This window comes from Ostrea edulis, chromosome 10 (assembly GCF_947568905.1).
Source record: "Ostrea edulis chromosome 10, xbOstEdul1.1, whole genome shotgun sequence".
In the NCBI taxonomy this organism is placed as follows: domain Eukaryota; kingdom Metazoa; phylum Mollusca; class Bivalvia; order Ostreida; family Ostreidae; genus Ostrea; species Ostrea edulis.
The window spans coordinates 1839595-1911683 of record NC_079173.1 but is presented as its reverse complement, the minus strand read 5'-3'; the positions used below and the strand labels follow the sequence as shown (position 1 = coordinate 1911683).

General features: G+C 35.7%; 1 protein-coding gene, 1 long non-coding RNA gene and 1 other non-coding gene across 5 annotated transcripts; 1 reads left to right on the top strand and 2 right to left on the bottom strand.

Annotated features, from left to right (window-relative positions):
- Window positions 1–3697: 3697 nt before the first annotated feature.
- On the bottom strand, window positions 3698–3771 carry Trnat-agu (transfer RNA threonine (anticodon AGU)). The gene has a single exon. It is a non-coding gene; the product is annotated as a tRNA-Thr (tRNA).
- A 32730-nt stretch (window positions 3772–36501) lies between these two features.
- Window positions 36502–46061, bottom strand: LOC125655458 (uncharacterized). 3 transcript variants are annotated; one of them, XR_008799190.1, is made up of 9 exons: window positions 45083–46061; window positions 43204–43581; window positions 42821–42961; window positions 42265–42351; window positions 41914–42017; window positions 41274–41559; window positions 40670–40803; window positions 39008–39067; window positions 36502–38471 (listed from the first exon to the last, which is right to left on the bottom strand). It is a non-coding gene; the product is annotated as an uncharacterized LOC125655458 (long non-coding RNA). The 3 variants fall into 3 exon arrangements; XR_008799189.1 differs by having other exon boundaries at window positions 42821–43581; XR_008799191.1 differs by lacking the exon at window positions 43204–43581 and having other exon boundaries at window positions 45083–45891.
- A 10332-nt stretch (window positions 46062–56393) lies between these two features.
- Window positions 56394–58457, top strand: LOC125655451 (E3 ubiquitin-protein ligase TRIM36-like). The gene has a single exon (XM_056151636.1). The coding sequence runs from the start codon at window positions 56394–56396 to the stop codon at window positions 58053–58055; it is 1662 nt and encodes a 553-aa protein (XP_056007611.1). The 3' UTR covers window positions 58056–58457.
- Window positions 58458–72089: the final 13632 nt, after the last annotated feature.

The following is a 72089-nucleotide window of genomic DNA, read 5'->3' as shown; positions in this document are numbered from 1 at the left end:
AAAGGAACCGGGAACAAATCCTGATTCTGAAGTTATGTTATATAAACTGGTGTTATAAACCGGATTTTCAAAGAATTTATGGTTTTTGCAACGTTTGATTAAAGTTTTCTGTAAGGTCACATCTATGTAGTTACATATATAAACAGAATGTTCATGAAAATGTTCCCTTTTAGAGTGGAATTAAGATATCGCGTAACATTTCTTTACAAAGATATCTAATTTTTATTCATGTCAAAAGTCAACAAAAAACTTAAAGTGATACAAAAAATGTATATAATTATGAATACTTGTTTTAGATCCTTTAGGCACTGTATTACAGAATTTTGATTTTATTTATCATACTTTTTGGTCGAATTACTACAGAGTCTGGCCCGTACAGCATGCATTGGCAAACGAGGGAGTTTATAATCATAGAAGTATATATATATATATATGTAATAATGATGATTATCATAAGTTATTATTACACTAAAATTCATCATTATGGACACTACTACCCCTCCCCCCGACCGGTCGCGGTAGCTCATTGGTAGAGAGTTCGCTTCGTAACCGGGAGGTCGTGAGTTCAAGCATCGTTCATGCGTCAAACCTAAGACGTTAAAATTGGTAGTGTTAATTGCTCCTTCGCCAAACGCTCGACATTTAGAAGTGAGAATCACGGATCTTTTGGATGTGACCTTATAAACGTATATCCCTTGTCGTACATGTAGTAGGTGTTGGCACGATATTTCAAAGAACCCTCACTGCTACGACCCTAGCTGCAATAATGTAGCCCTCTCTGATTTTTTTTTTTTTTTTTTTTTTTTAGGGAGAGGGCTACAACTCCTTAGGATCTCCGTAATGGTGCAAATGCGGGAGTGATTCACTCCCGCAACATTTGCGCTCATTCTAAACATTTCCTGACTTTCTTTACGTAAATAAAATGATATTCTATGTTTCTTAGTCAATATATAAATTTACAACCTGCAACTTTAGATTTGTGAGGCTCTATTCTACCGTTTTCAACAATTTCGATAAATTCCAATTTCTCGATTCATATTTTTGCGCCATGTTTGATGTACTGAAGTTTCAACTTCCGGTTGTCAAGTCATTTGCATATGCCATATAAGGTAGTATTTACATCAATGGACAAGTATGGAGGCGAAAGCTATTTCGTCGGTATTGAAAAGGTTTGAATTTAATATCAAGTTAAAAACCGAACAGCAGAGTGTAAATTCTTTCTGCAATAATATGATTTTCCTTTCTTTGTCGAAGTGGCTCGAGTAACTACATTTTCGCGCTGATTGTCAATGTTTAGGCTTTTCATTAGATCCACCTACGAGATCTCGCGATAACAAGCATGGCGGAGCAGACGAAGAATTTTGCATGCTGTACATTATATTTAATGAAAAACACCTTTATTAGACATGCCCGAGCACAAAGTTGGTACTCCTTTTGGTGTAAACAACATTTGGGACTAATACACAGAGTTTATTGTCGGTTATTCATAAAATTATTTTGCACCATTACGGAGATCCTATGGAATTGTAGCCCTATCCCGAAAACGTCAGAATAAAAAAAAAATTGGATAGGGCTACATTATTGCAGCTACTACGACCCTGAACCCTATGGATACATTGGATAGGTCTAAATTCGTGGTACTCCGCTTAAAGCTGGTTACGTCTCAATATGAATACAATATTCTCGACGGGACGTAAAATATATAATCAATCATCCAATGAATACTACCCCCCCCCCCTTTATTTTTTATTTTCTTGCGGCGATAATTTCAACGAAATGTGTGGATTCCCTGTCTATCCCATCCCAATGTCGATTTATGTCATCGTTTCACGCTTTTTTGTAAGCTTTAGAGATTTGGCCTTATTTATTTAGCGTGGTGAGAATGATTGTTTGGATGTTTCAGAGTGTTTGATTGCTCGTGTGTATCAGAGTATTTAGCTGGCTGCGTGTATCAGAGTATTTAATTGGCCATGTGAGTCAGAGTGTTCAATTACACGTGTGTATCAGAGTGTTCATTTGTCCGTGTGTGCCAGAGTGTTAAATTGCCTGTGTGTAAAGGAAAGTGTTCAATTGACCGTGTGTAAAGGAATGTGTTCAATTGCCTGTGTGTAAAGGAAAGTGTTCAATTGCCTGTGTGTAAAGGAAAGTGTTCAATTGCCCGTGTGTAAAGGAAAGTGTTCAATTGCCCGTGTGTAAAGGAAAGTGTTCAATTACCCGTGTGTAAAGGAAAGTGTTCAATTGCCCGTGTGTAAAGGAAAGTGTTCAATTGCCTGTGTGTAAAGGAAAGTGTTCACTTGATAAGCAAAAATTCAAGGAGTGAATAAAACGATATTTCACAAATTTCGACCGCAGCAATGTCTTCTATGTTGTTTTTAGTACCAAATAGTAAATTTTCGTACTAAAATACCAATAACTGTAGAAGTGTTCAGTTGCAGGTGGGGAGTTAAGGTGTTCATTTGACACGCGTTACACGTATGTGTGTGTGTATGTGTGTGTGTATGTATGTAGGTATGTATGTATGTACGTATATGTATATATGTGTAACGTGTAACCTATCTAGCTACCGTTAATACATTATTTACAACAGGGTCCCCTCAGATAACTTGCTAAGGATTTGAATTTATTAACAATAGATGCACATATATAAATATTCTACTTAGAAACGAGTATATACATATGTGGTAGTATCGGTCTATATTATCTCCATTTCATTATTTTCTACTTACTTGTCTACGTAAATTCCTATCTTCGTATTCGAGTTGTTTATTTCATGAAACAGGAAGAGAGTTATCTTTTATTTTCAAACGTATTTTATTACAAAACTTCTCATCGATTACTTCTAGATTTATTATCAAATCACTTTACAGGTAACTTTTACTTTCATTCGTTTGTTAAGAATACTATTTAAACCCGAGCACAACCGTGCTCGGGGCTTCTGCTGAGCCAATCCTTGCAACAACGAGTTGCCTCACCCTGAATTTTTGATAATTGTTTCTTTATTTTTCCTGTTTAGTTATATTTTTATCTCAAGCCACATTCATTCCCCGGGATTATTAATTTGGTATCTATCATACAATTGTCGAACTTTATTAAAGGTTTAAAACTTTATTTATTTATTATTTTATTGCTAGCCTCACTCTAGGCGGACTCAAACTTACCTGGAAATATCTAAAGGGTTGAATATACTTTATATAACACGTATCATCATACAAAAAAAACACACAACGCGAAGTAAAAAGAACATATCAATAGTATTGGCAGAATGTCCAACTACTACACATATAAGCCCAATAGAAAATTCTCTACGTTGATAAATCACTGATTGATGTGTACGGAGTTTTATCTCATACGTGTGGTGTATATTGAGAGTGAGATAAAGCATTAGCTTTATCACACGCCCGTTTGATAAAGCACTTCCGGTCCGAACTACTTTTGACACTGTCCCCGCTTGGATGACATATTTGCTGTGTTTATGCATATCCATGCATGAAATAAAGCGTAAAACTTATTATTCTGTATTTATTTAGAATTTCTTTTATAGCAAAATTAAAATGATGTTGCCCCCACTGACATATAATGCAAGTTACCGGCCACAAAAATACCAACTCGGTCGATCTGTAACTACTCAAAATTACGATCAGAAAATTAAAATATGTGCACACTATTGTAGTATATATAGGAGAGAGGAGAAAATCTTTGGCTGGACCGGGAATCGAACCCGGGACCCCTGCATTACTAGTCAGGTGCTCTAACCACTGAGCTATCCAGGCCGATATCCACTGTCTGTATAGCCCTAATTACTACACTATTATCATCGACAAGGAATCGACAGCCTACTGGACAAGCCTAATCGAAAGTACCTCGACATGCTGCGGTACCAAGTATTGACAAGCACAGTCTCTTTTTTCTGGAGCATATTAAATGTAACAAATCTCAACAGCTTTACTTACTAGGCTAGGTCTATTTAAAGTGCCTCAGGATTTCCTCTCGCCCTTAGATCCAAAGAAACTACGTAAATAAAATCCAAATGCACAAACACTTCTACTTTTCTTTGTAAACTGTTGAACATTCTAATAACGCTGCATTAAAACATTACTTTTATTGATCGTTATTACACATGTTTATTTCAAAACGACAACTACATCAAACTTTTATCAGAAGGTCAGTCCTACGTCAAAAAATAAATACTCGGTCAATAGTTGTTACTTTGTTGGAATGGCAAAACCATTATTAACTATAAAATATAATCCCTTCTAAAACAATTTTCATCCATGGTTTCTTTTATAAAAATGACCTTTTGTACTGTATATTAATAGTTTATAAGCGCACTATTTTTTCCCGCGTAAAGTAGACAGATTAAGCACGACGTCTGAGCCACGGATTCAAAAAAATCCAATCAGCTGTTTCTACCATACTGGGGATCATCTCAAAATTAAGTGAAAACAAGACGTATGAGATAAATAGAACATCTATATTGCGTATTTTGATATTTGATTTATCCAACTCGTTGATATGGTGTATTTATTCGCTCGGCAAGCCTCGCAAATAAATACACCATATCAGCTCGTTGAATAAACCAAATATCAAAACACGCAATATAGATATCCTCTATATCACGCGGCTTCTTTTAAGGAGGAATGCTACACCAGAGAAATTTGATATAGTTGAAAAGTGGAGGATATACATGTACAACAATATTTTGAAGTTGAACATTTTCATAGAACCAGAGCCACGAAGTACTAAAATTGGCCCTTTCACCAAAATAAATGAGACTTTCACAGTTGATGCTTTAGGATTTATAGGTTATAGAACAATTTATTTCATAACTATATCTTTTCTAGTCTTCGTTTTACAGTCGTTTAAACTTTGTGTTGTTTTTCAACAGAAAAACTATATAACGTCATGATGTTGACGTTATGAGAATCACAGTGTAATACACAAAAAATGGACGCATAGGTTAATATCATATATTTTTGGGGCTTATTCTGATTGTAAATCACAACTGTTAAAATACTAGGAACTTGTATATTTTCTATCACGATGTTTAAATTTGTGATATATTGCCCCCCCCCCCCCCCCTTCCCACTACATAACACTACAATTTTTTCCCGCTGTATTGGACATAATTGAAAAATCGTGATCAAAAATTAAAATTCCTTGCAGTGAAAGGACCACCGCAAATAGTATTGTTTTACCGTCTATCTCAAAGACGAGTTTATATTTTCAAGTTGCATATATCTATTTGTATCAACTTCCATTAAAATTGATATAATTGAGAATTAAAAAAAAGAGAGACAACTGTATAATTTTGGTTAAACTTGAGTAATTATAGTAACTAATTACAAAAATGGATATTTAAAACTATTTTTTTTAAAAATAAAACACGGTGGAGCTTTAAAATTGTCGGCACCTCTGAAGTCTTAATTTTCTGAGCGAGGTAGACATTTAAGTCCACGGAGATCTGACATCTGTGCCTCCTTTGTGCCACCGTGCACCTTCGTGTGATAAAAAAAAATACTAAGCGAAATATTAGTGGGTGAAAATTAAAACGTATAAAACGGCGACTTGTATATATTCATATCATTTAATGATATATATCATTGTAAATTTAAAATAGTAATTGAATTTTTAAAAATGTACCTTCACTGTCTATCTTTAAAAAATTATCATACTGATTTGATAAGTTACTTAAATTGTTTAGATGTTGGAGTTTGCTATTCGAAACAATTCATCTTAATTAGCTTTAATTTATGACGTCCGTTCTGCATTAACTTTCCACGTTTATGTGTTTGAAGCAGATATAGAGTGGACAGTGTCGCTAAATTTGGATTTTAATTATCTCAAAGTAGAAACCTCAACATGTTTGTAAATCGGGATTATTTCTTGTATATAGATAAATCAAGATATTGATATATATCCGTATGCAGACTTCCCCGCAGACGTTCACACCTTTATGAAACGCCCAAATTCTCGACATCCCGTACACAAACACCTGTACGTGTTGGTCGGTACATTGTTTCACAGCACGAGCAGCACGAGTTCACCAAATAAAAGAAGGATCATTTGACTTTGAAAATGAATAAACGAATATCACATGGTATAAATTGGCATTGATTTCAATTTGTTAAATAGCATGAATTATAGCAGCTCAAAGAAATGTGGACCATAAAATGACAAGTAAAAGCATTGGTTTATTTGTGCGATTATTTTAAAAGATTGACATTTATATTAGTGCATCACATGTCTTTTAATGTATAATTTTTATTGTAATTAAGAATATTAGATGATTTAGATCCGCTGTCTACATGTTTACAGGTAGTGTAGAAATATCAAAAAGTGTACAGTTGACAACGCGATTGAAATAAGAATGCGGACGATTTTTTGTTTATTCAGTGACTCACGAACTTACCCGTCTTCTGAATGAAAGTTATAAAACATACTATTTTGGGGGGTCAGTTATAACACCCGAAAACGGGGGTAAAAATCATCTTCGTTTGCCACGGGTTTTGGGTCCATTCTGCTCTTCGTGGACTGTACACATTTTGCTATCGAAGATGGAAAAAAAAATTTAAATGCCTAGATTGTCCGCTTGCATAAACATGTATTACGGTGGTAAAAAAGGTCTAGTAAATCCAATGAAGTTGCAGTAATATATATTATATATTTATTTCATTTTTGACTGAGAGGGCGTTAGATATCTAGGCACGTAACATCGGTTTAAAAAAGGGAGGGGGGGGGGGAGTCCTAACTCGCGCCAGCCGAATAATTTAACATGGAAAAAAGGGAAATTAAATATATCAGAATGAAGTGGAATGGTTAATTAATAAGAATAATATTGTACATTTAAGATTTGATTAAACTTCCCGTACCTGTATACAATTACTGGTGCTCTCTCTCTCTCTCTCTCTCTCTCTCTCTCTCTCTCAGTTATAGATTCAGTACTGTTGTATAGCGTGTATGAATAGAAGCAACTAAAATGCAAATCGTCAAATAATGTTGTCTATATATTTTTGTGTGTGAATTAATTGCATTTGAAACCGATATTTTAAAACATCCTTACAGTAGACTTGGATGGGTCCATGTGGCGATCTATCCACTGCATACTTAAAGAAATTGAATTTGGGAGGGGGATTGGGACAGTTTGAGTGGATGAAGACCACCACCCACCACCGCCACCACACACATGTACACAATTTAAGGTTTTGAAGATTGGACAATTTAAGCACAATTTCCTGTTGCTATTGTAGGCTGGATTATTAAATTAAGATATATTTATTGGCACAACACATGTCCAGTTTATTAATTGGCAAAATATATATAATATAGCATTCAGTCCGTCTGTCATAATTTAATTTTACTTGTATCACGCAATTTGATTTGTTGAGCACGCTGAAAAAAATATTTGTTTTATTATATAGCTAATAAATAGTCTAATATAAAATCTGCGTAAAATCTAGAGAATGTAAGCGCTCAATATCCTGAGAATTTATTGAACGCTAACTTTACATTGCGTAAATTGTATGCGCCCGAAACATTCCGAGTATGAGCGTTCAATATTGACGTTACCGTAACGACGTAAACAAGCAAAAATGGCAGACGACGGTCCTCCGAATTTGACAGAGCCGGTATTTGATATTTACTTAAGCATTATGTTTTACTGTAGATAAATTATGATGTCCCCATTTACAAAATCAGTTTGCTTCATGCATTAATGACGGGTTAAATATTGAACAGTTAAGAAATGCATGCTGTTATTGCACACTGGCAATATTGATGAATTCTCGTCTATTTTGGAGTAGTTTTGAGTGAAAATGGATATAACTTAACAACCAAATACTTTAGCTATATAATAAAAGGGTTATTGAACTTATATAGGTGAATATTGGCACTCGTTGGCTGTCAAAATGCACTCGCAAGCTCGTGCATTTTCACAGCCAACTCGTGCCAATATTCACCGATATAAGTTCAATAACCCTATAATATTGTATAAATGTAACTTGGCATGGGGACACACCTCCTTGACAACCAAGACGACACTATATTTTTCCTTTTCTAATTTTACATTGGACAATGGAACACTGATACGTTGATAGGCCTTCGAACTAGGCCATGAAATTGAAAATCAACGGAATTAAACATGCACAATAAATACTGTACTGTCTTACCCCCCCCCCCCCCCCCCCCAACAAAAAACAAAACACACAGTCTTAGTTTACAAGTAAAGTTACATAAAAATAGAAAATAAAAAAAAAACCTTGACATGCACAACGATATCATATGTGAATTTAAAAAAAACTACAAAAAACCGGTTTATCGAGTATTTTCATATGGGGATTACTTGATTTGCCTATCGAAGCATAAAATGCGTCATGAATGTCTTACAACAGATGACGTCATGTCTCATCGATAACATGTGGATCGCTATCTATGAATTGCTTACATAATTTACTGTGTCGGATTTAACTGGCGGCAATGCTGCATGCTATGGTAAGTCATATTGTAGTTTAAATCTGTTATTTTGAATTCCTTTTTGCCTGACCAGGTCATGCTAATATTCAGCCCGAAACTTGAATGTACTGTAAATCAAAGAAGGACTTGCTCCCAATGTACGTAAAGTTAGGTTAAATAAAACAGTTATTTCGAATGTTGACAGTCTAAAGCTGCGTAGTAACAATTTTGTAAAATAAATATAGCAAAAATTATTCGATATGATATCAGTACCATACAAGAATACTTGCGTGAAGTCTGAATATTTTCCGATATCCCAAAGTGAAAGAAGACGCCGGGCCGCGCCATGTTCATTTCAGTCACTAGGCCTAACAGTTTCGGTAACTGTCGTTTCGTTCAATGATAATGTTAGTGATAATAATGTAAAACTACCAAAATTGAACACAGTTTTTAAGCAACGATGCAATAAAGATGTATTGTGAACGACTTTAAAAGATGAAAACAACTAGGTATTGAAAATGAACATCTATAGTAAAAGGGCAAAACAAGCTGCAACCGAAAACTATTATTAGGTGAGGGAATTTCTCTTGCTTTAAAAATAAACACCGAACTAAAATGACCTATGTACATATACATGACACGAAATAAAAAAACGTACTTTCCTTCTCCATAAGATACTTAAATCAGCCATATTTTCTGTAAAATTCAAGTTTACCAGCACCAGCGCATTATAACCGTAATATTTTTCAGCAATCCGGAATATCGTTTTTTGAAAAATAAAAATAGTGCTCATAGCTCGCCCTAAAATATTTTTGCATTTATGGTCAATCGCAAAGGTGTATATTATAAAAATACTTTAAATATTTTGGGCGAGATGAAACCAGTATGGCAAAACCTTTACAAAATAACCAGTTTTTGGTGAAAAATGACAAAAATACGGTACCATATCCGGTTCTAGTATGTATAGAGCTTTAGTTGTGCTCCTATTTTTAAAATCTAACATGGTTTTTTTTAACCCCGGATTCTGATACATATTTATAACACCAATACTCGTATTCAACATTTACTTTCATTTTTATATATTTTAAGGGCCATATTTTGGGGTTTGTGAATCAGGTTCTTTACTTTATTTTGTCAAAAAATACAATTTTAGAAGAAAGTAATCTGGAAAAAAAAATTAAAACCCCTGCTGGACTCGAACCTGCGACTTACAGTTCAGCAGTCGGTATTCTAATCTACTGAGCTACTAGGCTATGTGTTTTAATGGAAAAGGAAAAGTCAAATATTGCCGATATCTATTTTTTCATCCATGTTTTTACAGGAAGTCAGCCATTATGACGATGTAGAGTACCACCTTAAAATAACAATCAAACGACAATGGTGTCTTTAACCAAGTCAAAGTTACTTCACTAAATCATATCAAGGAACCTACATTGACAATGTTATGTTCTCTTTCTCTTTGCTCAGCCGAACATAAAATATTTCCTGTACTATTATCAAAATAAAAAACCCATAAAGATATATTTAGGTGGCGACAATGTTAGCTAATTTCGTTTTATTCACATATGTACAAAATATTAGGCGATTCTTTCAATCCATAGACAGGCAACCTGAAATGGAAGCTTCAATTGGCAATGCATGTCGTCTGAGGGGAAACCAGGATTTCTGAACACTAACTTGAAAAATGTATCTGAAAAGAAAACTCATTCACAAAATGAATACGGTTTCGAAGGAAACTTACTGGTCGTAGCTAAATTGTCAAATGATATTCAAAATTCGAACACGGGTTTAAATACCCTGATGGACAGGTACACGTGAACTGCGAATAATAAAATAGTACCCGATAAAATTACAACGTAACAATACGCTCAATAAATAGCAGAATGCTGACAGTACAAAATCATCCAGGTAGAACCATGAAAAGCTGAATCAACGAATTCGAAACAATAGAATTTTTATTTTATTTTAAAAAACGAAAAGAAATATATTCAAGCATATCGCAGAGCATTGGTGACTTAATTACTCACACTGTCAAACTCTTAGGCCTATATAGTAAACTATCTAATACTTCGAACTTAATCTCACCGATGTTAACGCTGCAACAATCTTCGTCAGACAAACTCACATCTACAAGTTTGCGCCCTATTTATAGGGTTTTACCACGTTACCCTTGTATGATCATTTCGACAGTACCTCGGGTGTTTTCGATCATATACATTTGTATTCTACCGGACTTTATCGTATGTCCCATACCAGTACACAAAAATCCGTTACAATAATAGCGGATTCAGAGAGGGGACATGTATTAATAGTATTTAGGACACTTAGAGGGACGCTTTAGAAACATATTTGGTAATATTGTATGAATTGTGATATTGAAGTCATTCACCTGTCTAATCATGTTTCTCTCTTACATTTAAAACATTTTCGTGTAATCTTTAAAATTTGTGTTTGTTGTACATCATATGGTATAATATATTTCGATGTTTGAAAACAGTACATTAAGTCATCTCTAACTGTACATTAAGTTAAAAAAAACGATTCTTAACTTAATGTACGGCTACAGCTAACTTAATGTACAGGTAACATAATGTACAGGTACAGGTAATTTAATGTACAGGTACAGGTAACTTCATGTACAGGTACAGGTAACTTAATGTACAGGTACAGGTAACTTCATGAACAGGTACAGGTAACTTCATGTACGGCTACAGGTAACTTAATGTACAGGTACAGGTAACTTAATGTAAGGCTACAGGTAACTTAATGTACAGGTACAGTTAACTTAATGTACAGGTACAGGTAACTTAATGTACAGGTACAGTTAACTTAATGTACAGGTACAGGTAACTTAATGTACAGGTAAAGGTAACTTCATGAACAGGTTTTAAATGCTGAAAGCAAAATACAGTGAAAGCATTTTTTTCTGCAATGAAAAAGAGCAGATTTTGGATTTAATTCACATTTCAAACATTTGTAATAAACAAAACGGCTCATATTATTCACACAAAATATATAGGTAATAGATCCATTCCATAAATGGTTGGAAATATATCCATTTACATTTTTTGTTTTTTTGTTGTTGTTTTTTTTTGGATCAAAATTTGAACGAGAATGACATGTTTCCTGAAGAAATGTTAATCTCACTGCTAGTAGATACATTGCGAATCATCTTCAGGACAGGAACTATAACTTCATCCTTTTCACACACTTTCCATCATCTGAATCTGCCACATTTCCACGAATAATTTCACTAACTCTCTGCTGCTATTCATTGTTGGTACGTTTGTAGGATCGAATTGCAATAAATTTGTGACCCTTTTTTCCCTGTAATTAGCTGTCCGTCAATCTCAGCTTCATACAAGCGGGTTGCCACTGTTGCTCTCAATGAGTGATTTGCATAGTGTCCCTTAAATCTCGCGCGTTCACAAAGATTTGCGATAGTTTTTGTCAAAACACGAACGTCAACTGGGGCATCTGCATACGAGGTTTCGGCTTGTGTGTACCTCAGCGGTATTTTCTTTTTTCATGTCCTTGGAATATATCGCTTAACATCCCGTCTGTATTTACGCTATCCTCAGTATCACTGTACTTTGATTGCGTTAGAAATAAACTCTCTCCATCTGATGATGACATGTTCACTATGACAGTTTGCATGGGAAGTAGTCAGAAATCAAGTGAGCTACCATCTAAATATAAATTTGCCTGGCACTGTCCATTAAATTCAACAATACACCTTAATTTTTACCCTTTTGTGGTTGTGTTTTGAAATTTCACTCAGTTTCCAGAAAATCAAATGAGTGCGTTACATAATAACCATCACCTGGGACAGTTTATTGAGTAAACAATAGAGAAAATGTTTTAAGTAGGATAACGTCCTCAAACTGTCCATTATGTGAGAGAAAAGAACTATTTTCGGCCCTTCGGGCCTCGAACAGTTCTTTCTCTCACAGAACAGAAAGTTTTCTGACTTTCTCCTTAACGTAAATAAATGTATTCATAAATAACGACGGATACAAATAAGTTTAATAAATAAGAGATGTATATTTATTAATTTTCTCCCAGTCTTCATCCTTTCTACGTGAGTTTGATTACTTATACATGTATAGACAGTGGATACACATAATCAAAGCGAGAAATTAAGGCCTGAGACGACAATAAGCAAAGTGAATATGATATAAATGTAAACAGTCATGCTTGTCACATGGCTAATTTATGTACGCTGCTGGATAACACTGATACATGTATATTGTAGATCAACATTTTATTGACCATGTTGTTAAAGAAGTGTGTAAGATGTTGTCCACTAGTGCTAAAAATAATTTTGGAGTACATTAAGGTCATCAAAATCCCTAAACAAAGTAAAAATACTGATAAGCCATGGTTTACTACCGAATGTAAAATTGCGCGCCAAAAATACAGAAGAGCTAAACGCCTTTACAAAAAATAAAGAACTAGTGCTCTAAAGAAAGGCATGTATAGAGAAGAAAGATTATATTAAGAAAAACTTAAAAGCGCAGTAAATTCACATAAAAATGACATTAAAACTAAATTGAAAAACTTAAGGACATCGAACCCAAACGAATATTGAAAAGTAATAAACCCTACAAATCATAGAAAATCAAATACAAAATTTCAATTGAGCAATTATATGAGTTCTTTACAGAATTAAATACAGGAAAAGATAGTGACGTACCAGATTATGTTTTGTCTTCTGAGCAATTACTTAATATTTCATATTGGTTTTAGAGTTTAACAAAATAATAAACGCACCTATATCACAAGAAGTTAAGAAATACATGAACATTAAATCCCTAAAACGCAATAAATCAAGTGGTGATGATAATATTATTAACGAATATATCAAAGGAGCATTTAAACATCTGTTACCACAAAAAAAAATATAAACGTTTTAACAAGGTATTTGATTGGAGTGTATTTCCTTCACAATGGCTATACAGACAGATAATTCCACTGTATAAAAGCAAAGGCAATGTAAATGACCCCCAAAATGACAGACCTATTACGTTATTAAGTCGTATTGAAAAACTTTTAACTTCTATATTAAATGAAAAACTAAAGGAATATGCAAATCATTATAATTTGATATTAGAAAATCAGGCGAGATCTGCAAAGACCATTCTACTATTGATCATAAATTCGTTTTACATGTAATCATTGGACTATTTAAAATAAGTAAAAAGAAACTCTATTGTGCTCTTATCGATTACGAAAAAGCATTTTATTTTGTTTGCGAATCGGTCTTTGGAATAAAATCTTGCTACATGGTAACATTGATGGAAAATGTTTTAGAATAATTGATAATATGTAAAATGGAATAAAGGCACATATGAAAGGTGAATATAACGAACAGTGATCAATCTCAATATAGTTTAATGGTGATCTTTCAGAATCATTTTTGTCAGTATCAACTGGGAGTCAGACAGGGTGAAAATCTATCCCCAGTTCTATTTCAATTTATTTTAACGACTTGGAATCATTCTTAGAAACAAATAATGTTATTGGCTTACAACATATTTCCGAAATGTTTTTGAACGAAAAACTATCAATTCTTTTATATGCTGATGACACTATAATATTTGCCGAAGCACTTGCAATGTTGCAAAACGCTCTAAATAGCTTCGAGTATTAATGTGACGTCTGGAAATTAAAAGTCAATGCAAATAAAACTAAAATTATGATGTTTGGCAAGAGACATACAAATAAGAGTTACTTCCCCTTCACATAATAATTTTGGTGGTTCCAATTTAGAAGTTTTAGACAGTTTCAAATATCATGGTGTAACATTTACAAATTCCGAAAGTTTTAAAATTAATATAGAAGAAAGATTTGATAAAGCTACAAGAGCAATGGTTAACATCATTACAAGATGTAAAGAACACAGTTTACGTATTGATTGTCAGTTGTACTTAGTCGACAAAATGATACATCCAATAATATTATTATACGGATGCGAGATATGGGGTTTCACAAAAAACGTATTTATTGAAAAATTGCATTTAAAATTCTGTAAATACATACTGAGTTTGAGTACTAAGATTTCTCTAGTAACACGGATCGATTGTCCGTTAAAATATATCATTTAGTTTATAAAAGAGACATCAAATGGTTCAATTTTATCACAAATATATTGAATGAGTGTGGACTCTCATATTTCTGGACAACAGAATCTCTATATAATTCAATTGGGGTGAAACAGGAAGTTAAAAGAATATTAATAGACCAATTTATTCAAGAGTGGAGGAGTAATATATATCTTTCTCCCAAATGTTTACAGACTTTTCAAAGATTCTCAGATATTCGAGAATTGTCTCACTATTCTGCCTCGAACATATGCACTATTTTTTTGTAAATTTAGATATAATAATTTTAAACTACCCATTGAGTGTGGAAGATGGTATAATACTCCTAGAAGTCAATGTTGCTGTTATTTATGTAATCAAAACACAGTAGGAGACGATTATCATTACATTTTTGAGTGTACACAATATAATTTCACAAATGCAAGAAAAGCTTTTGTTTGAAAATTTAACAAAGAATCCAAATATTTCATAAACTCTTTTGTCGAATAAGTACAATATTCGAGAATTGTCTCACTATTCTGCCTCGAACATATGCACTAATTTTTTCTAAATTTAGATATAATAATTTTAAACTACCCATTGAGTGTGGAAGATGGTATAATACTCCTAGAAGTCAATGTTGCTGTTATTTATGTAATCAAAACACAGTAGGAGACGATTATCATTACATTTTTGAGTGTACACAATATAATTTCACAAATGCAAGAAAAGCTTTTGTCTGAAAATTTGACAAAGAATCCAAATATTTCACAAACTCTTTACATCAGCAAATCTTGCACTGCTTAAAAAATTATATAAATTTTTATTTGTTGTAAAGAAAAATGTTAACCTTTACGTAGCTTTAATAGTTTTATTAGGATAAAACTTGGTCTCGTGGTAATGTCCATGTATTGAATCAATAGTTCTCCACTTTATACACAATAATATAAAATATTTATTCCTGTACATTCTGTATTTTCCAACATCCTCTCTGTAATGTATGACTGTATTCATTTATGAAAATAAAGCATTGATTGATTGATTGAAAAGTTACTCGGAATCATGGTAAAGAAAAATTATTTCCTCTTAAGTTGCTGTCTGTACATGCAAGTTTTCGACGCAAAAAAAATATTCCTATCTTCGTTACCCAAGAGTGACGCTCAACGATTTTTCTCTTTTCTGGTCAGTGGAACACCATACCCATGTGACGTCACCCTTGGCTAACGAAGATGAAATATCACAGGGGTATCGAGTCCCAAATTAACATAACCTCAAATAATTGAAGATATCTTTACTCATTTGATTGCTAATATCAGCATTGGAATTCATGCACTTTGCAATTCGACTAAAGAGAGCAATAGTAATGCGCGCATCAGAGCAATTAATGCTCTCATTAACTGAATTAATGCAAACAGCAACCAAATTATTATCCTCGTCAATTGAATTCTTGCGCGATTCTAAACAAGTATTGCTGTCATCAATTGAATTTACTTGCGTTTTAATTCAATTTTTGCGCCCAATAATTGCTCTCGGATCGATGAGAGCAATAAATAATCAATTCAATCATAATAATTGCATCCTTGGCGTCTTTAGATAATTAAAGATAATTTCGATTATTTGACTTTATGTAAATTTGGCGCTCCAAACAGGCTTTGCTGGATATCGATATTATAAATCGGCGCACGCTTTTGGTATACGACCCTCTCGTCCCCTGCCCCTCTTAAGGTGAAGCATTCCATCCACTCCTGATTGCACGCCATGATAGAACAGCAGATTCCTTTATTTAACGTTACATTGCGATACTTCAAATTGAGGTTGCCCTTAGGATATCAAAAGAGTCAAGATAAAATATCAAAATATTCATTGTCAACCCAACCTCACATTCTGGCCAAGAGACAGTATCAACTAATATACAATCGGTATTTTTAGCTCACCCGAACCGAAGGTTCAAGTGAGCTTTTCTGATCACATTTTGTCCGTCGTCCGTTTGACTTCTTCTCAAAAACCACTGGGCTAATTTCAACCAAAGTTGGCACAAAGCATCCTTAGGTAAAGGGAATACAAAATTGTTAAAATAAAGGGCCAGGCCACCTTCCAAGGGGAGATAATCAAGAAAAGGTAAAAATAGAGTAGGGTCATTAAAAAATCTTCTCAAGAACCACTGGGCCAGAAAGGATGGAATTTATAGATAAGCTTTATTAGGTAGTGCAGATTCTAAATTGTTAAAATCATGGCCCCCGGGGGTTGGATGGGGCCACAATAGGGGATCAAAGTTTTACATACAAATATATAGGAATTTTTTTTAAAAATCTTCTTCTCAAGAACCACTGAGCCAGAAAAGCTGAGATTTATATCAAAGCTTCCTGATGCAAGGTGAAGATAACGAACAGTGATAAACCCCATAACTCCTACAAGCAATACAAATTAGATAGTTGGACAAACACGGACCCCTGGACACACCAGAGGTGGGATCAGGTGCCTAGGAGGAGTAAGCATCCCCTGTTGACCGGTCACACCCGCCGTGAGCCCCATATCCTGATCAGGTAAACGGAGTTATCCGCAGTCAAAATCAGTGTGCCAAGAACGGCTTAACAATCGGTATGAAACACGTCAGACAGCATTTGACCCAATGCGAGGTTGTATTGACGAACTAGATCGTTATAACGACCATAGAATTTGCGAAATGCTGACTTCAATCGAGACTGTTGAAATCCCTGTACCATCAACTTGTTTGTCAGTAGCTTACCTCGATTTAAAAACTGACTATACCCAGAACAAGCTCTTGCATATCGAATCAGTTGAGATATATAAACACCATATGCAGGTGATAATGGAATATTGCTACATAAATGTGGGAAGTTGACGATGGAGAAGCTGAAATCATCCCGTTTGTCATACAGTTGAGTTGAGTTGATATAGTGCAGATTCTATATTGTTAAAATCATGGCCCCTGGGGATCGGATGGGGCCACATTAGGGGATCAAAGTTTTACATACAAATATATAGGAAACATCTTTAAAAAATCTTGTTCTCAAGAACCACTGAGCCAGAAAAGCTGAAATTTATATGAAAGCTTCCTGATATAGTGCAGATTCTAAATTGTTAAAATCATGGCCCCGGGAGTCAGATGGGGCCACATTAGGGGATCAAAGTTTTACATACAAATACATAGGAAAAATCTTTAAAAATCTTGTTCTCAAGAACCACTGTGCCAGAAAAGCTGATATTTACATGAAAGCTTTCTGACATAATGCAGATTCAAGTTTGTTAAAATTATGGCCCCCGGGGTTCGGATGGGGCCACAATAGGGAATCAAATTTTACATACAAATATATAGGGACAATCTTTAACAAATCTTCTCAAGAACCACTGAGCCAGAAAAGATGTTTCCTGATATAGTGCAAATTCAAGTTTGTTAAAATGATGGCCCCCGGGGGTAGGATGGGGCCACAAAGGGGTTCAAAGTTTTACATACACATATATAGAGAAAACCTTTAAAAATCTTCTTCTCAAGAACCACTGAGCCAGAAAAGCTGATATTTACATGAAAGCTTTCTGACATAGTGCAGATTCAAGTTTGTTCAAATCATGGCTCCCGGGGGTAGGATGGGGCCACAAAGGGGAATCAAAGTTTTACATACAAATATATGGGAACAATCTTTAAAAATCTTCTTCTCAAGAAGCATTGGGCCAAAGAAGTTCACATTTACATGAAAGCTTTCTGACATTCAAGATTCAAGTTTGCAAAAACCATGGCCTCCAGGGGTAGGTTGGGGCCATAATAGGGACTACGGTTGTAGATATATATGGAAAGTCTTCTGATATGGACCAAGGTGACTCAGGTGAACGATGTGGCCCACGGGCCTCTTGTTGAAGATACGTACAGTTCCAGAAATTTGTTGAGTAAACTGAATCAAAACAGAGCATAATAGAAATTCTGCTCGTATTGATAAATTAGTGTTCGGTGATAATGACACGTGTATTTAAGCTTCCTGGAACATGAAAAAATGTAAAAAGAGACACCATAGATCGGAGAGAAATATTTATTCGTGATTAGAATTTCCTCCATTGTTTACATATATAGGTATATGAAAACTAATATCTTTCACATTTGCATGAAATTTAAACAATAAGATGTCTTAATTGTGCGCAATAAATTGAATTAATTTGACGCATGGATTTGAAGTAACCCAATCCTACCAAGTACATGTACTATGAAAGCGAATCAAATGATCCATTATTTTTCTCTTACTTTGACTAAAGTAGATGATCAAATATAAACTGACCATTAAAACATAATAGAATCGTGTTTCGTCAATGGAGGTGTCTTTTCGAAATATTTATATGACCCTGAAAAGGGTCGTTGGTTTTCGACACCGCCTAAGGACGGTTTGTTTGTCTGTCCGTGGCAGACTCAGGTGACTGGGGATATGTCGTCCTGGGGAAAGTTTCCTTTTCTCATCTAATTTACAGGTTCATAGTCATCTAATCTACAGATTCATAGTCATCTAATCTACAGATTCATAATCATCTAATCTACAGATTCATAGTCATCTAATCTACAGGTTCATAGTCATCTAATCTAGGAGTTCATAGTCATTTAATCTACAGGTTCATAGTCATCTAATCTACAGGTTCATAGTCATCTAATATACAGCTTCATAGTCATCTAATCTACAGGTTCATAGTCATCTAATATACAGGTTCATAGTCACCTAATGTAAACGTTCATAGTCATTTAATCTACAGGTTCATAGTCATCTAATATACAGGTTCATAGTCATCTAATCTACAGGTTCATAGTCATCTAATATACAGGTTCATAGTCATATAATCTACAGATTCATAATCATCCGATCTGAAGGCTCACCGTCATCTAATTTACAGGTTCATAGTTATCTATTCTACAGGTTCATAGTCATCTAATCTACAGGTTCATTGTCATTTAATCTACATGTTCATAGTCATCCAATCTACAGGTTCACAGTCATCTAATCTACAGGTCCACAGTCATCTAATCTACAGGTTCATGGTCATCTAATCTACAGGTTCATAGTCATCTAATCTACAGGTTCATAGTCATCTAATCTACAGATTCATAGTTATCTAATCTACAAGTTCATAGTCATCTATTCTACAAGTCCATAGTCATCTACTCTACAGGTTCATAGTCATCCAATCTACAGGATCATAGTCTTCTAATCTACAGTTTGATAGTCAGCTAATCTACAGCTTCATAGACATCTAATCTACAAGGTCATAGTCATCTAATCTACAAGTTCATTGTCATCTAATCTACAGGTTCATAGTCATCTAATCTACAAGTTCATAGTCATCTAATCTACAGCTTCATAGTCATCTAATCTACAAGGTCATAGTCATCTAATCTACAAGTTCATTGTCATCTAATCTACAGGTTCATAGTCATCTAATCTACAAGTTCATAGTCATCTAATCTACAAGTTCATAGTCACCTAATCTAAACGTTCATAGTCATATAATCTACAGATTCAAAGCCATCCAATATAAAGGTTCATAGTCATCTTATTTACAGGTTCATAGTTATCTAATCTACAGGTTCATAGTCATCTAATCTACAGGTTCATAGTCATCTAATCTACAGGTTCATAGTCATCTAATCTACAGGTTCATAGTCATCTAATGTACAGGTTCATAGTCATCTAATCTACAGGTTCATTGTCATCCAATCTACAGGTTCATAGTCATCCAATCTACAGGTTCATAGTCATCTAATCTACAAGTTCATAGTAATCTAATCTACAGGTTCATAGTCAAACTCGTCTTCAGAGTCCACTAGAGCTTCTCAGAATATTTGCAGCTCCAGACTCCGCATTTTCTCGGCCTGGAGTGCGGCGTAGTCGCGGTACACGTTATGGATGCTTTTAATGACGGCCAGCTGGAAGCGGTAGCTGTATCGAAACGTTCCAAGGTTCCTCTCCTTGGCCTGATTGTGTTTGTCCTGCACCTCCGACAATCTGTAGTTCAGGAGGAGTATTTGTTCGCACGCCCTTCGAAAATTTCTCTTCGTTTTAGTCAACTTAATCGTTATGCCTATAGGACTTTATGGATGCGAACTCTGTAATAATATGACCCGTTCAGACCGCCAAAACCTTTGTATTTTTCAACATTTTGTGTGCAAAAAATCTCTAAATTTACCAAAAATTATGCAGATCCGATATATGTGAGTCACTTTTTGATGTATTGCCCATCCGCGCAGAAATACATATGTAGATACATGAAAACTACTGTTCTTAAGAAGGCTCCGTCTAATGGACATCAACACTTTACCAAAGAAAATATTATTGACCCAATTATTTTCTTACTGACAAAACCTTTCAGATGTCCAATTTGATTTTATTCAATATCATTCAAACCTTGCAAACATAAAATCCTACCAATTATATAAGTACATGGCTTGACAACGGATTCTTCCCGGATATGTTATCCTGGAAAAGGATATCCAGAAATACTGTATCATTGTATCACCAAGACCAGCGGCAATTGAAGATGAACAGTCCGGATTTCCATTTACATGTATTCAGACAAATATTTTCACCTATAAAAACTGCCACAATTTGGAAATTATGTAACATTGAACTTCATGCAAAATATATATAGGTATGCATGTAATTGGCCTTGTTCATTTGTGTCATTTATGTGGTAATTCGTTCACGGATGTATTCTGCCATCGTCTTGTTTGTGTCCAAGTACCGCCAGCATACGAGAACAGTGGTGGAACGCCATCGCTAATAACTTCAGTGTCGAACTGTGTGCAGAACTCTGTGGGCTCTCGGAATCTGAATGGTACCTTGTTCTTCTTGGTGGCTAAATATCTACACCTCTAAATCAGATGGTTGTTACATCATTCCGTCTGCTGAACTTAAAATTGGTGCGCAGCACTTCAGCCCTATACTACAGATGCTCACTGTAGTAATTATATATATCTATATTAAATATGTCTTGGCTTTAAAAGGGACAGCTGCTACCATATGTACTGATCTATTGAGGTGTACAACTAAGAATATCCTATTCTTTTCCATTTTTGGTTATATTGTGTACGTAGTGTGTGTGAGGTTTTTTTTTTCTTTGTATGTATTTGTAATTATATTGATATAAATGTATTTTATTTTTAATCTTGTAAGGGAGGAAAAAAAATATGAATGAATGGATGGAAAGGGCAGTGTCAATGTGTTCAACATGTCACGCGCATATTTACCGTACTCATGGGCTGTCAACTGCACGTGCGTCACAGATGAACTGATCTTCGGAATGGCATCTAATTGCGAATATTTGTCAGTTGTTTCCCCTATTTCAAACATAGGTGGCACAAGACTCGTTTACGTCCTTGTTGACTTCCGGTGTACATAAGATTTATAAGAGAGTGTAAGGTTTTTGTTGTGCAAACAGGTAGCGGGGGTAGAATTCCCGAGATATGAAGCTTTTAAAAAAATCGATTGGTTCATTGTCATCAAATGTGACAGCGACAACGATCGTTTTATGTTCCACTCAGCGTCGTGCGCTATAAACTTCAGTCTTCAGTTCAGTCCGATTCCACAGATATCAGATGACGACTTTGTTGCAGATAGTATTTACGGGGGATTAAACATTTGCTCTGTAGATCGTAATATTCTGCATGAATGTTTTATGCTGAAATTTTATTTATCCTTAGTTATCAGTCATCAATGATCTTATAATTCTATGACTCCCCCCCACCCACCCCACCCCCCTTCTTTCTAAACTAGATCTATAATCGAACAGGGGAAATTTGAGTCCTCATTATATAAACCAAGTATGGTACAAAAATACATTTCAGATGTCATTTAAAAATTAATTTTAGAGTTAACCAAGGTCGTCAAAATATGAATGAACGCGATTGCTAATAGCACCCCCTCCCCCACCTCCCCCGTCATTCGTTACGACGACACGACTGTAATGGAGGGGTGGCTATAATCAGACTGTAACTGTAAGGCAGTGAATATTCTTAGGTCTTGTTTTCGTTTTTGATGACTGGATTGTAAATTAATTTCAACACTTTACTTTCATTGTTAATTTTGTAATAATTCAAAAAGTGTTGTAAAATATTGTTTGAATTTCAGGGAAAACGAGTCTGGATTCTTCAATAGTCAATACGTATGAAATCAATCAAAATATGAGATGAAATTGTCAAACTTTCATAACTTATCAAAGTTTGCATTATCATAGTTATGTTGTTATGTCATGTTTATCAACTGACCCACGGAAGTACAGTCCAATACGTCAAAGAAACGAATACCAGTCCTAGCCTATTTTAACTGTTGACGCAAACCAGAAGAAAAATGCATTTCAAGAGATTAAGATATTTCTGAATTTTTTTATTAAAATAAAATTTGAATCATATCTACTTTTATCAAAATTAAATGCAAATTCATAAAGCTATAAATTTATCCAAGTGAAGTAAATTACAAATTTCACTATCATATATACAATGTTGTGTTTATAATAAAAGCCACACATAGGCCTGTTGTTCATTGTGGTTTTTATTTTAAAAAATCATTGCATTACGTTTTTCAATATTCACTTGTAACTTCGATTTCAATCTGAAGTATGAGCATTCAAATTGACCTTCAAATTGAAAAGTGTACTACATTTGTTAAGTGATGTATTTTAGTATTAAATCATTCATATCATGAACTGTCATGGTACATATAAACATGATAAATCTTATACATGAAAGTAAACACGGGTCAAATTATGTAGGCCTACATCAGTTTCCTGCAACACCATGGACAAACGTCATTTGGATACAACCATTCAGTGTATAACTAGTCGTGCTTTTCACGCAGAGTACAACCAACTCATAGTATATCAATCATAGTATATGGGTGGAGACGTGAATTTAGAAGTTGAAAGAAAGCTTGAACTTCCGTCTTAAACTTGCAATCCAAATTGTAATATTCAATTAAAATGTAGAAACTCGAAATTTTGAATCATTATTGTACAGCTAGCATATGGGGTAGTAAAATTTATTTGACCTGCCAATTATTATGCTCTCGCTTACCCTATGGACTAATAAAAAAGTTAATCGCAAACTGTTTACCTATCGTGACGTCATCACGTAAGTGATATAAGTTAAAACACCCAAATAAACTGTTTAATGTGGTATGATATATCATGTACTCTGTATACATGTGCCTTCTCTATCGTGAATTTTATTTCATAAAGAGAAGTTATACATATACATTCACTATTACTACACATTTTAACAGCTTAATAATAGAATTTCAGATATATATGGATATATTTATAATTGAATCGATCGAGAGGGGGGGGGGGCGCATTTTATCGTTTTAAACATATGCAATTCAACAACTTATAAAGAATTATGATGTATTGTATATTCAACCTAAACTACTGTTTAAGTATGTAAACTTCACCACGAAGTAGTTTATAATGAAAAACGTTCAATGTGTATTGAATGTCTTTATTTAATCGATGTGACAGAGAAAATTCGGTTACAGCTGAAACTCTCAACGTGCTTTCCTTCCCGCCCAGAGTCTTGCAATGCGTTTTCTAAGTTCGTCTCTAAGCGCAGTGAGGTCCTACGAACCTTAATCCGCCATCGTTACTAAATATTCAACAACTTTCTAATCTAAACATGTCCTCCCGACGCTCTCTTAAACTTGAGGTTAGAAACGCCTTGGACGTTAACGGATCGTGCGCCACCTTTAATCAAGGGCGAGTAATTTGAAGTTTTATTTGCCATTATCACTTTCTGCCTGCAGAGTGAAGTATTTCAAAAATGAATCTCAAATATATATATATAAAATACAGAGCTCTAAAATAAGAAATGGCAACCTCAACGTTACTCAATAAACATCAACGTACCTCAACGTTACTCAATAAACATCAACGTACCTCAATGTTACTCAATAAACATCAACGTACCTCAACGTTACTCAATAAACATCAACGTACCTCAACGTTACTCAATAAACCTCAACGTACCTCAACGTTACTCAATAAACATCAACGTACCTCAACGTTACTCAATAAACATCAACGTACCTCAACGTTACTCAATAAACATCAACGTACCTCAATGTTATTCAATAAACATCAACGTACCTCAACGTTACTCAATAAACATCAACGTACCTCAATGTTACTCAATAAACATCAACGTACCTTAACTTTACTCAATAAACATCAACGTACCTTAACGTTGCTCAATAAACATCAACGTACCTTAACGTTGCTCAATAAACATCAACGTACCTTAACGTTGCTCAATAAACATCAACGTACCTCAACGTTGCTCAATAAACATCAACGTACCTTAATGTTACTCAATAAACATCAACATACCTCAACGTTACTCAATAAACATCAACGTACCTCAACGTTGCTCAATAAACATCAACGTACCTCAATGTTACTCAATAAACATCAACGTACCTCAACGTTACTCAATAAACATCAACGTACCTCAACGTTACTCAATAAACATCAACGTACTTCAACGTTACTCAATAAACATCAACGTACCTCAACGTTGCAGCAATACATTCCATGATTTAAAAAGTGATCATATCACTGATACAAATCATAAATAAAAAGAGATCACATCACTGATACAAATCATAAATAAAAAGTGATCACATCACTGATACAAATCATAAATAAAAAGTGATCACATCACTGACACAAATCATAAATAATGATCACATCACTGATACAAATCATAAATAAAAAGTGATCACATCACTGATACAAATCATAAATAAAAAGAGATCACATCACTGATACAAATCATAAATAAAAAGTGATCACATCACTGATACAAATCAAAAATAAAAAGTGATCACATCACTGATACAAATCAAAAATAAAAAGTGATCACATCACTGATACAAATCATAAATAATATGGCTACAACCATTTGTTTTGCTTTTTTTTTTATTCTTCACAATTCCTAAAATTACTGAATAAATAATATCACATTGTGGTCTCACTAGCCTAAAGCTGTGTATTAATCTTGTCTGCCATTTCATACCATTGCATTCTTTGATTATTGACAAAACGCTATATTTTAACGAACTCTCACAAACCAGAAAAAAATCCAGTTCTGACATATAAAATTCTTTTTCTCATAATGATTCTTATGGTCACATGGTCAGGCGCTGCTTCTGATAAGCCACATGGTGCATATTATATGGTAACATAGATTAATTGCACTTAGATTATACTTATATGTTGAAAATGCTCTAGATTCTTAACTATTTTCAAACTAATGTTAAAAGAATACTTAATAAGTAATTAAACATTTAAATTTTCTCCGGATTTTTTTTTTTGGTGGTGGTATCTAACGTAGGTCCAACTTCCCGTGTAGACCATTGTAAACAGCTGATTAAGGTAAGGCATATTATGGGTGTGGGAAAATGCGCATCCAATGTTTGATTTCTTGTCATTCTACAGTGCTGCAATCTTGTTTATAATTAACACCCTCTTATATCCATGCAATGTCTAGGCAATCGCCGTATACCTGTTAGGCCATGATAAAAAAAATACTTAGATTCTCATCCCCGCCCGCCCCGATTTTTTACCCCCGCCTCGATTTTTTCTTTCTTTTAATATCAAATTTATGATTTCTGGTCGATTCGGTATTCAGCTCCCCATTCAATTTTCATTTTAATTCCCGCGAATGTCACCGTGATTTTTCTTTGACAGCTGACAGGCTAGCCTACTAGGTGAAGGTATGGATAATTTCTTGTGAAAGATTGGTTAAGTCGTGTAGTAAGATATATGTACATTTAAGATCAATCTGCACCCATTAATGAGGTCAGCAACAATCTGTACAATATGGAGGAAATAAAATTTACAAAATACATCATTTAAGATATAACTGTATAAATCTTATATCATGTCAATGAGGGCATATTTTGAAATTCCCAAAGTAGGTCATCCCTATATTAGTGTCCATTTTCAGTAATGAGATGTAATTAATGCTGTACCCATATTATTTGTGATATGTGATAACATTTAAAAAAGAAGAGTTCATTGCAGGTGCAGTAGAAAACGCTATTTCAATTAATTGAACTATGTTCATTGAAAGACCGGTTGTCCACGAACCCCACCCATTTCGTGGCTTACCAAGTCTGAACTTAATAAAATACACCCTCCCCGAAATCAAAATAATTAAATGAATAAGCAAAATAGATACATAAATAAATAATCGTTTATACAGGAAATACCATGTTAAATATAACAAACACATCATGCCTATAGATTGACATGTGTCCATTTTCAAGAGTTTTAAAACATTTATATATATGTAGTAAAGTAACAAAAAATTGACCTTAGACCAACTCGCTCCCCTAGAAATCTGATCTAGTAAATTTGTAAGGAGAGTCATATGTATGAGGAAAAGCCGCCTTGTCTACCCCCTCCCTAATGTTTTTTTTTTTTCGGGTTTAGCCAATTTTTGGCTTGATCAGAAATAATGTGCAGGGGCGGATCCAGGAATTGTGGTTACAGGAAGTGCCACTTTATGAGACAGTGGGTCCAGGGCGAAGCCCCCGAAAGCTCCTGGGTTTTACAGATTTTATAGGATTTGCAATATGTCTCTTATTTAAGTCATTTGTACTATTTTCTATAATTTTTAATAAGGCGAAATTAGTCAAATGACGCAAATTTTAAGGTGTTTTTTTTTTTGGGGGGGGGGGGGTCCTCCCAATAAAGTAATTCAAGAAATTAAAAGATTTTGTCATTTATTTCTCCGGGAGTGGAAGAAATTATTGCTTCTTTTATCGTTTTGTACATTTTTCTAAACAAGATGCCACGATTTACCTTAAGTTTGAAAATTTTAAGGGCGCGCACGCCGGCTGCACCCCCTCCCTAAATCCGCCACTGGTGTGTAACCTGGAAGAAAGACTTGAATCCTTGCATGATTATTTTGAAACATAAAAGTAGCGAGAATCTTTCAGAAAACATGTCCCAAACTGACTGTATCAATAGAAAATTTTATATTTGTCAGACAAATAAAATCTTGGCAATATATTTAATCAATTTTTATAACAGAGATACAACATGAACATTGTGTTAAAAAGCAGTTATTACAAAAATGTGAATCAAATGAATTTTTTTAATACTGAGTATACTTTATATATTTCTATTGCCCTGGAAGCCTATTAGCTTTGAAACTTTTTGCCCCCTCACTTTTTTTTTTCAAACCTAATGTTTTACTGTTAATTTACTTAGAAAATGTTCATTGAAAGACCGGATGCCACCCCCCCCCCCCTTTGTGGCTTACCAAGTCTGACCCCCCCCCCCCCCCCCCCCCCCTCCTTCCCGACGAAATAGGATTTTCGAGACTTTCGGAAAATTCTGGGTTTTTTTTATTGTTAAAGATTTTCAGATAAGCTGTAAAAAAAAAAAATCCAGCTCCCCACCTTTCAAAAACAATATTACGCGCCTGAAATCAAAATCTAACAACAATGCCATTCCACTGATCAAATTCATCATGAAAATTTAAGAATGATGTGAATATTTTCAAATGGGAGAATAATCATCTGTTTCGTGAATTATGTTACAAAGATGTTCGTTATATGTGAATATGATATCATATCTAAGGCCGAGGTTCATTGTTACTAATTTTAAAATATTTAATAACAACTTTCATATTTAGTAACATATTTCATAAGGATATTTTTCATCAACAGTTGACATGCGGAAATCTATCAAAGTGTTTTCTTCAAAATAAAATATGAAATAGAATGGTTGTTTTTCGTCATAGACACAATTTTAACTGAGTTTGGACGTTCAACATCTTTCTCAAACAATTTCTAAGGTGACATAAACGTTGCCTGTTTTTTATATTTTTTTTTAATTCTTTATTATTTTATTATCAACAATTCTGAAGATGAGCCCCTGTGATTTTTTTATATGTTTGAGTATGACTCTGAGAATGCTACGAAGCATACATGGAAAATCTTGAGTATGTACTCCGTTGGAGTTAATTGGAGTATGAGTATAATAAAGTTTTATAAACTCAACTTTGGAGTATGAGTATGAATTTAGAGTATGGAGTTTGAGTTTGAGTATGAATTTGAACTCCAAAAAGTTTATTTATAACCCCGGGGCCTGATCATATTGATATAAAAATGACATGGGTTATGCATTACATGCCGATGCCTATAGTCAAAACATGAACATTGATATTCATGAATGTATTTAAGTTTGATTTGACATGGAAAACTATTCCACAACCTAGAGCCCTTCACCCTCCCCCAAGTGTTGTCGGTGGCCTAGTGGTTAGGCTGTCAGACTCTCGACCGAAAGGTCTTGGGTTCGAGCTCTGGCCGCGGCAGGGCTGACGTTGTGTCCTTGGGAAAGGCACTTTACGTGCATAGTAAAGCTTACGTTACCAAATTATTTAGTATACCAAGTTTTAACGGGTCGTATTATATCTGGGACAAAAACAAGGTTTAATCTTATGGAGAAAACTTTTTAATGTATGCACTTTGTCAAATTGTCGAGTTGGGGGGGGGGGGGGGGGGGGGGAGTTGGGGTTATATAGGTGTATTTGACGTTTATTTATGTCCAAATTATGCAATGTTCTAAAAATAACAAACACGTAGAATTAAGAGCACAATGAAAGCATGTAATACAATGAGGCACTTAGCATCGAGGGGGGAGGGGGGCGTAAATAACCCGTAAATAACTTGTAACAATCCGTAAGTATCGTAAACTGGTCGCAAGAACACGTAAACTGCTCGTAAGAATCCGTAAAACACTCGTAAAAAAAAATTTTTGCGAATCTTTGCGGCTAGTTTACGATATGTTACGGATAGTTTACGAGTTGTTTACGGATTAATAATTACAATGTTATTTATTTCAATTATTTTGATTGGACAAAAATAAAGCTGAACAAGAGTTTATACATCAATAAATCCCAAAACGCGATGTATTCATACACGCCTGAAAACAAATAACATAGTGCGGGGAAACTATTCAAATTTTTGCAATTGTTAATAAAGTTAATGAATTTAAATTATAAGAATCAAACATTCTTTTTGAAGAATGTATCGATGTGTAAACTCCGGACACTTTACTCACAAACTTAACATAAAAGTGATTCGCACTTTTATTCAGTTTGTGAGTAAAATGTCCGGAGTTTACACATCGATAAATTCTTCAAAAAGAATGTTTAATCCTATATTACGAATCCCTAAGTGATATTTACGATTTTATTCAAGTCGGGTTACAATCGCTTTATGAATTGTTCAGAGTCATTACGAGCGCTTTACGTATAGACACGATTACTTTACGAGTATATACCGGTACTTAAACTTTACGATTAAGGAAAGGTACAAAAGACGCAAAATCTGACAGTTTCTTTCAGCTGTTATCAAGACATCAAAGAAGTTACATATTAATGTCAGTTGTCGAATGATGATACAAAGCCAATTGCGGACACTTTTGAGTAAAAAACATAAATAATCGTAACTAACTCCTAACTATTCGTAACAGCACGTTATCAACACGTTAACAGGTCGTGATTTACACGTAAAAGCTAAGCTAAATCGTAAAGTTCCGTAATATACTCGTAATTTTCCCTAAAAAAGTATATTCTAGGTAATTTTATTTAAATCATGAGGTTGGACCCAGCTGCCACCCCCCCCCCACCCACCCCGTATAATTTTTAAATTTAAGGTAAATTGTGGTATCTAGTTTAGAAAAATGTGCAAAACGATAAAAGAAGCAATAATTCCTTCCACTCCCGGAGAAATGAATGACAAAATATTTTGATTTCTTCAATTTCTTCATTGGGAGAATTTAATTTTTTTCCATAATCCCTTAAAATTTGCGTAATTTTTTATTAATTTCACCTTTTTAAAAATGATGAAGAATAGTACCAATGACTAAATACGAGACACATTTCAAGCCCTACAAAATCTGTGAAATCCATGCAGGGACTTCCGGAGCACTGGGGCCTCAAGGCGACCCCCAGCCCCCCCCCCCTCCTGCCTCATAAAGTGGCGCCCCCCTTAACCGTAATTCTTGGATGCGACCCTGGGACCACAATAGATAGGAATAATTGAACAATATTATGGCATGTCAAACGTTGCAATATTTGATCTTTTCCATTTGTATTCTATATTTTCCATTTGCATTGTATAATTTTTCATTTGCATTGTATAATTTTCCATTTGTATTCTACATTTTCCATTTGTATTGTATAATTTTCCATTTGTATTCTATATTTTCCATTTGTATTATATATTTTTTTGTTTGCATTGTATAATTTCCATTTGCATTGCAAAATCTTTCATTTATATTGCATCCGAGGGATTGTTTATTTTGATTTGTTACGAAGGATTTCATTAGTTTAGGTCCCACTTATATTTAGCCGTCACCAGGTGACGTACCACAAATAGACTTACTATGCTACATGTATGGGCACAGTGGCGTAACATTGGGGGTACTTTAACGTGTCAACGCCTGTCGATATTTACGTCTAAGGTTTGATGCAGCCATGACACGAGTAGAACTCGAACATGCAACTTCACGGTTACGAACCAAAGGGCATATCACTGAACTACCGCGATTGGTTCCATATAGGACTAGTTGAACATACATGTAGCCAGCAATGAGGAATCTTGCGCCGGGAGCCACCCCCCCCCCCCCTCCCTTCACAAATTATATTTTATATACAGATGTCGAAAAAAGCATGCATGTACGTTTTATTTTGTCAGAAACGCACTTTTCCAGGGGCGAATCCAGGAATTGCGGTTACGGGGGCGCCATTTTATGAGGCACGGGGTCTGGGGGCTGCCTCAAGTGGGTAGGGGTCCAGGGGGCGAAGTCCCCGGAAGCTCCTGGATTTTACAGATTTCATAGGGCTTGAAATATGTCATTTTTAATCAAGTGAAATTAGTAAAATGACGCAAATTTTAAGGGTTTCTGGAAAAATTAAGTTCTCTCAATAAAGTACTTCAAGAAATCAAAAGACTTTGTCATTTATTTCTCTGGGAATGGAAGAAATTATTGCTTCTTTTATTGTTTGATACATTTTTCTAAACAAGATACCAAGATTTACCTTAAATTTGGAAATTTTGAGGGGGGAGGGGGCGCCGGCTGCGCCCCCCCTTAAATCCGCCACTGACTTCGCTCTCCAACTGCAACCCCCCTCCCCCAAGGCTTTGCACTGGATTCACTAGGGATCTTAAGATAGTCCCCAGACATCCAGCAGTTTACTGCATCCTTTCGTTCAGAATTATCTAGATCAGCCAGTGGTTAAATAGGAGACTAGTTTGAATATGCTGATCACATTAGACGCATAAAAGCGATCAATTAATGGGGTGGGGGGTTACGCCATTACACTTAGCAAATACGGTACATTCCTGCGAAACGTGGCTCCTGAACTTTGCCTCTTCAACATCTCGCGCATTACCAAATTCGATAAACGATAACTTAAGATTAATCCATTGAATAGTTGTAACAAACCAAACTCGAGGTTAACAATTGGTGGGGACCCAAGGGCTGAATTAAGTCCCCCGAATTTACTGAATTCTGACTTAATAAAAATGTGCATGTTTTCTGGACAGTTCTATTTTTTTTTTTAAATGATCGCGGGGGGGGGGGGGGTGTCGCCATTACTAGAGCTAGCTAAGTATTTTTAAAAATAACTAGTCCAGGACCTGGTCGTGGTAGTTCAGTAATATATCGCTTGGTTTGTGGGCGAGAGGTCGTGAGTTCGAGAACCGTTACTGTTATTGCCGCATCAAAGCTTTAGAGACACAAAGACAGTGATTGCTCCTTTGCCAAACACTCGGCATTTAAAAGACCTTAAAAACAGATATTCCGTATCGCTGCACAGGCGTTGGCACGATAAAGAACCGTCATTGCTACGGCCTGTCATCGTCGGTTACCCACGGATGCTTCTATTCGAGAGTGAGTGGACTCAAAACCGTGGTTTGCGACGATGCGGCCCTGTGTGCACCGTGGTTTGCGACGATGCGGCCCTGTGTGCACCGTGGTTTGCAACGATGCGGCCCTGTTTGCTAAGCACGTCTACAGTACAGATGTGGTACATCAGTGACGTTAACTAATGAAATCCTTCGTAACAAATCAAAATAAACATTCCCTGGATACAATACAAATGAAAAATTATACAATGCAAATGGAAAATATAGAATACAAATGGAAAATTATACAATACAAATGGAAATTATACAATGCAAATGTAAAATTATACAATGCAAATGGAAAATATAGAATGCAAATGGAAAATATAGAATACAAATGGAAATTTATACAATACAAATGGAAAAGATCAAATATTGCAACGTTTGACATGCCATACATATGTGTATGTGACAAATGTGTGAAATGGAGATGTTCATTCTACATTGAATGTTGTCAGTATACAGCAATGCTTTACAGTAGCATTAGGAAGAACTTTCGTTATCTGATCATCGAGCAGAAGACACAAAGTGAAATCTCATAAGCATGTAATTAAGTACCGTGTTTTCTACTATGTAAGATTGATATATCATAATTTAAAATAATAGTGATTCAATATCAAGGAAACCTAATTTTCATTTTTCATAAGAAATATTGACAATTTTAGGTATGAATTTTAGCTGATCTTTTATAGGAAAGCTATGAAATAAAGAAAAATATTTATGTAATGAAGATTTCCTTTTTGAATTTTCAAACAATTAAATTACCTTTTTCTACATGTGCCTACTCTAACCTTGAACTTTGGCATGAACGACCTTCAAAAACACTATTTATTAAAAACAATCTTCGGAAAACATATGTTCCCTTTGATCAAGATGTAATTAGCAATAAGAAAGCTACAATTATCATTAAAAAAATGAATTTTGCAGATGAAATTCGGACTTTTTTTGTTGTTGGTATATTTATAGAATTTTCGTATGTATGATTTGCCCCCTTTATAATATGAAATACTTGTATTAGTTCTGTGCAACTATGATATGCATTTTGCTGTAAGGTGCTGCCTTTTCTTGTGAATAGATGGTGAATATAACAATTTTCATCAATTTTCCAGCACTTGGCAATGAACCTTTCAGATGTGTTTCCATGACAACGTTAGGTAATTCGTTGTTAATGATAAAACTCAAACTTACGTGCATTTTCACTATTGATAAGTTAATCTGATACTGATTTCAAAGATAGAGAAGAGTTGCGGCTATTTTAGTTTTTGGGCTTGTAAAAAAAGAAAGTTTTTATAATTATATCTGTAAATTAGAGTACCCCCAATGGTCAAAATCCACTACCATGGTTTAATTCCATGGCAACCATGCATCACAATAATAAAATATGGTCGATTTATGGCATTTTGCGGGTTACTTTCTTTAATATGTAAGTTATATCAAAATCTGAGACCATGCGTGCCACACTCTTCAGATTTTTTTTTTTTTTTGTCGTTAAAGAGCATTGCTCTTAAAAATTCAGGAAATCAAGTGGTTTAAAAAAAAAATAAGGATGTAAAAAGTTAAAAGCCTAACATCATCTATCTATATGTAAGGGTTATATATTTTGCATCGAAAGATTTGTATCGATGATGTAAGTACCCAGTTTTTATGCGCAAGAAACTTATTTTGGTGAGTGTTTACTTATTTATGGTAGACACTTCGGATAGAAAGACCATTTCGTCCTAATCTCATTCAGAGTCTGCGAGTGGGTGGAGCGATTACATACATTTACTAAACCATGAGTGGATGGAGCGATTACATACATTTACTATCCCACGAGTGGGTGGAGCGATTACATACATTTACTATCCCATGAGTGGATGGAGGGATTACATACATTTACTATCCCACGAGTGGGTGAAAGGATTACATACATTTACTATCCCACGAGTGGGTGAAAGGATTACATACATTTACTATCCCACGAGTGGGTGGAAGGATTACATACATTTACTATCCCACGAGTGGGTGGAGGGATTACATACATTTACTATCCCATGAGTGGGTGAAAGGATTACATACATTTACTATCCCACGAGTGGGTGAAAGGATTACATACATTTACTATCCCACGAGTGGGTGGAGGGATTACATACATTTACTATCCCACGAGTGGGTGAAAGGATTACATACATTTACTATCCCACGAGTGGGTGGAGGGATTACATACATTTACTATCCCATGAGTGGGTGGAGGGATTACATACATTTACTATACCACGAGTTGATGGGGGGATTACATACATTTACTATCCCACGAGTGGGTGGAAGGATTACATACATTTACTATCCCACGAGTGGGTGGATGGATTACATACATTTACTATCCCACGAGTGGATGGAGGGATTACATACATTTACTATCCCACGAGTGATTGGAGGGATTACATACATTTACTATCCCACGAGTGGATGGAGGGATTACATACATTTACTATCCCATGCCCTCGTCTTTCTAGTATTTGTAACGAAGTTAAATAGTCTACTAAATGGGATATGTCTTTATTTTATTCCACCTCATCAAGTAGAACTTGAATTGTCTCTGTTGAGAAATTTGGATTGTCCTTCTTACTCGTGATCATGATGATATACTAATCCAAACATGATCAATTCATGATGATACACTAATCTGCACATGACCATATCCACACAACTCACAGATCAAATTCAGACCGGTTTGATTTGAGTCGGAGCAGTCGTTGTTAAATTGATTATTTATGACCTTTACCAAAGTACTTGTAAGTCAACGAACGGTTAGATTTTTTTAACTATCATATAAAGGTATTGCGTTGCTCAGGGGGTTTTCACTCCTGTCTGTCTGTCTGTCTGTCTGTCCGTCCGTCCGTCCGTCTGTCTGTCTGTCTGTACCGCTTCGTGTCCAAATTACTATGAGACCTAGAATCATCAAACTTTATCAGCTGATACATCTTGGGTTGAAGATGGATCGAACTTTAAGTTAGGTCAATGTGACCTTTGATTAAGACAATATGGCCAAATGAAAGGCGAAGATAACGAATAGTGATCAATCTCATAAGCAATACAAATTAGATAGTCGGGCCAACACGGATCCCTGGACACACCAGAGGTGGCAACATCCTGTCTAACTCGTAACTGCCTAAACCGGACAATTATTTGGTCTATAATCATCAAACTCGGTTGTGGCACCTCTCTCTCTCTCCGAAATGAAACCTATATACTTAGTCCAATATAACCTACATGCAAAATTTCAGCTCAATCGGTTTACAAACACTAGAGTGACAGTCAAAAAATAGTTCGCTATGACAGCTCCCGGCGCTTTGAGTTTCATGTTACGGGAAGCACATGCCAGGAACACATGCAACCAAGATATGGCGCTTTAAACTATCATTCTAGAATTCTCATTTTTAGGGAGGCATGTCATAGGGTCATTTGTAATCTACATACAAAATTTCAGCCCAATAGATGGACAAACACCAGAGATATGAGTGCGGACAGACAAACAAACAGACCAAGTGAAACTTATGTACCACCCTTCCCGCATATAAGAGGAGATACAATACAATATATTCTGTGTAATCTATCCTAAAACCAATATGTTATGAGAACTTTTTGTTGGAACTCTGCATCTTAAATGAGCACTATACATGGTCAATCTTTCTTTGTTACATTAAATTCCCCTTTTCCCTGCAGATGAAATGAAAAATAAGAATGTCCTTCTATTAAGGATGTTTTAAGAAAAGTGTAATAAAACTTGTTCATGTGCTCCTGGAGAGAAAGTTGAAAATAACAACGTCTGTAAAACGTGATATACATTAACTGAACAGACTTTGATCACAAACCCATTTGAGCTTCTGGCTCAGATGAGCTAAACATCACTTGGTTTTTCTTATTAAAGTCACAAATTAAAATAATTTGCTTCAATACAAAAAAATCACAATGTAATAATCTTTCTGTGAGCTTTAAAAATTTCAGATAAATATAACAGGAAATGAAGAATTCTCTATGTTTATTTTTTGATCTGTTGGGAAATCAAAACTGTACATAATTAAAAAAAACAACAGGATTCAGCTGTAAAAGCTTTGCTGTATTTTAAATGTGATTCAACATCACATTGAAATAACACATGAAAGATGTACATTATAGTAGTACATGTTCTATACACTGAGTCAACAAACAAGCAACCATGTATACACAATTGTATACATTAAAACAGCTCTAATACTGTAAACGTATTACATTTGGTTGTGTATTCTTTTTAGCGCCTTTGGCGGAAAGCAACTACCGCTCATTCAAATACAACGCTAAATGTCTTACACTCTACACATAAATAAAACAAGAGGCCCATGGGCCACATCGCTCACCTGAGTCACCTTGGTCCATATCAGAAGATTTTCCATATCTATTTGCATGTAAAACCGTAGTCCCTATTATGGCCCCAAACCTATCCCTGGAGGCCATGGTTTTTGCAAACTTGAATCTACACTATGTCAGAAAGCTTTCATGTAAATATGAACTTCTTTGGCCCAATGGTTCATATAAATCTCAGCTTTTCTGGCTTACTGGTTCTGGGAAGATTTTTAAAGATTTTTCCTATATATTTGTATGTAAAACTTTGACCCCCTATTGTGGCCCCATCCGACCCCCAGGGGCCATGATCTTATCAATTTATAATCTGCACTATATCAGGAAGCTTTCATATAAATCTCAGCTTTTCTGGCTCAGTGGTTCTTGAGAAGAAGATTTTAAAAGATTTTTCCTATAAATTTGTATGTAAAACTTTGATGCCCCCCTTAAGGCCCCATCCAATCCCCGGGGTCCATGATTTTAACAAACTTGAATCTGCACTATATTAAAAAAAAACAAAAAAAACAAAAAAAAACAACAACAAAAACAAAAACAAAACAACAAAAAACAAACAAAAACAACTTTGACCCCCTATTCTGGCCCCATCCGACCCCCGGAGGCCATTATTTTAACAATTTAGAATCTGCATTATATAAGGAAGCTTTCATATAAATCTCAGCTTTTCTGGCTCAGTGGTTCTTGACAAGAAGATTTTTAAAGATTTTCCCTATATATTTGTATGTAAAACTTTGATCCCCTATTGTGGCCCCATCCGACCCACGGGGGCCATGATTTTAACAATTTAGAATTTACATTATATAAGGAAGCTTTCATATAAATCTCAGCTTTTCTGGCTCAGTGGTTCTTGAGAAGAAGATTTTTAAAGATTTTCCCTATATATTTGTATGTAAAACTTTGATCCCCTATTGTGGCCCCATCCGACCCCCGGGGGCCATGCTTTTAACAATTTACAATCTGCACTACCTAATAAAGCTTATCTATAAATTTCATCTTTTCTGGCCCAGTGGTTCTTGAGAAGAAGATTTTTTAATGACCCTACCCTATTTTTACCTTTTCTTGATTATCTCCCCTTGGAAGGTGGCCTGGCCCTTTATTTTAACAATTTAGAATTCCCTTTACCTAAGGATGTTTTGTGCCAACTGTGGTTGAAATTGGCCCAGTGGTTGTTGAGAAGAAGTTGAAAATGTGAAAAGTTTACAGACGGACGGACGCCGGAATATGGGTGATCAGAAAAGCTCACTTGGGCTTTCAGCTCAGGTGAGCTAAAAACAAAAAGGAATTCGCTAAATCAAATTCACGCTAACTTGTTCAAAAATCAATTTCCACCAAATATCGTACACGCTGAATATAATACATTTACAGTAAATATATGCATACATTTAAATTTCACTTGTTACATTTTCTAGTTGTATAGGCCTAATATGTAAATTATATTAGATAAGAGGGTTTTTGTCCATCTGTGTCTCTTAATTTCTGTATTCTGCTGATATTTTTAAGCATCACCAATTTTCTATTCATATGCTCTTTTGGCAAATCATCGATATGCTGGGAATCAATCTACACAATCACTTAACCTGGAGACATACTGTCGCACCTAAAACAAATATGAAAATTCTTGATTTTAATAGATAAATAAATTATAAACCATGTGTTCAGAGCCATTCACTATTTTTTTTTATGTAAAAGTACATGTATTTCACTTAGATATTTAGTACTAGCTGCTAAAAACAGTAATGAAATTCAAGTAATGCTTTGGGGTATATGTAGAATTTTTTCATCATTTCAAAAAATGAATGCACACAACTAGCACAGTATAATATTTACTTTTAACATGTTTAAAGAACTGACTAATTATGAATCCTGACAACAATTTTGTTAAACTAATCAAAATGGATTTTGCTTTCCGACACGACTGTCAAGGGAAAGTTTGTTTAACATGTTTAAGGAAATAATTTCACTATATGTTACTACATGTATATAGCTTTAATTAAATTAATTAATTAAATAGACTGTCATCAGATAATTAATGAAAGAGAAAATAAAGATTAATTCTTGGGCAAAAATTTGAGATCAGAAAAAAGACGCCTTATGCGGCATTTAAGAGAGAAAATTGACAGTAAACACACCTACCTCAAAATACACGTGGGTTTCACATGTTGACAAACATCCAGGAAGTTGCATCATGCACACCTGAAAAAAGAATTCCCTTTAATTCAGTGGGACAATTCCAATAAAGTTATAGTATTCCTAGTAAATGAGCCCAAAATTAATACTGTAGGCCTAAAATAGGATGCCGAAAAAAGAAAAAAGAACAGAAATTCTCTCTATATATAGAACTACAATTGACTAAGTTCATTTTGATTGGCTATTTCCTTGCGCAAGACCTTTAAGATGACTAAAAGTTAATTAAATTAAATGAAATTTGCAGAAAAATGTCTATTAGTTATTTATCTCTCATATACTAGTGCATCAAAATCTATTTTTGACCCTAAGGGATGAAAAATAGGAGATAACTCTTCCAAACAGATTTCAGAATTTTAGGCTAAATTTCTGGTCAAATTGATCTCCAGTATTTCATTTTCAAAACACAAAAAAATCTAATGAGTGAATTATTTAGGAAAAAAATTGGAATGATATGCAAGCTGAGATGTTGGAGTTTGTGTCCATCTGCATAAAAGTTTTTTTAACTCTAATTAACAAGCCCTAATTAACTAAGAAATAGGAAGTTTACTGATTTATAAGGAAGTAATTAGCAAAAAATTGTCAATCTTAATTCTAAACAAAGTCAAGGACTGGAAACAAGAGGCCCATGGGCCACATTGCTCACCTGAGTCACCTTGGTCCATATCAGAAGATTTTCCATATCTATTTGCATGTAAAACGGTAGTCCCTATTATGGCCCCAAACCTATCCCTGGAGGCCATGGTTTTTGCAAACTTGAATCTACACTATGTCAGAAACCTTTCATGTAAATGTGAACTTCTTTGGCCCAATGGTTCTTGAGAAGAAGATTTTTAAAGATTTTCCCTATATATTTGTATGTAAAACTTTGATCCCCTATTGTGGCCCCATCCTACCCCAGGGGGGCATGATTTTAACAAACCTGAATCTGCACTATATCAGAAAGCTTTCATATAAATCTCAGCTTTTCTGGCTTAGTGGTTCTGGGTAGAAGATTTTTAAAGATTTTCCCTATATATTTGTATGTAAAACTTTGATCCCCTATTGTGGCCCCATCCGACCCCCGGGGGCCATGATTTTAACAATTTAAAATCTGCATAATATAAGGAAGCTTTCATATAAATCTCAGCTTTTCTGGCTCAGTGGTTCTTGAGAAGAAGATTTTTAAAGATTTTTCCTATATATTTGTATGTAAAACTTTGATCCCCTATTGTGGCCCCATCTGACCCCCGGGGGCCATGATTTTAACAATTTACAATCTGCATTATATAAGGAAGCTTTCATATAAATTTCATCTTTTCTGGCCCAGTGGTTCTTGAGAAGAAGATTTTTTAATGACCCTACCCTATTTTTACCTTTTCTTGATTATCTCCCCTTGGAAGGTGGCCTGGCCCTTTATTTTCACAATTTAGAATTCCCTTTACCTAAGGATGTTTTGTGCCAACTTTGGTTGAAATTGGCCCAGTGGTTGTTGAGAAGAAGTTGAAAATGTGAAAAGTTTACAGACGGACAGACGGACGGACGCCGGAATACGGGTGATCAGAAAAGCTCACTTGAGCTTTCAGCTCAGGTGAGCTAAAAATGGTGCCAAGAAAGACTTCAATGACGTACCATGGAGCTTTGATAACAGTGATCACTGATAAATGGCTGGTGATTAAGATAAGTGGTTCTTTAGCAGTAGGGAGTGATGAGGCTTTTCCATCAGTCATCAAAGAATGGAGTTTCTCTTAGAAGACCAGGCAGCTCTAAAATAAATAAACAAGACAAAAATTTACAATACATAAACATGCACACCACAACACAATAGTATATTCTTAGAAAAGGTCTGCAAGTGTACAGTTAAATAATAATCATGCCAAAGAAGGGACCAAAGTGGTTGCATCAACATCAATTAAAAAAGGAAGTATTCCTCACAACAAGGGCCAGCATAGTACAGGGACCACCGGCCCAGTCCAATCTCTAGTACCCATAAGAAGGCTAAGTAAAGAAGAGTTTCAGGATGTTGTATGGCCACAGAAGAATGGAATGTTTGCAGTTACCGATGCTGAGAGCCGAAGCAGTGAAATGAAGATTTTGCGACCCGGACCAAGTGAAGTCCAGCCTGTAGACTCCAACATGGACGCTGTGTCAGATGACCCAAACTCAAAACCATACAAAGTACTTCACCAAGAGAAGACTGCTAAATTGTGAAATAATGCTTTTAAAGAACACTCACAGAAGTTTACAGACTGTAATGGTTCACTGGACTGGAACCAGCATGGGGAGGAAAAACGAGGCCTGGCATGGATCCTTTCCATCCGATGTAAGAAGTGCCACTATACAAGTCGCCGTGAAAAGCTGTATGAAGAGGTGGGGAGATCCAGAAGGGGACGCAGAGCTGCACAGCTAAATGTGGCTATGGCTGTCGGTCACATGGGTACCAGCCTTACTACAGAGGGTATGCGTGGTATGCTTCTTGGCGCAAATATTGAACCAGCATCAGCTACCAACATGCAGCAGACCTGCAACAAAGTGGGAAAAATTATCACAGATGTGAATAAAACCAGCATGAAGAAAATAAGGCAGGCAGGGTGATGACCGTCCACTAGACATTTCCCATTATACCAGTGATGGGGATAGTGCCGCTGCATCCGGGGCATCTGAAAAACAAGAACATGTCATCGAAAACCTTAAAGACTTGCGTCATTTCTTTGACTCTCAAAGAAAACAGACAGCTAAGGTGCTGTTCAGCAGTCACATGTTTCCCGGAAGATCCAAAGCCATAAAAGAATACATGCAGAGATTTGCCTTAGATCTGAAGCTTCGAAGTAGGACAGAGTACAAGAATTGCTACAAACACTACTCCGGAGACTTACCTTTGATGAAGCAGGCCATGTCTACTGCTGTCCGTTCTATCATAAGCTGCTACCAAGGACAGTGCGGAAAATCCTGTCAACTTCATTCCTTTTCCTGTCGCGGACTGAAAAGCAAAAAGTGAAAATCTTCAGTGTTGCCTAGTGACTTTGAATTAAACATGACAGAAGACAAATGTTTGTTAAAAGACTGTATAAATTTGACTTTAGGACCAAATAATCTTGATAAAATTAAATATCATACTTCTACACAAAAATCTGAATCTGTGATTAGGGCATATTAAAAATCAAATCCAAAATGTATTACAAGTAGTAGAAATTTTGAAAGGAGAATACATAAAGTTGTGCACTCACTGAATGGGGGGTCATGGAAAATCAACATTGGAACTTTGTGAATCTGTAGGGGCACCTGTTGTAAAAGGAAGTAGAGTGGTCCATCATCTAAAACAACAACAAAATAGGCAAAATTACTTTAAAATGAAACAAAAACTTTTAAAATATAAATATCAACGAAAATACTACAGATCTAAGAGATATCAGCTCTAAGATAAAAAATCAAAAGACACTTACAGTAAATCACTAACAGATCCAAAATTAAAAAGAAAGTTGTAAGTGTGAAAAAAAAGGGCGGGGGCATTGATGATGTGTATCATTTGTGTATGTAATTTAAATGTATGAAATTTGTATTTAATACATATTCTGTAAATTGTGTTGCATGTAATAAATGTTATGTTTTATCATGAACTGTTTCTATTCAACTGCGTCTATGAGGATATGTATAAATGATGTATAATCGTATTGTAAAATGTGACATTTTCTTATACGAGGAAGTCTGTACAAGTAAATTTGTTCTATTTTTTATTATTCATTTTAATAAAGTTATTTAAAATAATTATCATGTATTTCTTACCTGTCTGATGAACACAACAAAGATTACAGAGGTGATTGGTAGAAATACGGGTATACGGGTGTCAAAACTCTCTGTTGATGACATGACAGCATCCTGCATTGCTTATCCACCATTATTGATCTTTAACAGGGGAGGCTACTCCTGAAATCAGAGAAATTGCAGTCAAAATGAACGTTACCTGTTACTCTTAAGGTCTCACACAAGGAAATAATTTCACTATATGTTACTATATAGCTTTAATAAAATTAATTAATTAAATAGACTGTCATCAGATATTTAATGAAAGAGAAAATAAAGATTAATTCTTGGGCAAAAATTTGAGATCAGAAAAAAGACGCCTTATGCGGCATTTAAGAGAGAAAATTGACAGTAAACACACCTACCTCAAAATACAAGTTCCCTTTAATTCAGTGGGACAATTCCAATAAAGTTATAATATTCCTAGTAAATGAGCCCAAAATTAATACTGTAGCCCTAAAATAAGATGCCAAAAAAGAAAAAAAGGAAAAGAAATTGTCGCTATATATATATGTAACAGGAAAGGAGAAAATGTATGGCTGTAACGGGAATCGAACCCGGGACCCCTGCATCACTAGTCAGGTGCTCTACCGACTGAGCTACCCAGGCCGATATCCACAGCCAGAACCATTACATTCCTCCCTCCTTAAATTGTCTTCGCCCTCGAAGACGCAACCCAAGTTCTTATTTGCCCCTGGGAGGACTTTCACCTCCAAGTCCAGGGGTGGTTAACGGCACCAAATCTGTAACAGGAGATGAGAAAATGTATGGCAGGACCGGGAATCGAACCCGGGACCCCTGCATCACTAGTCAGGTGCTCTACTGACTAAGCTACCCAGGCCGATATCCATGGCCCAAACCATTACATATAGAACTACAATTGAATAAATCATTTTGATTGGCTATTTCCTTGCGTAAGACCTTTAAGTGTATATTAATTGTAAACTTTGGCAGCATGAAGTGTGCATTTATGACTGAGAGAATAATTTAACTCTAGAGGCTAGCTTATAAATCATTAAAGATAAAATATTTCAACATTTATGACATTTGAGAAAGGTAATAATGGCTTAGAAAACTTTTTTTGCGTAATTATGGTCACCTTTTTTTAAACATTAAACTTTATGACTCAACACTATACCAAGGTTAAAAAAATTTTTCTTGACAAACATGTTTATCCATATGATATAATTTTGTAAACAAATGTTTGCAACTCATGTATTCATTCCAGAATATGCTTGTTTAAGTTTTGGGGTGCTCTAATCCAACATACCTCTAACTCTAACCCCTGCTTTTATATTGTGACATGTGCGGGGTTAGAGTCAGAGGTATCACAGATTTGGAGTGCTCATAATATGTATTATGGGCACTTATGAATAAAATTAGGGGAGGGGGGGGGGGGGGGCAATACTACATGAACTTGGTTGCCCCTGAAATTTTTTTTGGAAAGTTTGTGCATGGGGCATTTCCGTTTTGGGACAAAGCGACTTAGTAACCATTCAACATAAACAATATTGAATATAGTATTCTAGCCTGTGTATTGTTGAACTTTTGCATATTTTGTTTAAAGAATGACAGACAAAAAATTAATAAGGATTCGTAACAAATTCTTTTATCTTCATTCAAAAGTGGTAAAGTGGTTAGACAGTATCTTTCAAGAGTCATGAAATAAGGGACTCCTTACATAGTCCGAGATAACATACATACATACATGATGTTTAACATTTCATCGTGTAAAAACATTGCATTTTGTTAATTATTTAAATAAATTGCACATTAAATATCAAAATCGGAAAAAAGCCTGGAAAACGTCAGATATTTTGGAATACTCCTTATAATGCGAATGAATTTTGTCATTGAGTGAATGAAGACCGAGCATATAAACAAGGTCTCATGTCACGCAAAAAAGATCTCCCCTTTCAGTGAACCTAGGACAGCAGAGAATAAATCTAAATTTGCACTCTCCTAATAGCATTTGTGGAGTCCATGAATGAAAATTTCACGAGGGAATTTTAACAAACAAATACACCTCTCCCACTAAAAACAAACTTTTAAAAAAACAGTAAAATTTATACAAGTATTTATAATGTAAAAGCTAAATCATGGGGAATTTGAGAATGTCATTAGAAAGCTTATGAACACAGTATCGACATTAAATAAAAATCAGTGTGCGTGTACGCAAAATACTGACATTTTAATACCACTCTATCTGTCTGTGTGGATTTTAGATAAGTAAAACGTTCTAACCTTTTTAGCAACGTCCAATTCCATCACACATTAAAGTGTCACCATTAACTTTTCCTTACTAGTTACAATATCACTGGGGACAGTTTATAAATATATCTGCACTGTATCTTTATGTGTTTATCAATCCATTGCAAATATGACCGTCAGAATTTTCTCGTAGTCGAAACTTGGTAAACAATTCAGACAACAATATATCCTTCGTTAGTATTGACTAATGCTCCAAGTGCGTAATCGAGGGCAGTTCATGTGCTCGAAGCTGTACAATGAATATACATGTCTACATACGGTGATAAAATGTACACATCACAATTTGATTTCGGCATTCTCTAGCCTTCCCACAATGCCTCTCGTGAATGTTTACATCCAGGAGGCCCCGTAAAGACTTGCTCTGCACTGATAACATACATACATACATGATGTTTAACAGTTCATCGTGTAAAAACATTGCATTTTGTTAATTATTTAAATAAATTAAAAAAGAGAAGTCGAATCAAAACAATGTATTTAAATCAACTATCTAAGCACTACACAAGCATGAGGCCCCGAAACAGCTTGGCGGGCTTGTACAGACAACTTGTTCCTGTACGATTCTCACACATTTCTTTTATGAAATAGAAATAAATATAGCACAAAGCTTGTTTCTTATCATACCAAATGACAAGATTTGATATCCTAAAGATTATTTCATTCAAACTTTTTCAATATATGTCAACATTTTTAAGTATTAAAAAAAACACGTTTATGAGCTGCTGACCCCTAAATATAGGGGCCAGCCCCTTTTTCTTGATTTCATTCGAAAGCTCTTGTAATTACACACAACTTTTGTTCTATGTGTCTTACCGAATTAATACCAGCTTAAAGTTAAAAAGTTTAGCCAATAATTTTAACTTCCTGCACAACTACAATACCTTACCTACATTTTCTCCAATTTTCTTGCTGATATCATTTGTAGTTCCTGAGATTTCTGCTGGACAAAAGACCCCCCGAAATTCTTGGCACGCTGGTTTTGGCTATATTTAGATCTAAAACTTCATAGTTATTTCGGATTTCAAACATTTCGGTTGAGCATCACTGAAAAGACATTATTTGTCGAAATGCGCATCTGGTGCATCAAAATTGGTACCATGTAAGTTTTACATAATGAACAACTAGTCGAGAGTCCGGACTTTACAACAAATAGTCGAGAGTCCAGACTTTACAACAAATAGTCGAGAGTCCAGACTTTACAACAAATAGTCGAGAGTCCGGACTTTACAACAAATAGGCGAGAGTCCAGACTTTACAACAAATAGTCGAGAGTTCAGACTTTACAACAAATAGGCGAGAGTCCAAACTTTACAACAAATAGTCGAGAGTTCAGACTTTACAACAAATAGTCGAGAGTCCAGACTTTACAACAAATTGTCGAGAGTCCGGACTTTACAACAAATAGTCGAGAGTCCACACTTTACAACAAATAGTCGAGAGTCCAGACTTTACAACAGATAGTCGAGAGTCCGGACTTTACAACAAATAGTCGAGAGTCCGGACTTAACAACAAGTAGTCGGGAGTCCGGACTTTTCAACAAATAGTCGAGAGTCCAGACTCTACAACAAATAGTCGAGAGTCCGGACTTTACAACAAATAGTCGAGAGTCCGGACTTTACACTGTTTCTTGCAAGGTGAAGATAAAGCACATTAATTTGTACATGTACACTGTACGTCATAGAGCGTATTAATTTGTGTACGTACGTTATAAAGTGCATTAATTTGTACATGTACGTCATAAAGCGCATTATTTTGTACAGGTACGTCATAAAGAGCATTAATTTGTGTACGTACGTCATAAATCGCATTAATTTGTACATGTACGTTACAAAGCGCATTAATTTGTACACATTAATTTGTACATGTACGTGATAAAGCGCATTAATTTGTACAAGTACGTCATAAAGCGCATTAATTGTACATGTACGTCATAAAGTGCATTAACTTGTACATGTACGTCATAAAGCGCATTAATTTGTGTACGAACGTCATAAAGCACATTATTTTGTACATGTACGTCATAAAGCACATTATTTTGTACATGTACGTCATAAAGTGCATTAATTTGTACATGTTCGTCATAAAGCGCATTAATTTGTACATGTACGTTACAAAGCGCATTAATTTGTACACATTAATTTGTACATGTACGTCATAAAGTGCATTGATAGTACATGTACGCCATAAAGCGCATTAATTTGTGCAGGAATTACGCCATAAAGCGAATTAAGTACATGTACGTCATAAAGCGCATTAATTTGTGTACGTACGTCATAAAGCGGATTATTTTGTACATGTACGTCATAAAACGCATCAATTTTTACACATTAAATTTTACATGTACGTCTTTAAGCGCATTAATTGTATATGTAGGTCATGAAGTGAATTAATTTGTACATGTACGTCATAAAGTGCATTATTTTGTACATGTACACTGTACGTCATAAAGAGCATTGATTTGTACACATTAAATTGTACATGTACGTTATAAAGTGCATTAATAGTATATGTAGGCCATGAAGTGCATTAATTTGTACATGTACGTCATAAAGCGTATTAATTTGTGTACGTACGTTATAAAGTGCATTAATTTGTACATGTACGTCATAAAGCGCATTATTTTGTACATGTACGTCATAAAGCGCATTAAATTGTACATGTACGTCATAAAGAGCATTAATTTGTACATGTACGTCATAAAGAGCATTAAATTGTACATGTACGTCATAAATCGCATTAATTTGTACATGTACGTTATAAAGCGCATGAATTTGTACACATTCATTTGTACATGTACGTCATAAGCGCATTAATTTTGTACATGTACGTTATAAAGCGCATTAATTTGTACATGTACATTATCAAGCGTATTAATTTGTACACATTAATTTGTACATGTACGTCATAAAGCGCATTAATTTGTACATGTACGTCATAAAACACATTAATTTGTACACATTAATTTGTACATGTACGTCATAAAGCACATTCATTTGTGTACGTACGTCATAAATCGCATTAATTTGTACATGTGCGGTATAAAAGCGCATTAATTTGTACACATTATTTGTACATGTACGTCATAAAGCGCATTAATTTGTACAAGTACGTCATAAAGCGCATTAATTGTACATGTACGTCATAAAGTGCATTCATTTGCACATGTACGTCATAAAGTGCATCATTTGTGTACGTACGTCATAAAGCGCATTATTTTGTACATGTACGTCATAAAGTGCATTAATTTGTACATGTACGTCCATAAAGCGCATTGATTTGTACATGTACGTCCTAAAGCGCATTAATTTGTACACATTAATTTGTACATGTACGTCATAAAGCGCATTGATTGTACATGTACGTCCTAAAGCGCATTAATTTGTACACATTTATTTGTACATGTACATCATAAAGCGCATTAATTTGTAGATGTACGTCATAAAGCGCATTAATTTGTAGATGTACGTCATAAAACACACTAATTTGTGCACGTACGTCACCCAGTGCATTAATTTGTACATGTACGTCATAAAGCGCATTAATTTGTACACATTAATTTGTACATGTACGTCATAAAGCGCATTGATTGTACATGTACGTCCTAAAGCGCATTAATTTGTACACATTTATTTGTACATGTACATCATAAAGCGCATTAATTTGTAGATGTACGTCATAAAGCGCATTAATTTGTAGATGTACGTCATAAAACACACTAATTTGTGCACGTACGTCACCCAGTGCATTAATTTGTACATGTACGTCATAAAGTGCATTGATTTGTACACATTAATTTGTGCACGTACGTCACACAGCGCATTAATTTGTTCCTGTACGTTATAAAGCGCATTAATTTGGTACCAATGCAATAAAATTGAAGAATATCATTAATAAATGTAAAATTCCATCACTATTGAAGGTGTCTTTATCAATAAAAACCACGTATGAACTTATTCTATGTTTCCCAAACACACAATATAATTGAACCGAATGTCCGATAACAACCGAATGTCCAATAACAACCGAATGTCCAATAACAACCGAATGTCCAATAACAACCGAATGTCCGATAACAACCGAATGTCCAATAACAACCGAATGTCCAATAACAACCGAATGTCCAATAACAACCGAATGTCCAATAACAACCAAATGTCCGATAACAACCGAATGTCCAATAACAACCGAATGTCCAATAACAACCGAATGTCCAATAACAACCGAATGTCCAAATGTCCAATAACAACCGAATGTCCAATAACAACCGAATGTCCAATAACAACCGAATGTCCATTAACAACAGAATGTACGATAACGCGTTCATCCGTGTGATAAAGAACATTTAATATTTTCTGCATAGTCTGTTAAATTGTGATATTGATTTATTTAAAGTAAAAAATCAAAGGGTTTTAGAAAATTACACATAAAATACACAATAATATGTATTAGTGATTAGTTTGAAGTTAACGTTTGCATACAATCTCTTTTTAGGGAATTTAAAAGCAATTCTCTGTAACGACCAAAATATTGCGGCACGCACTGAAAAAATTCTACTATAAATGTCATCATTCATTGAATTACATAAACTCTTTAAAATTGTTGTTACACTTGTTCTGAAAAGTGACTCGTTTCCATAGTAACGGACTATTTATATAGAAAAAAAACACAGGCAAATTGGAGTTTTGGAAAATTTTCATTTCAAGTTAATCAAAATATCACGGATAGTTGATAAGCAATTTTATGTAACATGTTGTTACAGAGTAGTGCAGATTTTTATCAATATGTAAATCCATCTGGAAATAGAGTCATTATTGTAGCACAGCTCATAATGCAGGCTCAAATGACCAAAATTTAGCAGTTTTACTGTGTAATTTGACCAAACCCTGAGCAAAAAGCCAGTCATATGAAAGATAATAAAATATAAATTTAAGAAGGTAAATAAGTGACATGATGCAGATCAAACAATCAATTTTATAATAGAAATTTGGTATGGAAAATATGAATTGGTTGAATTTTGCACATTGAGTCATCTCCCTTTGCGCACATTGTGTATCGATTTTATAGCAAGCTCTGTTGGGGGAAAAAGAGAGTCTAGAAAATGTATCGAGTTCAAGTGACAGCAATGATAAGGAACATGTATATGTTACTGTAATACTTGAAATGTTTGGTGCACCTGTAGAATACATCTATGTGAAACTTGCATGAACCATAAACCAAGGCCACGCACTTGCAAAGAATATTAAAAGACAGCAAACGTGGTTTATATTGACTTTTTTTTACATCACACACACTGCGGGGTGTTGGGAGGGGGTGACTGTATGAAGGGTAGAGATAACGAACAGTTATCAATCTCATGACTCCTATATATATATTCTTTATTGCTTAAGAGATATGTCTTATCACATCAATTTCATAAATACATGTACATAAAAATTACATTGTATGGCAGTGTACTAATTCAAGCGAGCAACGGAGAATGACTTAAACAAGGTTTTCTCGCAACTTAAGTGCAAGACATAAATATTTCCTTAAATTACAAAGTTCGTGTACATTATGAACACTTAATAATTGTACAAATTTGAAAACAGATGGTTTTTGCCAATAATACTTTTTGATATATCGATGTCGAAATTCCTCGTAATGAGGACTTAATATAAAGTGGTATTCGTCCTCTATGTCATTTTTACAAAATTTACACACTCTATTTTCTCTCAATATATTGTTATGGCGGTCTGTTTCAATTTCAGCAATACAAAATAGAAAGTTGGGCAAACACGTACCCTTTGGATATACCAGAAGTGGGATCAGGTGCCTAGGAGGAGTAGACATCCCCAGAGAGAGAGAGAGAGAGAGAGAGAGAGAGAGAGAGAGAGAGAGAGAGAATTATCTTTTAATTTAACTTGAATTTAAATTTTTACATTTAGACACCTGAATGTCACTACATGTGTGTTAAAATTGATGTCAATTTGAAAGAGAGAGAATATGTTAGAAAAGGAGAGAGAGAGAGAGAGAGAGAGAGAGAGAGAGAGAGATATCTTTTAATCCTTTAGTATAACATGAATATAACTTGTGTGTTTGGACACTACATGAATGTCACTACATGTGTATAAGAATCTATGTGTATACTGGTATGTGTGTCTTAGAAAGAGTGAAAGGAAGTAAACATCAGGATTCACCTGCATTTCAAATTAAAGTACTCTTTTGCTTTTAGGGAAAATGTCCAAGCATGATGAGAAAATAGGGAACTGCGCCATTGTTTCACTTACAGAAACCAATGTTGAGGAGGTATAAAACAAATTAATTACTTCTTGCAACTATAACATTAAAAATGAGAGAGAGAGAGAGAGAGAGAGAGAGAGAGAGAGAGAATCATTTTTTTTATATTTTGACACGTGAATGTCACTACATGTGTGTAAAAATTGGTGTTATTTTGAAAGAGAGAAGAGGTTAGAAGAGAGAGAGAGAGAGAGAGAGAGAGAGAGAGAGAGAGAGAGAGAGAGAGAATCAATTTTGTTTTATTTTGGCACCTGAATGTCACTACATTTGTGTAAAAATTGGTGTAAAAATTGGTGTCATTTTGAAAGAGAGAGAAGAGGTTATAAAATGAGAGAGAGAGAGAGAGAGAGAGAGAGAGAGAGAGAGAGAGAGAGAGAGAGAAGCAGCAAGCATTCTTTACTATTACATAAATATTTCTTTTTACATTTTAATTGATTGATTGATTGATTAATTATTGTTTAACGTCCCTCTCGAGAATATTTCACTCAAATGAAGACGTCACCGGTGAAGGACTGCATTATAATATTATGATCGGTGATATGACATTTTTAAAAACGGTTTCTATGCAAGCTTTGTGTATTCCATTGTTATAGATAAACTCTGAAGTTACATATTTTATCAAAAATACGTCCGAAATACCCAAGGACCTGTTTCAAAGCACACTATCAAATACATGTAGATTATAGATGAACTGCAGATCACCCATCAATTATATATAAGCGTTCATCCATTTGAAATTTGGGAGCAAAAAAGCAGAACACTACATGTGTTTTCTTCATATCCGCTGAAAGAAATGCAGATTTTATTATATAGAATCAACGGAATCACCACGGATGTTCACCGGAGAGGACAGGAAAGCGGAATTCTGACGGGATCAGAACAAATTAGAAAGAATTTTAGCGGAATTTTACTCCCGGAGAAATTTTTAACATGTCAAGATTTTTCAGTTGATAAGCCCAATCTCTGCAGACCTGGATGAACATGCCGGGGGTTACTATGTCTTGGAAATCCTCTAATTCTGATCAGCGGCGGGAACTGTGTACTCATACGGATATCCAAGCAATTTCGAAAGGGGGGAGACAAATTGCGCCCTCCCCCCCCCCCCCCCCAATCAGCCATTTTTATAGGGTGCTAAACCTGGAATTAATCTTAATCAATCACATCTTTTTGTAAATTTGCTTCCTCTACATTCTTCACACACACACACAGAGAGAGAGAGAGAGAGAGAGAGAGAGAGAGAGAGAGAGACTTTACTCTAGTGTGTTTCTACACGGTGATAGCAGGTGTACTGCATTTACTGTGATATGTGACAGTGCGGCGTTTTATTTTGGGTGTTTTGACAATTTAACACAATAGGCAGTGACGTAGCTGGGCTAGAAAGAGTGAGGGGCACCAAAGAAATCCACCTTAAACACATCTTAACTTAACAGGCAAAAACAAATATATATATATATATATATATAAAATATAAAAACACGTAGGATATCCTTCTGACACTCCAAAATCCTATTTCGTGGGGAGGGGTGTGTGTGTGAATTTACACTTCCCTTGTCACTTCTTTTTCTTTCTTTCTTTTTTTTTTTTTTTTTTTTTTTTTTTTTTTTTTATACACTTTATATACTTTGCTTGTATGCCATTTCCTACTGACTTCATTAATAAAGTTTCATGTATTTTCATTTCTCCCGAAGAAAATTTTGAAGAATTCAAGATTCATGGCGTCTGAAGGGTCTTCCGACTGAAATGACTCAAAACTGTTTTATTTGTGGGTACTAACTAACAATCCCAGTCTGATAAAGATGAGATCCTCCACCTGCTCCTTTGTTTTTATGTTGTAGAGACAATATGAAAACAAAGGAGCGGATTGGGGATCTTATTCTAATCAGATTGTAAAAAAGCCTTACTTAAGGAGGGGGGGGGGGGAAGGCACAACTATACTTCTTCCCCCCTTTGGAAAGTGTGGGGGCATGTGCCCCGGCTTTATCTTCCCCTACTCCCCTGTACTGTGTACGACATACTGCACTTTTGAACATTGCAATGGGGGATCCCCTTCAAATATAAATGAGATATAACTATTTTCACGTGAGAACATGCAATAAATAATGCTTTGAGTACTGAGAATCTGCATATTAGAATTGAGTATTTTATTAGGCGTGGTATATTCTCATTTGATCAATCTATGTTAATTTTGTGTTTAAAAAAATGAGGGGGCACAAACCTACTTGTGCCCCCCCCCCCATCTTCCAAAGGTGAGGGGGCACGTGCCCCCGTCCCCTTGTCCTACACCCCTGATAGGCATAAATGTTCCAGTGAAATGCTATAGTCTACCCAAAGTTACCGTTCGCATGCTCACTAATACCTCTACCAACACTTACTCATTTTTCAAAATTCTTGAAAAAACGATAATGATGCGTAAATGAAAGAAGCTATTGACTTCAGTTGCAAAAAATGTATGTCATTTCATCAGTTTTAAGAAGATTTCACGCCTCTCTGTGACACAAGAACTATTGTATTTAGACGCAGCAATTTTTCTACGGCTAGGGGGTCATTTTTCGACGTGAGACGTAGCTTTGTTAGGTTCGAGTACGCACGTGTTTACACAGGTTTAATTTTTGTGTAAATAAATGTTTGCAAAAAAATATATTCATATATATTTCTAGTTTTTAAAATCGGATAAAAAATTATTATTCCGTCGGGCCTTTTCTTTTTATAATGTATTCTACATGATATAAATAATGGTTAAATATTTTTTGTAAACTTATGGTGATCACAATGACTAACTCGACTTACCAGTAAAAAATCTTGGATTATTTGTTCAATACATGTTTTAATGTTTATTGTAATTATTTTGATGCTCAGTGTAGTGCAAATAAGACTTAATATTTATTTCATTTTCGTTTAAGCCCTAAATTCGAGGCTGATCGACAATTCTGTTTTTTAAATATACGCATGTCCTAAACTGGGTATCTAAAGCAGAGAAAAGTGCGATTGCTGTTGATTTCTGCTGGCGGCCGACATGCGTGTAAATTACTCCGCGGATCTGCAGCTTTTTCTCTTTAGACTGTTGTTAATACATTTCACGGAAAACTGACAGTTTTTAATTTGCAATTGAATTACAAGCATTAAACATAAATTTTCTTCATGGAGAAACGAATGTAAAAACCGAAATACAAGCCTTTCTAAAATAAAGCTTGCGATTCGGTTTTTATATTCATTTCTCCATGAACAAAATAATTTATATATATGTATGTAAAGCTTTTTCTTTTCCAATTTCAGTAATTGCGATAAAGTTAAACCTCCAAAATACAATAACAAGCATTATACTGTGATTTTTATTCAATAAATCACTGGAAGAAAGTTTTTTTTTTTTAAATTTCTGTTGTATTTCACTATTTCAACAAAACCTAAACTATTCAGGAAATAAAACTCGAACACCTAATGTAGAGTGATCTCGCATGCGCGAGTGCAACACAAGTTTAATTATAATATACACATGTACATAGACATCTGGAGGTTCATAATTCCACTCAACTCATTCTACAATAGAAAACAAAATATGTTAACTACATGTACATTGATATATAAAATCATGCGTAACGTATTTCATGGCATTCTCTCACCAGAGAGCACAGTACGCAATCTTCTCCTGGACGTACAATACGGGTAATTTACATGTTCTTTATCTGTACACAGGTGAGCGATTTATTGTAAATGTCTGTCAGGTAAATATGTCAGGTAAATATAGCTTGCGTAACGCTCCCTCTGGTGAGATAAGGATTCCATACCCCTACAAACAATTACATGTACTGACAAAAAATGTGTGGTGTGAGGCTTAAAGGCGGAGAAACGCTGAATTTCATTAATTAGGCACATATCATTTTTTTCACAGGGGGGGGGGGGGGGGGGGGGAGGCAGCCGGAGGGGGGGGGGGTGGTAATTAAAAAAAACTCCTCACAAGCAAGAACAAAAAAATTACCCCGCCTGCCAAATCCTTATTTTTTTTATACATGAATTCAATTCAAACCTCTAACTTCTAGATATATATAATGTGCTATTACGAATAGTTTGAAGGAGGTAAATTTTACATTAACACAAGAAGCTGTCAAACACTGAACTTTCATTCTTTTCCCTTAATGTATGTTTTATTTTTTATGCTTTGAAGTAAAATATACATAAAAAAAAACTTAATATCGCGATTTACCGTGCATAGGTAAAATATTTCACAACTGTATAGTTAATGGCACTTTACAAAGCGCCCTGTAATATAAAACTAAAAGCCACAGGTCTTCAGATATGACGATGAAAACAGAGTCATGGTGGGCGTTGTCAAAATAAAGAACCCTCACTGTTACGAGTCAAAACGAGGCCCCACTGAATGACACCCCCCCCCCCTCCCCAATGTTGTCAAGTAGACCTTGCACATTTTTCTTTTGTACCTTAAACGTAATATTATTTGTGTGCACGGGGCGGAATTTCAATAAGTATAATCAAAGATTGCAGTTATTCATTGTATACATATTTAATTGCATTTTATTTTTTGATGAAAGGAAATTCTATCTTCTGACGTAAATGTTGACACAGCTACTTAACGTGAATTAGGTCAGCGATAACACGCAGACAGTGTATACAGGCTGACACGCCGCACTGGTATTTAATTCTCAGGACTAGACGGAAGGTCGAAAGAACAGGGAGGCCATGTTGGATTTTAAGGTGAGACAGAATTATATATACGCATTCTGACATTGTAGGGTTAATAGTATCGATATTGCTGTGATTAATGAGATAGATCTGATCACTTAGATATTAATCTGTGATCAACGGAATCGATCTGCTCACTTCGTTACTAATTTCATAAAATTTCGATATCTTTTCATTTGAAATATTCAATGACCACTGCGTTTCATATCATACTGTAATTCTAGCTTCTCAATTGTTTTTACATGTCAACGTCTCTAATTAAGATTCTTTTTTTATTGACAGTAAAGTTCTCGTGTGATCCCGGCATCAGACATGCATCCCCGGCGCAGTGCTCAGGAAGTCCTACTGTGTGACCTCTGTGAAACTGTCCCCCTACAGAGTCATTGTGAAGTTTGTAATATCAATCTCTGTGTTAACTGTGTAGGAAAACATATCTCAGATTCGTCTAAAGATCACAAAGTCGTGCCCTTTTTACGCAGAAAGGCTACCCCTAACTACCCAAAATGTCTGAAACACGCCGATAAACACTGCGAACTTCACTGCGAGGAATGCAACATTCCTGTCTGTTCTACCTGCATCTCCTCAGGTAAACACAAAGGTCACGATATATCAGATATTCTGGAAAAACTCAGCGCTAAAACAAAAAGTTTACAAAAAGATCTAGAGGAATTAGAGAAGAGAATTTATCCCCGGTATGAAGAAATGGCGTCCGGTGTGCAAACTGAAAAAACCGAGTTAGAAACGAATTATGAGAAACTGACCACAGCCGCTGACCAACAAGGAGAACTCTTACACCGGGAGATTACCGCCATTGTCAACCAGCGGAAATCCGCCATTACGGAGATGAAAACTAAACATCTGGACGCGCTGAAGAAAAACACAGAAGAAATCACACAGAAAATGGCGGAACTCAAACAGATCATGTCCGACTTGAAATCAATCCTAAAATCAAATGACGTCTCCTTAACCTCTACTTACAAATCTAGGAATTCCGAATTTAGAACATTACCGCCTAAAGTCCGAGTTACAGTACCCAGTTTTTCTGCTCCGAAAATAAACAAAGATCAGCTCAATGAAATGTTTGGTTCTCTGCCGCCATTATCCATTAACACAGAACATGGCGACACAATCAAGTCAGCAGAAGCTGTATCGTCTCCTCCAGTCAAACCACTGCTTGATGAGCCGCGCGTCACCGCCACCATAGACACTGGGTATAACAAACTATACAGTGTTAGCTGTCTGAGTGAAGATCAAGTCTGGACATGCGGGAAGAACGAAACCATGAAGCTGCTCAACCTCCAGAGTAAACTACTGACATCAATAAAAACCAAGTCAGGGAACAGACCACGGGACATAGCAGTGACACGGGACGGAGATCTTGTTTATACTGACTATGATGATAACACTATAAACTTAATTAAGAATAAACAGATACAGACCGTGATCACACTACAGGGATGGAGACCTGGCTTTGTCTGCTGTACCGCGGATAACGACCTCCTGGTTACCATGGTCAGTGATTTCACACAATCCAAAGTCGTGCGTTACTCCGGCTCCACAGAGAAACAAAGCATTCAGTTTGATGATCAGGGGCGTCCTCTCTACTCATCTGGTGGTTATATCTATAAATACCTCAGTGAGAACAAGAACCTGGATATCTGTGTGGCTGACTATAGAGCTAGAGCAGTAGTGGTGGTCAATCAGTCAGGAAAACTCCGATTTAGATACACTGGTCATCCCTCTAATACCGAGCAATCATTTTATCCATTCGGCATCACTACAGACAGCCAGAGTCACATCCTGACAGCAGACGGTAACAATCACCGTATCCACATCCTAGATCAGGACGGACAGTTCCTCCGTTACATTCACTGTGATTTACTCGGTCCATGGGGTTTATGTGTGGACATCAGAGACAACCTCTTTGTGGCTGAGTTACACACTGCTAAAGTGAAGAAAATCCAATATCTATAAACACAGTGTTAATTACACAGCTCTACACAGTGTTAATTACATCTACCAACACAGTGTTAATTACATCTACCAACACAGTGTTAATTACACAGCTCTACATAGTGTTAATTACATCTACCAATACAGTGTTAATTACATGTCTAACCACAGAGTAACTTACAGTCCTGTGTTAATTACAACCCTGTGTTAATTACAGCCCCGTGTTAATTACAGCCCCGTGTTAATTACAGCCCCGTGTTAATTACAGCCCCGTGTTAATTACAGCCCTGTGTACATTACAGTCCTCTGTTTGTGATGTGTAACATGTACTTGTGTTTGTGAGTTTAACAGAACATTATTTTGTTTGTGAATTAATTTGTGTTTGATTTTACAATGTATATATTAGATAAACATGATACAGAGTTCAGTCTTACATTATTACTGAGTACTTACTTAGATTTGTAGTACTGTAACAGAGAGTGACCCCAAACGTCCGGTCTTCATCACAGATCTTCAGATTCAAGGTCACAGTCTTCTGTTTACCATCAATAACGTCTCACCACTTATCTAAATCTCCACCGTCCTACAAAATAAACAAAGTGTAATCATATCAAACTGAATTGTCAAGGATAGTCTGTGATATATTTACATGTTTACATAGATGTCAATGTTATGGGAAGGAAAAGAAGATATGGCTGAACTGGGAATCCAATCCAAGGTCCTTCGTTCCCACGATATGACAGGACCAGGAATCAGACCCGAGGCCCCTGTATTACTAGTCAGGTGATCTAACCACTGAACTATCCAGATTGATATCAATGGTTTGACTGGACCAGGAATCAAACCCGAGACCCCTGTATTACATATGTAATAGTCAGGTGCTCTAAACACACAAAACTATCCAGGCCGATATCCACAGTACAAAGTGAGCTTTTCCAATCAAAATTTGTCTGCTGTTATTAACTTTTCGCATTATGATCTCTAGGAATTCAAGTTTGTTCAAATGAAGGATCAAAGGGGAAATAATCAAGAAAGGGCAAAAATAGGGTGGGGTCATTTAAAATCTTCTCAAGAACCACTGGGCTAGAAAAATTGAGATTGATGTAAAGTTTCCTGATATATATTATAGATACAAGTTTGTTAAAACCATGGCCTGCCTGGGGTGGGGTAGGATGTCATCGGGAGATCAAAGTTTTACATGGAGATATAGAGGAAAAATCTTCTTCACAAGACTAGAAGGTCATAATTAATCACATCAATATGCAAGCATGCCCAGGTAGTGCAGATTCAAGTTTGTTCAAGATGTTGTCCTGAGGGGGGGGGGGGGGGGGGGGCACAATAATGGACCCAAGTTTTATACAGGGATATATAGAGAAATGTTTTTGAAATTCTTCATCTCAACAACAGCAGGGACATGTTAATATGCAAACACGTTCAGATAGTGCAGGCAACTTAATTAAATCATTTTCAAGTGTAGCAGGTGTGTGGATTTAAGTATTTATATCCCTGCGACTATATCCGAGGAGGAGGAGGAGGAGGCATATTGTTCTGTCCTGTATGTCTGCCCCCCCCCCCCCCCCCCCCCCCCCCACACACACACACACACACACTTTAACATGTGTACTAGCTTTTGAATTGAGAGTCATATAGCTCTCATATTTCATATATCGGTATTCTATGCAACAAGACCTTCCTGATAGTTTTTAACCCTGTGACCTTAACTGTAATTAGAGTTTTACTTTTTATTACCTCACCTGAGCTGAAGGCTCACCTGAGCTTTTCTGATCAAAATTTGTCTGTTGTTGTCGGCTTCGTCGTAAACTTTTCACACTTTTGACTTCTTCTCAAGAACTGCTGGGCCAATTTCAACCAAACTTGCCACAAAGCATCCTTGGGTGAAGGGCTTCAAGTTTGTTCAAATGAAAGGCCAAGTCCCTTTCAAAGGGAAGATAATCACAACAATGCAAAACTAGGGTGAGGTAATTTAAAAATCTTCTTCTCAAGAACCACTGGGCCAGAAAAGCTGAAATTTACTTGAAAGCTCCCCGACATAATGCAGATTCAAGTTTGTTCAAATCATGGCCCCCGGGGGTTGGATGAGGCCACAATAAGGGATCAAAGTTTTACATACAAATATATAGGGAAAATCTTTAAATATCTTCTTCTCAAGAACCACTGAGCCAGAAAAGCTGAGATTTACATGAAAGCCTCCTGACATAATGCAGATTCAAGTTTGTTCAAATCATGGCCCCTGGGGGTTGGATGGGGCCACAATAGGGGATCAAAGTCTTACATACTAATATATAGGGACAATCTTCTTTTCAAAAATCACTGTGCCTTATATTTACATGAAAGCTTCCTGACATAATGCAGATTCAAGTTTGTTCAAATCATGCCCCCCCCCACCTCCCCGGGGGTTAGATGAGGCCACAATAGGGGATCAAAGTTTTACATACAAATATATAGGAAGAATCTTTAAAAATCTTCTCAAGAACGATTGAGCCAGAAAAGCTGATCAGAAATCTTTCTTACATATTTCAGATTTCAGGATGGGTCACAAGGGGGGATCAAAGTTTGCATACAAATTTATAGGGAAAAGCTTTAAATATGAGTCAAAGTGACTCAGGTGAGCAATGTGGTCCTTGGGCCTCTTGTTAAGAATACCAAACTTAGGCAGTAATCTACCACATGCACATCTTTGATCATCTTAGAATTTCATCAAAACCGGAATAGACGGTGTGATGTCAAAATTATTGATTTTTGTGGTCTTGAATACAAAAGAGTTCCGCTTCATGGCAGCCTCTATAGATGGCAGGAATTTCAATTGTTAACGTTTAAAATTAGTACTGAGGCTTATCTAGGCCATGTATCAACACAATAATATGACAAATCTTTATCATATAATTAATCTTATCATTTATTATGTAAAAAAAATTTGGGTTGCGTTTCTCTTTAATATGCAAATACCTTCAGATAGTGCAGCTAATTCACTTAAACAAATCATTTTCAAGTGTAGCAGGTGTGTGGATTTAAGTATTTATACCCCTGTGACTATAGCCGGGGAGGGGGAGGCATATTGTCCTGTCCTGTATGTCTGCCCCCTACTTTAACATGTATACTAACTTTTGAATTGCGAGTCATATGGCTCTCATATTTCATATATCGGTATTCTATGCAACAAGACCTTCCTGATAGTTTTTAACCCTGTGACCTTAACTGTAATTAAGAGTTTGACTTTTTATTACGAATACCAAACTTAGGCAGTATCTCCTGAACTATTTAAAGTACAGCCTATTTAGATTCCTTATGACAGAACCTTACATTTTACACCATTGTCTTTGACTTTGCGGTCTTGACCTTAAAGTTTGACTTATCTTTCAAAACTTCAGCCGAAAGTTGAACCTTGCTGATCATCACTTTTGAATTGTGAGTGATAGGTCTTTCATTTTTCATATGTTCTTCTTGTGACAAAACCTTTTTACGTATCAAAGTTTTTAAACTTGTGACCTTGGAGTTTGACCAACTTTTAAGAAAACCTCATCAAGATCATATCTTCGGAACTATTTAAGTTAGTGTTTCAAATTTTGTATATAAAATACCTTATGACGAGACCCTTTGATAAGATGATATTGTGACAAGGCGGTTCCTTTCCTACCTTGTCACAATAATGACAAGGCCTTTCCTTTCCTACCGATCCCGTGGGGATCCGAGTTAGAATAGGTCCTCAGTACCCCTTGCTTGTCGTAGAAGGCGACTAAATAGGGCGGTCCTTCGGATGAGACCGAAAAACCCGAGGTCCCAAGTCACAACAGGTGTGGCACGATAAAGAACCCTCCCTGCTCAAAGGCCAAAAGCGCCGAACATACACCTAAATTTTGCAGCCTTTCACCAGCATGTGAGTGAAATATTCTCAAGAGGGACGTTAAACAACATTCAATCAATCCTTTCCTACCAAAGTTGTTGACCTTGTAACCTTAACCTTGATCTTGACCTACTTGTATAAAAATTTATCCTAGGGAACATTTCCTTGAATATTTAGGTAGGTCTTTCATACTTTGTATATAGATTCCTGATGGCAAAACCTTTAATCTCATACCATGACCTTTGACCTTGTATCAGGGTTATGTAGTGCTCATTTGGGCTATATTGGGATTATAATATGGGGTTAATTTTTTTTACATTGGAATAAAGATTGAAAACAAATCTTTTTAAAGATCCCAACAGCAGAATAAGAGGGTTCACCTTGATTCAGGTGAGCATTGTTGCCTATAAGGCTCTTGTATTTGTGACTGATGAAATACCTTTAAGCATAACATTTTAACTTGGTGTGAGGATGGTTCCATGTTACTCAGTTGGTTGCGCACCTGACTAGAGATTCTGAGAACACCTGACTAGAGATTCTGAGAGCACCTGACTAGAGATTCTGAGAGCAGCTAACTAGAGATTCTGAGAGCACCTGACTAGAGATTCTGAGAGCACCTGACTAGAGATTCTGAGAGCACTTGATTAGAGATTCTGAGAGCACCTGACTAGAGATTCTGAGAGCACTTGATTAGAGTTTCTAATAGCACATGACTAGTGATTTTGTGAACACCTGGCTAGGGATTCTGGGTTCGAATTCCATTTTCTGTAACAAACAGCTATGTCAACAAATATTGATGGGAAAGTAAGATATCCTAAAGCACATAGAGAACAAATTCCCCCCGCTTGTGGGACACATAGACCGTTACTAACCAGTCATTTATCAAATTGATATTTAAATGACCCACACATTCAGACACATGACCGCTGACAGTAAACAGTGTAGCATGTCGTCCAGAGAAAAAAAGCATAAGTGGGTAAACCTGGTATTTTGATATACAACTCAAATGCGAAGTAAAATTTAAGTGTGGATCAGTATGACCATAAACACAAGCAGGTCTTTAAAAGTAAGCACTATTTTTAACTGAACTCATCACACGTTTGTTTAAAAACATTGTTTGGTCAATAGGGATATGGAAAGGCTTTCGTTAGAGGAATGCTTTATAAATTCTTAATTTTAGAAAGCAGAGGATAATCCCATACTTGAAAAGTAAGTGTGGATCCCCTAAGGGGTATTTATATCTCCCTTCTTCCAGGGGGAGATGTGTTGTTTTTGTACAAAATTTTAGTGGATCTGAGGGGTGGAGGGTGTAAAATAGTTTGTGTACATTTCTCCTCCTATATGGCTTATCGGAGTTCATTATGTCTTTGTTCCTGCCCATGCTTTTTCCTCCATACCATGCAGTACATTAAGAGCAGGTTTCACTTGATGCACCTCCAGTATGGGGAGCTAAGGAGGGATTTGTTTTTCATCAAAACAATTTCTATTAAATCTTCTACACAACAAATTTGCTGTCATTGAAAATCACGTGATTCAAGATCTCTGAGTCAGCATGAAAAAACCTATCAATTCCAGATGATTTGTTTTTGTACAAAGTCATACCCCCGCCCCCACCGATGACCATGATTTGAAAATACTTCAATCTTAATACCTTGGGATGGAATGCTTGTATATTAGTACGAGTATCCATGGCCCAGTTGTTAGAGTTTTAAAGATATTTCCTATGCTGTGTGATGTGTTAGGCCGCTTTTGGCACACTAATTTTGACTACGGATAACTACATTTACCTGATCAGGATATAAGGCTCACAGCGGGGTGACCGGTCGATCGGGGATTCTTACTCGTTCTAGACACCTGATCCCATCTCTGGTGTGTCCAGGGGTCAGTGTTTACCCAACTATCTATTTTGTATTGGTTATAGGATTATGAGATTGATCACTGTTCGTTATCTATGCCTTTCCTATAATCCCTACATAACACTTTGATTCCCTATCATGGTCTCATCTTATCCCCAGGGGCAAAAATTTGAACAAATTTGAATTTGCACTACCCGGAAATGCCTGCACATTAACATATAGTAATCATGACCCTGTTTTTCTTAAGACGATTTTTAAATATCCCCCTTTAAAACTTTGATTCTGTATCGTGGCGACATCCTGCTGCCAGGAGCCAAGATTGGGAGCAACTTTAAACTACATTACCTCTAGGATGGTTGTATATCAAAGTATTCATGGCCCTGCTGTAAGATTATTAAAGATATTCCGTATACATTCCGATGTAAAACTCTGATTCCCTATAGTGGCCTCACCTTACCCCTAGGAACCTTAATTTGAACAAACTTGAATCTGCACAACCTGGGAATGCTTGCATATCAATATGATTACTTTTATAACCCTGTTGTTCCTGTGAATTTTTAATGCTTTATCCCATGCTTCACCATGTAAAACTTTGATCCCCTATTGTGATCCCATCTTACCCATTGTGATCCCATCTTACCCATTGGTACCATCATTTGAAAACTTGAATCTACACTATGTCAGGAAGTATTCATATAAATTTCAACTTTTCTGACCTAGCGGTTCTTGAGAAGATTTTTAAATGACTCCACCCTATTTTTTATGATCTCCCCTCTGGAGAGAGCATGTCCCTCCATTTTGCACAAATGTGAATTCTCTTTACCCAAGCATGCTTTGAGGCAAGTTTGGTTGATATTAGTCCTGTGGTACGTGCTTGAGAAGAAGTCAAAAATGTTAAAAGTTTAGGAATAGACGAATAGACTGATGCTGGACAATAATTCATCAGAATAGCTCCCTTTAGCTTTCAGCTGATGTGAGCTAAAAAGGGTAAACACTACATGCCCCAGCCATTGCATGAATGAGGCATGAAAACGGAACATTTTAAATAATTTCATAAACAAACCTGACATTTTCTACAGCAATAGAACTATCCAAGTCCTACAGAATGTCAGAGTCGCAGGACAATTATCCTCGTCAATCAGCCAGACATCTCAAGTAACTGCTACCCTGTAAAATTTATTTCAACATTAAGGACTAGGTAACCAAAATGACTTCTTCACACCATTATATTATGCTATTAGAACATGAATGTCTACAAAAAATCCATGTAATCATTCTGAACGTACCAAACTGAGAACAAGCCTCAATTTAAAAACATTCATAACACAATATCTAACCTCTGTATACATCAAGTCCTAGGTGACATCAATGAAAAGTTTCTCACACCCTCACCTCCCAACGTAAAGTTCAGAAAATAGTTCTCCATCCCCTCACATCTCAATGTAAAGTTCAGAAAATAGTTCTCCATCCCCTCACGTCCCAAGATAAAGTTCATAGAATAGTTTTCATCCATGTCGCCTCACTACAGAAAGTTCAGAAAGCAGTTTTTCAACCCCTCACGTCTCAAAGTTAAATTCAGAAAATAGCTCACCACCCCTCAACTCCCACCATCAAGTTCAGAAAATAGTTCACCACCCCTCACCTCCCAATGTAAAGTTCAGTATTTGTAAACATGTTTAATACCTAAACCATGTACATATATGAATAAAGAGTCTTAAAAGTTCATTGTGATGATATCAATCTTACTTATTCCTGTTTTTAAAATAAATTCTATGGCATCTGTAACAATTTTTACTTAAGGACAGATTCTATCCAGAATTTAAGGATAAAGGATTGATGAAAAATCAATAGAAAACATTATGTGTTGTTGAATTAGTGTATCTGGTGTCAACAACAAAACATTATTAACAAGAGGCTCATGGGCCACACCCCTCACCTGAGTTACCTTGGCCAATGTTTAAAGATTTTTCCTATATAATAACTTGTAAAACTTTGATCCCTGTTGGGCCCCTATCCTACCCCCAGGGTTGATGAATTTTACAAACTTGAATCTGCACTATGTCAGGAAGCTTTCATGTAAATTTGTACTTTTCTGGCGCAGTGGTTCTTGAGAAGAGGATTTTCAAAGATTTTACCTATATATTCGCATGTAAAAGTTTGATCCCCTATTATGGCCTCAAAAGGGGTCATGGTCTTAACAAACTTAAATCTGTACTATGTCAGGAAGCTTTCATGTAAATTCCAGCTCTTCTGGCCCAGTGGTTCTCAAAAAATGATTTTTAAACAACCCCACCCTATTTTTTGTGATTTTCTCCCCCTTGAAGGAGACAGTGCCCTTTACTTGAAACAAACCTGAATCCCCTTTACCCAAGGATGCTTTATGCCATGATTGGCTGAAATTGGTCGAGTGGTTCTGGAGAAGAAGATTTTTATAAATCGTCAATGTATTTTCACTATTTCTCTATTAACTCCCCTTGGAAAGGGGCATGGCCCTTCATTTTGTACAAAATTGAATCCCCTTCACCCAAGAATGCTTTGTGCCAAGTTTTGTTGAAATTGGCCCACTGGTTCTGGAGAAGATTTTTATAAATCGTCAATGTATTTTCACTATTTCTCTATTAACTCCCCTTGGAAAGGGCCATGGTCCTTCATTTGTACAAAATTGAATCCCCTTCACCCAAGAATGCTTTGTGCCAAGTTTTGTTGAAATTGGCCCACTGGTGCTGGAGAAGAAGATGAAAATGTGAAAAGTTTATGATGATCCCGACAACAGCGGATAACGTACAGATTTTAGTCAGAGAAGCTCACTTAAGCCTTTGGCTCTGGTGAGCTAAAAATGGACCCAATGTACATTATTTCAGGCAGCACAATAAATTTCAGAATGTCCCCACTGTTATACCATAATTGGGGTCATTGGCCTGTTGTTTTTGTCCTTCCCAGGCACCGATGGCCTTATCCTATCCCCTGGAGCCAAAATTAAAACAAAACAAGGGGTACTGTGAGCAATGCTCACTAAGAATACCCCCCGCTTACCCCAATCTCCCAAAGGGTGTTGATAATAGGTAAAACTTCAGTATTATGATCCAAAAGGTATCTAGGAACACAGCATCTCCATGTGATGAAAAAAGCCATTAAAGAATTTAAATGGAAACCATATTGCTACTTCGATGTCCAGTGCGCTTGACCTTTGACCTTTTGACCCTAAAATCGATAGGGAACATCTTCATCCCATGGGTAGTCCTTATGTATGATATGGTGACTGTAGGTGGAAAGGATAACGCTTTAGAGCCCGGAAACCATATTGCTACTTCGATGTCCAGTGTGCTTGACCTTTGACCTCAAAATCGATAGGGAACATCCTCATCCCATGGGTAGTCCATATATATGATATGGTGACGGTAGGTGGAAAGGATATTGCTTTAGAGCCCAGAAACCATTGCGTCTACAGACGGACGGACGGACAGACAGACGGACAACCCGATTCCAGTATACCCCCCACAACTTGTTGCGGGGGGTATAATAATATATTTAGGAGAGTTTCACAATATTTACAAAGGTTTCGTCATTTCTACCTCATTAGTTCTGGAGACGATACTTAAATGACCTCATCCTATCTTTCTTCATTTTTTGATTATCTAACCTTTGATGGTAGGAGGCCCTTCATTTAAACGAAATTGGGCTCTGTGATTGTAGAGAAGTTAAAAATAAGTTTACAGACAGATGGACAGACAGATGTACAACAGACAAGTGGTGACCAGAAAAGCCCACTTGATCTTATATCTCATATGAGTCAAAAAGATAGAAATTTTACCAGCTCCATACAAAAGTTTGTCTCCAGAAATGGATCAGATGCTAAGAAAACCTCTATCTGCTTTTAAGAGATACCGGTAAGAACTGCTCCTACTGCAGGGTGTCACCATCTCATGAGGACCAGGGAGCTGAAAAACCAAAGTGACAATGAGTGCTGGAATGGCCAGAAATCAGACAGGTAAATGAAGGTTTGAGCAAATTAAAAATCCTCTTGAATTTTATGAAAGGAAACCAGCTTGTTATCTTTTAAACAGAAGACTCACTGGCCTTATTGGTCACCTGAACATTGGTTATATGTAACACTAAGACTAGAAAGTCAATAACAACTTCCCTATTTTGACCCTGCCTTAGAGCCTGACCCTAACAGAGGGGTAATGCATTTTACAATTTCAATCCAGTTTTTTTAAGGTCTTCATTTCGGGCCGGACCTGGACCTTTCCAATTGCGAAAACTAATGGAATTTGTTTGAACTTGGGGAAAAATGTTTCACACAAAGAACTAGTACTTATTGTAACGGGGACCGTTACAGATGTTCCCCAAACATTCCCCCATTTAGCAAGCGGTGCCATTTATTTCAGTACAAGTGGTTTTGACCATGGCAAACTGTCTAGCATGTGAATATATAACTATTTCATAACGTACAGTCCATTTCATGCTAGTACATATCAGTTATAAAAATCTGAGAATTTTGTGCACGTGCACGTACGTGCATGCACGTGCTGATAAGTAATTTGACCATCTCGATACATTAGAAGTCTTACCATATGAGTACAAGAGAAGGTTCACAACAGTTCAATGAAAAACGAGAAATTAACGGCAACTCAAAAGTACAAAGACCGAGATCAATGCACGTGCATACACGTGCGCGTGAGTACCACACAGCAATTTTGTTGATGCTATTCAATAGACATTTGAACAATATACTTACTATATGAATTTGGTATCGATCGCTTCACTCTTAAGAAAGTTATTGGGATTTCAAAATCGTCCAATCAGAATTAAGCGCAGGTGCATGGGCGTGCAGGGAAGTGATTTTGAGACTATTAATAAATTGACAGGCCCAAAACATACCTGCAACCTAATTTTCAAACCTATTCATTGCAATCTCAAAATGTTATAGACGAATACTCAAATTTAGACATCAAAAATTACAATGCACGCACATTCACGCGCACGCGATTTTGATAATGGAAAATTTGTTGACACCATTTCACAGACATTCATATCATAGATCCTCAGGGTAAATTTGAATTCATTTCAGTTTTTAATTCAATAGTTATGACCATTTTAGTATCCGAAAAATGAAAGAAAAGCTATGCACGTGCATACACGGGCACGTGAGTATGACTCGGCATCAATGTTGATGTCATTCAATAGACATTTGATAGATATACTTACAGTATAAATTTCATATTGTTTCCATCATTTATAAGAAAGTTATGGCGATTTGAAAATCATCCAATCAGAATTTAGCACACGTGCATGCACGTGCTGGATAGTTATTATGACTGTTTACCTTTGTTAAGAATATCAAGATACATATACAATACAAGTTTGAAAAGATTTTGACAAAAAACAAAAAAGTTATGGTCATTGAAAGAATTGAATATTCAAATGTTAAAGCACGTGCGTGCGCATGCGCGTTTTCAATTTTTATAACATAAATTTTTAGATATTTATAATCTTTACCTATCCTGTAAATATCATCAAAGAATCTTAATTTACATGAAAGTTATAAACGGTTTTGTATTATCCAATCAAATTAAAGTACACGTGCATGCGCGTGCAGAATTGAAATTTTGACAATGCCAAACGGTTAAGGGTCTCAAGTTATACCTGCAATATAAATATCAAACGATTTCATTGAAAAATAAAAAAGTTAGACGCATTCCAAAGTTTGTCAACAAAAAATCCAATGCACGTGCATGCACATGTAAGCATTTTCAGACAAAATGACGTTTGTTCCGCACATCTACAAAGAGTATTCTATCATCCTAAAAAGGTTTCGTCTTGATCCCTTCAGTAGTTTCTGAGAACACTCGTGGACAAAAAAGGGTGACAAGAATAAAGAAAGAATAATAATAATAATAATAATAACTAGTACTTATTGTAACGGGGACCGTTACAGATGTTCCCCAAACATTCCCCCATTTAGTAAGTGGTGACAATTAGTTCAGTACAAGTTGTTTTGACCATTGCAAACTGTGTAGCATGTGAATATATAACTATCTTATAACGTTCAGTCCATTTCATGCTAGTACAAATCAGGTATAAAGATCTGAGAATTTTGTGCACGTGCACGTACGTGCATATAAATAATTCGACCATCTCGATACATTACAAGTCTGACTATATGAGTACAAAAGAAGTTTCACAACTGTTCAATGAAAAACGAAAAATTAACGGCAACTCAAAACTACAAAGACCGAAATCAATGCATGTGCATAAACGTGCGCGTGAGTAGACACAGCAATTTTGTTGATGCTAATCAATAGACATTTGAACAATATACTTACTATATAAATTTGGTATTGATTGCTTCACTCATAAGAAAGTTATTGAGATTTCAAAATCGTCCAATCAGAATTAAGCGCACGTGCATGCACGTGCAGGGAAGTGATTTTGACACTATTAATAAATTGAGAGGCCCAAAACATACCTGCAACCTAAATTTCAATCCTATTCATTGCAATTTAAAAATGTTATAGACCAATACTTGAATTTAGAAGTCAAAAATTACAATGCACGCGCATTCACGCGCACGCGATTTTGATAATGGAAAATTTGTTGACACCATTTCATAGACATTCATATCATAGATCCGCAGGGTAAATTTGAATTCATTTGAGTTTTTAATTCAATAGTTATAACCATTTTAGTACCCGAAAAATGAAAGAAAAGCTATGCACGTGCATACACGGGCACGTGAGCATGACTCAGCATCAATGTTGATGTCATTCAATAGAAATTTGATAGATATACTTACAGTATAAATTTCATGTTGTTTCCATCATTTATAAGAAAGTTATGGCGATTTGAAAATCGTCCAATCACAATTTAGCACACGTGCATGCACGTGCCGGATGATAATTATGACTGTACACTTTTGTTAAGAATATCAAGATACATATACAAGACAAGTTTGAAAAGATTTTGACAAAAAACAAAAATGTTATGGTCATTGAAAGAATTGAACCTTCAAAAGACAATTCACGTGCGTGCGCATGCGCGTTTGCAATTTTTATTACATCGATCTGTAGATATTTTACATGTCTACCTATCCTGTAAATATCATTAAATTTCCTTAATTGGCATGAATGTTATAAACGGTTTTGTATTATCCAATCAAATTGAAGCACACGTGCATGCGCGTGCAGAATTGAAATTTTGACGATGCCAAACAGTTAAGGGTGCCATGTTATACCTACGATATAGATAGGAAACGATTTCATTGAAAAATAAAAAAGTTAGACTGATTCTAAAGTTTGTAAACAAAAAATCCAATGCACGTGCATGCACATGCATGCATTTTCAGACAAAATGACATTCGTTCCGCACATCTACATATGCTATACTATCATCCTAAAAAGGTTTCATATTGATCCCTTGAGCAGTTTCTGAGAACACTCGTGGACAAAAAAGTCCCAAGAAGAAAGAAAGAATAATAATAATAACTAGTACTTATTGTAACGGGGACCGTTACAGATGTTCCCCAAACGTTCCCCCATTTAGCAAGTGGTGTCATTTATTTCAGTACAAGTGGTTTTGACCATTGCAAACTGTGAAACATGTGAATATATAACTATCTTATAACGTTCAGTCCATTTCATATTAGTTCAAATGAGTTATAAAGATCTGAGAGTTTTGTGCACGTGCACGTACGTGCATGCACGTGCATATGAATAATTCGACCATCTCAATACATTAGAAGTCTTACTATATGAGTACAAGAGAAGTTTTACAACTGTTCAATGAAAAACGAGAAAATAACGGCAACTCAAAACTACAAAGACCGAAGTCAATGCACGTGCATACACGTGCGTGTGAGTACCACACAACAATTTTGTTGATACTATTCAATAGACATTTGAATAATATACTTACTATATGAATTTGGTATCGATTGCTTCACTCATAAGAGAGTTATTGGGATTTCAAAATCGTCCAATTAGAATTAAACGCACGTGCATTCGCGTGCAGGGAAGTGATTTTGAGACTATTAATAAATTGACAGGCCCGAAACATACCTGCAACCTAATTTTCAAACCTATTCATTGCAATCTCAAAATGTTATAGACCAATACTTAAATTTAGACATCAAAAATTACAATGCACGCGCATTCACGCGCACGCGATTTTGATAATGGAAAATTTGTTGACATCATTTCATAGACATTCATATCATAGATCCTCCGGGTAAATTTGAATTCGTTTCAGTTTTTAATTCAATAGTTATGACCATTTTAGTACCCGAAAAATGAAAGAAAGGATATGCACGTGCATACACGGGCACGTGAGTATGACTCA

Coding starts and splice junctions, on each gene's coding strand:
- LOC125655451 (XM_056151636.1), top strand. CDS start 56,394: ATGCATCCCCGGCGCAGTGCTCAGGAAGTCCTACTGTGTGACCTCTGT.